Source organism: Oreochromis niloticus, linkage group LG13, assembly GCF_001858045.2.
Source record: "Oreochromis niloticus isolate F11D_XX linkage group LG13, O_niloticus_UMD_NMBU, whole genome shotgun sequence".
NCBI classification, from domain to species: Eukaryota; Metazoa; Chordata; class Actinopteri; order Cichliformes; family Cichlidae; genus Oreochromis; species Oreochromis niloticus.
The window spans coordinates 29,325,913-29,398,001 of record NC_031978.2 but is presented as its reverse complement, the minus strand read 5'-3'; the positions used below and the strand labels follow the sequence as shown (position 1 = coordinate 29,398,001).

Sequence of the window (72,089 nt, the reverse complement as noted above, 5' to 3'; positions counted from 1 at the left end):
TTTTCTTTCACTCTTTATTCTCCTTCTCCTACATGTACTGATGCCTCTATTATTTTTTCTTTTCACCTCCACTTCTCCATTCATTCTTCCTTCCTTTCCTTCTTCCTGCTCTTCTCACAGATCGCGACCTTCTGCCATTTTTCTTTTTCTCCTCATTTCCTCCCCTTTGCCAGAGAATCAATTTCTGCCCTGGGCATGGTCGACATCCCTTTTCGCTGCCACAGACACGCACGCACACACACACACACACACACACACCTTTTCGCAAGGCAAATAGGAATATGAATTACACACATCCACACACACACCCTTGGTGTGGTCAGGCGACTTGGGCTGACCTTTTCACCGATTCCCGTTATTAGAGAAACTGACATTCAAACCTCCCCAGCCCCCAGGACACTGAGAACACTCCTGTACCACACAAACACACATACACTTTCCCTACACTTTTTTGGTCTCAGAACCTGACTGTTCCATCTCTCAAAATTTAACCGTCCGGCTTTCAAACATCCATCTGTGGCTGCTGGTGTAAGGTTCCCTCATTAAAACCAACAGGAGTGCCAGAAAGGTCCAAGTCCATCTAAATCCAGGAAAGGAAAAGTGATCCCTCTGTGGGGTATGCTGATCAATATGTGTGGTTTGAAAAAAAAAGTCTTAGTGTGTAAAACTATTTTAGCACTTTTACATTCCACTGCCAAAAGATTTATAATCCTATATTGTTTTTGATCCACTGTAAGTCAGGCAACAACTCAAAACTTTCAACTCTAAATTAGTTTCATTAAAACATCATCACATGTTCTGTGTGCTTGATTTGTAGGCTGATTGCAGGCATGTTGAGACTTCAGATGAAATACTCACCACATCACAGATAGTCCACTGATTGAGATGATTTGTATGCACTGTTCTGGCAACACAAGGCAAAGCAAGCATGGAGAGTCTAAGTACTTTTTTTAAAGGGGAACTCCAACAATTTATGCATGAAGGTCAATTTTCCGCTCTTGGGGAGTACCCCTGGGGAAGTTGGCCTGTAAACATATCTGAATATCCGAGGCTACATCCCCAGTGATGTCATGCAAAACTAATGTCTTGAGAACGCCTTTAGCTTACCCATGAAGTCACTGATCTGCACCTTCAGCACCTCTGCTTTGAGAGCCTGTAGAGTTTGCAGATCGCAGTATGCATGTTGTAACTGTGTACTGTCACCTGAGGGCACTGTCAAAAATATGTGGAGCAGCTAGTATTGTGGGCTACTCTTGTTTATGTTTTTTCCTTTTGCTAGTTCTTTAGCTTAGCCCCAGCAGCAGGAAATACAGAAGTCTAAGTACACAAAGAATGTCTTTGTAGTCAAGTAAAACCAAGTGTTAAACACAATAAAAACTCTCCATGGATGGCATTATGTGTGCTTCTCATGCTTCTTTTTAATGTTTTTGTGCTTCTCCTCCCTCTGGTTCAAGCCATCTTTTCAAATAGTCATCACTTTATCTTCAAAATGTGCCATAGCAGTGGTTCTCAACAAGAAAAATATGATGATTTATTTTATTAATGGACAAAGGATATCCATAGTTACATGGCTCTGTGAGAAAAAGGATCGCACAGCATTTCATAAAGAGAACATCATACCAACAGTTAAACATGGTGGTGGTAGTGTGATGATCTGGGGCTACTCTGCTGCTTCCGGACCTGGATGGCTTGCCGTAAATGATGGAATGATGAATTCTCCTCTGTATTAGAAAATTCTAAAGAAGAATGTCCAAGTGCATTTGTGTTATGTACCAGGACAATAATCCAAAAACACACCGGCCAGTACACCTTTGAATGGTTACAAAAAACAAAATGAATCCAATTGAGATACTTTGGCGTGACCTTAAAGAGCCGGTTGAAGTTTGAAAACCGTGGCTGAATTAAAACAATCCTGCAAAGAAGAGTGGGTCAGAATCCCTCTACAGTGATGTGAAAGTCTCATTGTCAGTTATCACAAATGCTTCATTACAATTCTTTCTGTCAAAGACGGCAAAAGCAGTTATTAGGGTTTGAGGGCACTTACTTTTTCATTAAGTTCCAGGTTTGAAAACCTTTTTAAGTTAAATAATGAAATCATTGTGCAAAAGACAGTGTTAAGGCCATTGCACACTGACATGTTGTGAAAACACAACTGGAAATTCAAAATTTTTCAGATTTGGATTTAATATGTATACCAAACACGTGATGCAGGGAAAAAAAGTTCAGTTAACATCAAATGATGATGACAAACAAGAAAAGGAAGAAACATATATTTTGGATTCACCCCATTCCCATGAGAAGGCATCAGTCAGGAGCTCCAGAAGTTGAAATTGTATCAAAACCTCTTTCGTACATATTTCAGGATGTCAATGCCTCAGTCTGAGCTCTTGTTAGCAGAGCTGGAACCCAAATGGATTTATTTTACTATTTCTGTTTCCAGTACTGGTGCACGTTTGAGCTACAGCACACTTGCTGGCAAATGCAGTTTACTGATTGGTCAGATCTTTTTATTTAGATCTGAAAAGCTGAAACAATAATCCTGGTTAAAAAAAATAAATGCCTCAAAATCGTCCAGATTTCACAGTCAGTGTGAACGCAGCATTAAGAACTGATGAGTCCTAAAAATACTTTTAACACAGGAACTATTGACACAGATTTTATGTATACAGAACTTTAGGCTTGATTTTTGTTTTGGCTAGTAACAAGATCTAGACTGGTGCCTGTTTTAGCCAGTATCAGCTAATTTCCAAAAACTAGAAGCCTTTACCTTATAAATGATTTCTGATATATCGTTTTTCCATCTTGGTGTTCCAAATATTCAAAGAGTCTATACAAAAAGTTGATGTTAAACTAATCCATACCCTATTCCTTACCCTAGATAACGTACCAGTGGCCAGGTGGATGTTAAGAAGTTGAAAGAAGACTGGACCAACCCAGGGTATAGAAGGCAAAAGAACATTATTCTAATCTGTCAATCTAATGTAATTATCACTACAGCTTGTCATTTGTCATTTATTATTGCATCTTACTTCTGGGGTGCCAATTCTATGCATTACAATTATGAATAGATTTCTTTATTAATCTTTTTTTTATAAATTAAGTCTTCCCAATCTCTACATTTGTCCAGACTGGTGAAAAGCATTAATGTACAGGAATTAAGTACATACACATGTATGCATTTATTTGTGCATGACCTAACCACAAGCACTAATTGAGCATAACAATACCCTCACTTTGGTCTTATTTAAAATGGGCTGAACTGATTACTGTTATTACAGTGAAATGGTGCCTAGTTTACTGGAGCTGGCCTCAGCTCATTTCAAGTACACACACTCACATACACATGGATGGAAAATAAACACAATCAGCTCAGCCTGTGATCAATCTATCATTACTTTGTTACTGTGTTTTAATAGGCCCAATGGGTGGATGAATGGAAAGAAGAGATGAAAGCAGGGAAATGTTCACATATTGTCTGTGTGTGTGTGTATGTGTGCGCGCGCACACCTCTGTCTACAGTTTGATAATCCTAACAAGTTCCAACATGTGGGCCCTTAGCAGCATAATGGACTCGGATTAAAGCCATCAATCACCTGAAAACTGATTGCACCTAGCAACTACAATAACCTCACACACACAAACCGGTCGTGGAATGACAGTAATGCACAAATCTGCTTGACCGATCCTGCATTGACGAGTGGCAAGCTATGAGCAGTTCTTTGGTCATTTTAAAAACACTGAATGTCTATGTGAGATGCACATGAATGTGTATGTTTGCTTTAGCAGGCAGCCTCCCTGCAGTTTCACTCAGCACTTCTTACCTGTGGGTGTGGCTGATAACAGGTGTGTATGTACCTGTGTGATCTTGTGTGTGTACAAAGGTGTGGATGGGCCAGTAGAACAGGTCAATCATATGACCAGTGCTTAGGGGCATGGAGTGCGTGGGTGTGTGTGTGTTTGTGTGTGTGAGAGAGAGACAGAAAGTGAAAAAGAGAGAGTTTCTTTGTGACAGTTTCTGGGAAAACAAAGGGAAGACTGGCATAGAGCCAGCTGTGTATGTTCAGCTGTGTGTGTGTGTGTGTGTGTGTGTGTGTGTGTGTGTGTGTGTGTGTGTGTGTGTGTGTGTGTGTGTTTGTGCGCGCGTGTGCAAGTTGAGGTGGACGGGGTTATTCTGAACTACACCAGCCGGAGGCGATGGGACAGATAGCATACTGTACATGTACACCTCTTTTCTTTCTTTCACTTATCACCATTTTGCCTTTTACACTTTTTCGGCCCAATAATTTGATCGTCTTTGCATTCAAATATGTTTCAAAACATGACGAGAGTGATTAGGGTTCCAAAATGACAATGTCTAATGTCTTCTTTGAGAAATAGCTCATCAATTATGGCAATCTATAACTCTCCCATGTCTATAGACCTGATAGCTTCAAAGAAAGACTACAAAGAAGAGTGTACATCACCCCCTCGCTCGCTCTCTCTCTCTCTAGCACGCTCTCTCTCTAGCTCAATCTCTCTCCCTTTGTCTTTTTGTTTCTCCTCAGTGACCCAGAAAGAGAAAAAGCCAACTCATCAGGTTCACCCTCCACCTGTAAGTCAAAAATAGAGCTAGTTGAAGAGACAAATACACTTTCTGTTCCAGGAAAAAAGGAAGTAATGTAATATACAAGTAACTTTAGTCAGTGTCAGTGGATTTTAGAATTTCCCAAGCCAGTTTGACCCCATTTCTGAGCGGTGCAAAATGTTGGAAGTATAGAAAACACCAATGATGACAACTTGACCACTAAACCTGTTTATGGCTGCTGTCTGTCTGGTTTCATTTGTCACTCATGAATTCTTGAGAGATAATTTTACTTATGTGAAAGTCTGGAAAGTTTGTGATGAAGCTGTTAATGAAGGCAAGCAGTACTTCCACAAAGTTTCTTTTGTTTGTTTGTTACCTTTTGAAATTAGTTTTTGATTTACTTTAACAGACCCGACAATACCAGTGTACGTTTCTGTTTAAGTCATTCGAACAACTGATCTTTTTTCCTTGTCTGATTTGTAATTTTTTTTTACCAGTCTTTACAGACCTGAAAGGGTTTATTCAAAAACTTTGATGGGAAAAATTATATGAAATTACAGGCAATTCCAAAGGCTTGTTTCAGGCTTTATGAGCTATTTCTTAGGACACTGGTAAAATCTAGCATCAGGATCCTCAAATGTCCACAGTAATAATTTTTCCATATGGATGTTTAGTGGCCTTAATATCTATCATGTTTATCATTTCAGTACAGCAGACAGACAAGCTAATATTTGCTCATTTTAATTTTTTAAAAACAGCAAAGATGATGCCTTTGGCAAGGACCGGATCATGAGAGTTAGCATCTGGAAGGGAACATGATTATGTGTAACAAATTCCATAGCGTTAAATCCAAATCTTGATGAGGCATTTCAATCAAAGCTATAAATGTGAGCCTCGTGGTGGCGGTAAATAAAATGTTAGGGGATTTCCAAAGTTGTTTTGATCTTTATGAAATACAGATCTACAAATTTCAGTCAGTTCACAGAATAACTGGACCAAAGAGGTGGACCAAGCAACCTACGGACCAATACTGGCATCATACAATGACTAAAAGATAATCAATATATATATATATATGTTTTAGAAAGTTTTCTTTGCCTTTGAATAACTTCTCTTTAAGATTTAGGAAGCAAGTGGAGTCAAAAACAGGACAGAAATCTGTAAGCAGTTTAAAGGTTTTATTGAAAGAAAAATAAAGAGTCAACAAAAAGGTGGAATCTGAGGCTGGTAAATGGACTGGTTCTTACGAAAGCTAATTAGCAAGAGGAAAGCACAATCCGGTTGTTCAGTGATGACGCGACGAATCCTACTTCCGGGCCTAAAGTAGTCTGCGTTTAATATGGCTTTTGTGTTGTTAACATGTTTAATGCTTTGTATTTTCTTCTATTTATCTCAAAAAGCTCCTAAAAACAGTCAGTGATTACCGTTGACCTCCCTCGGCTTTTATTACCACTAATCATTTATTTAAGCTCAGTTTTTAAAACCTTACGATGTAAATACAGCACAGCCCATGCAGCAGTATATGAATAACTAACCTCGTATTGTGGATGGATTATCTCAGTTGTTCTCCTGGCTGAAGTTTGGTCCGTTTACAGCATCCTGCCATGCGATTACATTTGTTCCTGACCACTGAGAACACTCACGTTAACTTTTATCAAGTGGAAAAAAAGTTAGCTTGTTTATATTATGCTAACATAGCTGTGTCGCTAGCGGTCACGTAGCACATCATTATATACCAGCTAGCCAAACTTCAGTAACCCTACAAACGTCACTGCTGTTTAGTTTTCTGTCTTCATTTGTGTTGGAAGTGATAGCAGAGCTGTACGTTTGAATTTGTTTCTAAACCCCTGCAGTCAGGACATGCTATATTGTATTTAGATGGAAGATAGTGAGCTAACTTCCTGCTAACTTCTAACGCCGTTAAATGTCATAAATTCCGTTTTCATGGATTCCTGGATGTTAAACTCAATTGTTACACCTGGTAGAGAAGAACGCTGATCATTTTATTAAAGATGAAAGACTTTAGACAGTGTTTTAACTCTCAGTAATGCCACAGTGATCATTTGATATATGGACCTGCAGCAGAGTTTAGGCCCAGACACGGCTAGTGACGTCAGACTGAACAACCGGATAAAATAATCCAGTCTGGGCACATTAGAGCAGTGGTCCTCAACCTTTTTTGCGCCACGGACCGGTTTAATGACAGACAATATTTTCACGGACCGGCCTTTAAGGTGTCGCGGAAAAATACAACTAAATAAAATGATACGACCAAGACAAACACTTTGGTATTTAGTAAATACAATATTAAACGTGAATTCACTGTGTAATTGTGTAACTTTATTAGCAGCGTCCTCCTGAAATGCGCCAACAACATTGAGAGTAACATCCTCCTCTCTACCCCTTAATGCTCTCTGGTTGCTATGGTAACGCGTAAATGGTTCTTTCAAAATAAGACACACAACTATAACACGGGAAAGACCCAGGGAAAACCATAAATTTCACACCATACGGTACCGGTACCGGTCCGTGGCCCGGGCCTTGGGGACAGCTGCATTAGAGTATAACTGTGGTTGATGGAACAGTCTGACAGAGTGGCCGGAGAGGCTGGGATATACATGTAAAGTGTGGTGAGATGATAAGGCGTTGGTATTTTACAGCATAACACATACAGAGTTGATGGTAATTAATATTTTATCAAAGATGATTGCTTGGGTCAAGGTGTCCTTTGGTGGAAGAACTTGGTACACTATGGCAATTTCAATATGCTTGCCATTATCCAACAAGCTTGGTTGTAAATCGCAGTATTTTAACTCAGTCGTATAGACATATACTGTGCCTCCAGTAGTGAACACATTGAGCACTTGTGAACAATTTTTGTATGTAAAACTTTATATTGAGCCGTGTATTTTAAAATTTACTGGTGCTTCTTTGCCCATTACTTTAAAAAAAAGATTCTTTTTGATACTCCCTGTTTTATGTCCCACGACGGGGTCAACAGGTCTTTCAGGGGTGCTGACCCCAGACTGAAATGAATATAAAGTTTACAAAACCAAAATTAATTAATTAATTAAAGTTGGAGTTGACGTTTTAATGATTCTAGTCTTGATTCCAGTTTTTGAAATAAAGGTACTAATTCCCCCTTAATTTATTTTGAACCGCTCCTTTAAACAGCTTTGTGATTGGCATGGAATATTAAAACAGTAAACCGGTGTAAAAGAAACTCTTTCCATGGAAAGGAGTTCCTGAAGGCAGGGTGAGGCTGGTTTCACTGCAGGTTTTACCAACTGACACCTCTTGCAGCTGTTGGGAGTCTGTATGTAAGTCTGTTGTGTGTATTGTGCTTGTGAGGCGTTCACACGCTTCCATGCAGTCCCGTGGTTTTAAGCAGACACCGAAACCTGGACCTGGGTGAAGAGGTGGGGCTGGAGGCTGTGTGAACGTTAACTAGACGCAACATACTAGATACACCCCCACCGCTTTTAAGTGTACCCACACATGTTTAGTCTTCCTCCTGCAACCAGCAACAAAGGTGTTTAGTCATGTGAAACCCAAGCCTCAAACCCACAGGTTGAACTTTGACCTTTCACACACACAAATGAACGCGCAGGAGGAAAATGAGTGGAAGAGATTAAAGGACAGAATGGGAGTGTGTGTGTGTGTGTGTGTGTGTGTGTGTGTGTGTGTTTGTGGAGCTGGGTTATAGATGTGTTGTATATATCCACACAGGTTCCAGACATAACATCTTAATTTTTTTTTTTCTTTTCCAACAAAGGTGACTGCCCCCCCCCCTCATCTGTGTAGCTGCAATTAACCTCCATAACCTCGGTGTGTATGCGTGTATGTTGGAGATTTTGTGTCCTAAACTTGGTTACACAAGATGGGCATGAGTCTCCAGGGTCATCACACAGACACACAAACACACCCACACATATATTCACACTGATAATCCATGCCTTTCCTGGACATCCTTTTATCCAGCTCAGGCCTCAGGGATTTTCCGTTAGCCCAGCCAGGCCGAGAGGCCTCTTTCTAGGGTCAGAGATCAGAGACAGCCCTTAATGACCCTGGAGGATCCGAACCCAGTGTAGCCCTTGCTGCCTACTGCTGCACTGTGAGGTCGAGGGGGGGTTAGAGTACAATTGGGGAGGATGATATAACCGAGAACATCATCAAGTGCAGTCAATGAGTGAGCTTATTCTTTTCATCTTTCAGCCACACTGCAAAAGGGTTATTTGGTGTTTACTGGCCTTTACTGTGTTACAATATGAAATCCCTGAAAAATAACCAGCATTTTAAACTGTCTCTGAAGTGGCACTCATAACATATTAGAAAGGATCATAAATGCTTTATAAGCATTGCAGTTGTTTCGTAATTTTTCTAACTGGAGCAGGAAGCCATAAATACAAGCAAATGATTTAAAGTGTACATCATCTGTCTGACATGTTTAAAGTTAATGATGTGGGTACTGATTTGTTGTTTGTCACAAACAGCTCATTTTAATATCCAGTTATATTTAAGGAAAATTGAAAGATGCTTTTCCTTTGCTAGCCCCACATGCTCATTTGACACATGTTGCTCTGCTTCCTCCTTCACCCTCCCCCACCCCTTCATTCATTCACTCATTCATTCTTTCATTCATTTACTTTGACAATGAATTTGAACTTCAGACTGGGTTCGAGGGGTGGGGTGAAAGAATGAAAAGAAGAGAAAAGGGAGGGAGGGTGCTCTCTTTTCTTCCACTAAGCCTACTCTCTGACCTTGCGACCCTGCAAAGGGCCAGACACCCTTCCCCCTTTCCCCCAGTTTCTTCAACCCTTGGCATTCTCAGTTACACCCTCAGCATATGCAGTTTTTGAAGTGAGTACGGCAATGTCGGAGGGGAGACAAGGGGAACGCAGACACAAATCAACACACCTGCCATCACCTGCTGTTTGATTTATCTTTTCTCCACCTTGCATTCCTTCACTGAAAGGCTATCAATAGACTTTGACCTCTCATGGCTCAGCTTAGCTTTGTGTGTAAGCATGTGTGCACTTGTGTAGGCTGGGGGTTGACTAACTGCTACACCTAAAACTGATTCAAATTGCACTGTATAATATTATCAGCAAGCAGTGACAGAGGAGCCACACATTTCTTACTAAATCAAGAAATTTGCAAATAATCTTCTCTTCTAGGAACGTATCAGAAACACAGTCAAAGCATGGGCAGTGGGGGCATGATTATAAGGCTCAACATGTGATTAAGTAACTTCGAACGCCGCTGTGTTTTCCACGGTGTTCTTTGAATAGTCTCAACAATTCCAGTGGCTACACCAAGGACAGGTTTTGAAAAATAAAGCATTCAACACAGTTTTATTTGTGGGAATAAAAACCTTTTCGTGCTCATGAAACACAAAAATCCTCTTGTAAGAATCAATACTCTCATCAAAACAAGGCGCACGGTAATGACACAAGTTGGTGAAATTGCAGCGTTTTAACAGCGAAGCTTAACATGCTGTTGTTTTGTGAGTGAGATACAAAGATGTACCTGTGGCTTGCTTTTGTCTGTCGGTTGATTTATGACAAATGCAAAAGGAATCTGACACACACAACTATTTGAGTGGATTAAAATGCAACTTTTACCTGTGACATAGACATTGTGCCCTGTGACTTTATCATCCATGCCAATGCACAATGACAGTTTCTTAAAATAAATGTTTTTTGTTTTATTCAAAATCAAGGAGGTCATAAAGTATTTGTTATAAATTAAATTACCAACGGATTATTGTTTGCAGTGGTTATAATGTTGAAGTTCCACTCTTCCTGGGATCTACCTGGAACTGACAATAAATCATAAAGACACCATACTTCACTATTATTACCACAATTAGCATTATTGTTTTGTAATTATACATTTAAACTTTTATTTCTAAACATTTTTACAGTGCAGCATTAGCATTTTTCTTTTTACCAATATGTTAAGTTTGAAAAGTTCATGCACCGCCTCCTCCAAATTCTTGCTCTGTTAACACAAAATAGGGGTACCAACACAAATATTTGAAGAAAACATGGGGTTTGTCCAGCAGTCTGCTGAGCTGGGCAGTTTTTCCTAATGTTTGACAATCAAAAGCCACATACATGTGCTTGCAGTTTGTATGGTGGCCCATGGAGGACAAACACACTCCAGATTAAGAAAGAGGAAAAACACAGGTTTGCACTGGGACACAAGAAGTACAAGATTTTTCACTGTTGTAAGAGAGAAACAAATAGAAGATAATGAGAGTTTTAATCACATGATACATATAATACTGTTGAAAGAAACGTTTGCAATTTACTTTTGCAGCATTTGCAACACTTTTGCAGAATCAGTGCTCTTTGTCACTGAATCTGTTATGGACAGAATTTCTAGGCACAGTCAAGTGGTAGAAGGCTTCATCCATGGTGGTCTCAGTAAAGCAGTTTGCAGCTGAGTGTGAAGAGTTGGGGATGAGAATTAGCTTCTCCAAGTCCAAGGCCATGGTCCTCAGCTGGAAAAGGGTGGAATACCAACTCCAGGCAAGGAACCATTTAGTGCCTCAAGTAGAATTGTTTAAGTAGCTCAGGGTCTTGTTCAGAAGTGAGGAAAGCTGTAGACTGACAGATGGATTGAGGCTGTAATGCAGTCATGTGGACGCTGTATCAGTCCATCATGGTTAAGAGAGAGCAGAACATAAAAGCAAAGTTGTCAATTTACAGGTCGATCTACGTCCCCAACCTCACCTATAGTCATAAGCTCTGGGTAGTGACTGAAAGAATAAGATTCTGGATACAAACAATGGAAATGGAAGAGTTCAGTCATTCAAGAGTAGCGCAGAGTAGTGCCGCTACTCAAAAGAAACCCATTGAGGTGATTCAGATATTTGAACACCCAGGTGACCAGGATGCTTCCTTGGTGCCTCATAGGTGAGGCGTTCATTACCCAGGGATGCTGGAGAGATATTTTCTGATTGGCCTGGGAAGGCATTAGTTTCCTCACTGACTAAAGAGGTGTTCTGGGTCAACTGCTCAGGGTGATGTCTCCTGTGACTCAACCCAAGATAAGCAAAAAATGGATGGATGGATGGTTCTGTCAACGGGTATCTGAAGCTGCCACAAAAATGGAAGCTATTTGAACTTTGACATCTCTTTGTTTTGCTCACAGTTTGATTTCATCTCAAAACAAAGCATTGTTGGTTGTGATGGGTTTGAGTCTTGCCTAGTCTGTCCATCTTACAGATGCTCCTAAAGGTCTATGGTGACGTTGGTCAAAAGGACAGAAAAATACGAAGATGATAAGAAAAATAAGTATCTCTGCAGAAGCTAGCTGAATACTTTTTTCTTTTCCTTTCACGTGATAGATTAGCTACCTTTTATATGTTTCAGCTAAGCTATACAGGTTATTCAAGTTAATCAAATGGCATCACCACCATGAACCAATAACTCTATTTTCACCTCAAAGAATGTGGACAAAGATTTATTTTGTGGTTCTTAAGTCAGTGTGTTAAACTGGAACTCCTACACAGCGGCGTTAAGTGTGCTGCGGTCAAAGGCAGTCATTATTCCTTTACTGGCTTTGATTGCATTTTTTTATATAGTGGACTGGCCTTGTGGTCATTATAAGTGCTAAGTAATGTTCAATGACTTTCCATTATAGTAAAAGGCATTTACTTTGCTGCCTTTTCCTATAGACTGCGGTGGTCAGTGTATAATAAACTGTTCGATATGTATAGACATAGCTTCTTCTATGTATGGCAGAGGGAAGCTGGCCAAGACAAAATGCACTTCTGTGGTACAGATGCCAACATATAATGAGTTAGAAGTAAGACAGACAAAACACATTCATGCACACACATAAATTCCTTTTCTTTATCAAGATTCCATTGGAACACTGTCACGTCAAGGCCACACAGTGACAAAAGCAATGTGAAAACGTGCTTTCGAAGGTCTTTGGAGAATCTCTTATTGTTGAAATCCTGCAGGCCAAAGACAAATCCACGGGAGTTTATGGAGGACTGCAGGTCATGGTCATATAGATTTTATAATGGTGACAAATGCATTATACTTTTCACATAAACCAGCACAGGAGAGGCCTGCTTAAGCAGAAATGACTTGAATGCTTCACACATTTATAACATGAATTTATCACAGAAAGAGAAAATGAGCGGGCAGTGGTAGGAAGAAATAATGGTGCTGATTTGTTTCATTTGCCCAGTCAGTGCTGCTGATGACCAGCTGTTTAGTCCTACCATGTCAATATATACTATACATATACAAAATATATATACCATGCCAATATACACGAAGTATTCGCTTGTCTGCCTTCACAAGTATATGAACTTGAGTGACATCCCATTCTTAATTCATAGGGTTTAATATGCCCACCCTTCTCAGCTTCAACACTTCTAGGGAGGCTTTCCACAAGGTTTAGGAGTGTGTTTATTGGAATTTTTGACCATTCCATAAGGACATTTGTCCTGGTCAGACACTGATGTTGGATAAGAAGACCTGCCTCACATTCTTGTCTCTAATTCATCCCAAAGGTGTTCTGTCGGGTTATGGTCAGAGTTCCAGACTCACTCATGCATGTCTTTATGGATCTGGCCTTGTGCACTGGTGTAGAGTGCACACGAGTTATACCACTGCATCCCATCCTTTGTATAGTGCTTGGTGATGTAGAGCTTTGATACAGCTGCTCTGCCATGTAAACTCATTCCATGAAGCTCGCTACACACTGTTCTTGAGCTAATCCGAAGGCCACATGAAGTTTGGAGGTCTGTAGTGATTGACTCTGCAGAAAGATGGAGACCTTTGTGCAGAGTGTGCCTCAGCATCCGCTGTGATTTTAAATGGCCTACTACTTTGTGCCTGATTTGCTGTCATTCCCAGCCACTTCCACTTTGTTATAATACCACTAACAGCTGACTGTGGAATATTTAATAGTGAGGAAATTTCACGACTGAACTTGTTGCACAGGTGGCGTCCTATCGTGGTACCATGTTGGAAATTGCTGACCTCCTGAGAGCGAACCATCGTTGTCTGTAGAAGCAGTCTGCGTGCCTAGGTTTTTGATTTTATATATCTGCATCCATGGAAGTAATTGGAACATTTTAGAAGTGAATCTCCTAAAAGTCAGGACATGAAAGTAACTTAGCAAACTTAGTTGCACAAACTTTGCTTTTTAGTTTGTTTTCCCTCCATCCCTTTGCAGCCTTTGTTGTTGTGGGGAAATTTGAGGCTTTTGCACCTGAGGGCTGCCCAGTACAAGTGACATCTTTAAATGCTCTTCTCTGCACCAGCTGAGGTTCACTGCCTTGGTGAAGGGCACCTGAAAGGTAGCAGGAGAAGTTGTTACTCCCCCAGCAGCAGTGACTGGAAGATGTTAGAAACCTGCTCCCAGTCCCAACTATACAAAGTAAAAGTGCTTTGTGGAGGAAGTAATACATGTCTCAAAAAGATACTGGTCATCATACTTGTAGTTTTGTATTTATTAGACATTTCAACAGACAGACAACAGACATTTCTGTTCCTTTGAGCCCAGAGATAGTTTAAGCAAGTTAGTGCAAGCTTTCTGACCTTTGACATTGTAGAAATATCAGCAAAAGTTAAAAATCATAGATCATCTCTGAATTGCGATGTTTTGTGCAAATGCATGGCCACTCTTTTTGGTGCTGATGCAGCAGTATTTCCCACTTCTTGTGGGGTTTTGAATCACATCTACTCTTTAGGTCAGTACCAGCATGCCAGGTTTGGATAGGATGTGAACAAATCATAAATTTGTTTTTGACCATAAGTCTTATTTTTATTGTAATACAGCATGGCCACAGTGCTCGCTAAAGCTACAGTAAATAATAAAGACAAATAATTGACAACAACACTAGTTGTTGTGTTCCCAAGAGGATGCAATATGCAGATAAAATCTGGACTGGTTAGTGAATGGAAAATAACAAGAAACTTTAATAAAGAACTTACTGATAACGGCACTGTGTAGAGTAATGGGAGAGTCCAAAACAGTGATAAAATCTAAAAGCATGAAATCCAAGCTAACAGTAGCAAATGGGAGAATGAAACAAAGGAGAACGGAAACATGAGGAACATACGACAACCTGTCAAAGACTGAGGAAGAAAATGGCATCTAAATACAGACAAGCGTGGAAAACGTGGCAGGATAGTGGTGCATTTGTTAGCACTGTTGCCTCACAAGATGGTGGGTTTCAATGCACCATCTGACCTGGACCTCTTTGTGCAAATTCTCCCTAAACCTACATAGCTTCTTTCTGGGTACCCACAGTCAAAAGACATGCAGTTAACTGATGATTCTTAACAGACAATAAGTGTGAATGTGAGTGCAAATGGTTGTCTATCTCTCTGTGTTGGCCCTGCAACAAACTGGTGACCTGTCCAGCTCATACCGTTCCTCTCACCCTATGGCAGCTGGGAAGGAAGCTCATACAGATAAACAGTAAGCTCTGGACAAAGGTGAACACAAAAGGCACAGAAAAAAAAAGCAATCAAAACTCAATAAAAACCCAGATGTAATAAAATTCAGGATGCCACATAGATTAAATAACAGACAAAAAAGACCATGACACAGGTTTCATTTAATGTCTTAACATCCACAAGGTTACCAGTGACCTGTCTACAGCAAGAGTTATGTTTTGTGACAAGCACATTAGAGTAAATTAAAGTCTCACACATCATAGCACTAATCTTTAAACAGGAGTGTTTAAAGACTTTTTAACTCCAGACAGGTAAAAATTCTATAAAAAGGAGTCAACATTAACCAGATACTAATCCTAACTCTAGATGGCTCACATCAAGAAAATGTTCATTTTATGATCAGTATCCACTGTATGCATATACTAAAGAGTATGTGGAGTGTTGATCAATATTATAATATTAATAGCTTTGAAAAAGATTAAAACAAAAGAGAGTGTACACATTTCTGGACTGTTTAAAGATGTGTTGATTTTTTCTTATGTTCCTTTAGGTGATCTGGGAAATCCTTTATTATGTTTCCTGTTTTGAATGATTCCCACTAAATGATATTCACAATGAGTAAGTCTTACATGTAATAGAAGGTATGCTGGTGTTTTATAAGGACGCGCACATGTGTGTGAGAGCTGGATAGAGGGGTGTGGTGTGTGAAGGACACAGTGCTGATTGATCCTGACAGTTTTATGAGGCTTTGTGACTACTGAACAAACAGAGGGGTAATGGTAGATAATGATATTTACTTAAGTACATTCTGTGAAAGTATATGCATTCATACGCAGTAAGTGTATATACACATGTGTGTGTATGTGAGACTGAGGTCCCATAAGGGACATCTATTATCAGCAACAGACACTCACTGTAGTCTGAGGAGTGACAGCATAGTGCACACATGTGCTTTGAGATAGTGAGCAAACTAAGTGGAAATAGTATACCCACGTGCACTAAAACAGCTGGGCTGTGTTGACCAGCAGATAGGATGGCACATGAGTATCATGAGTTCTCGCAACCCCACCCCCCTTGGTCAGTGCACTGACTGCAGACACATGCACACACATACACAGAGCAAGTAATATAGTGGCCATAAAGTACTTGAGCAAAGGCTAGGGTGAGGTTTGGGGTGGAGAACTGAGTTCATTATGTTCAAGGAACAGTGTAAAGCAAGTGTGTCAAACATCAGTCCCGTGGCCTAGAACTGGCCCGCCAAAACACTCCAATTCAACTCACTGGATGGCTTTGGAAGATGTGAAGAAGAGCAAAGATTTTGGACTTTTAACTGTATCTTCATAAGTTTTAGAGCTTTTCCTACTGATAAAGACAGCAAACAGATAGTTACAACAAAGTAACTAAGCAAGAAATGAACAATTAAAACTGACAGAAAAAAATTACAGAAAAGTTCATGTTTCTTCACTTTATAAATATATATATAAACCTACTTAAAATGTAGTCCCAAAGAGTCCGTATGCTGACAGATTTCTTCCATGACCATTTCTTTATTATGCAGAAAAACTGTTGAAATTCTACTTATTTGTCTTATATTCAATGTGTGGTTAAACTGTTTACTGAAAGAAAGAGGATTTTCCCTGGTCTGGCCCACTGGCCCAGGTCAAAGTGGGTTATATGTGGCCCTTGATGTAACATGAGTTTGGCATCCATGGTGTAAGCCATGTATGTTAAGAAAACCAGATCAGACACTCGCTCACTCTGTTGGGGGAACTGAACGTCTGGACTTGTTAAAACTCTTCCATTAAAAGCCATTTGTGACCATTTTTTTTAAATATGAGATTCAAAAAGATACAACAGTAATTGCTAGATGACGAGTTTGCAAGTAAAACATAGCTGTAGGGTGGGGTGGGGGTAATTACATACACATACATGCATGCATACTTCAGATAACTTGACACACACACACACACACACAGTGGAGATAAGCAACAAGTGCCATTATACTTTCATTTTTTTATTAATTGTTTTTTGATAAAGGGACAAAATGGGTGTGTGAACAGGATTATGCAGACATCTGCCAGAAAACACAGACAGTGGTTTTCCCAATACAACTGAACAGAGACCCCAAACAAGTACAACAGAAATTAAAGAGCTCCAATGACCATCGGCCACCATTACAAAAAAAACAAATTAAAATTTAAAAAATTAAAATTATAACATAATCAAAAAAATAAGAAACCAAAAAAACCCAAAAAGAATCCATTCCATGTCTCTGTTTTAAACAGAGCATATAGGTAATAATAAATAGTAACTCCCATAGTAAAAGATAAAGTTCAAGTTCAAGTTACAACAAACAGCTCTCAGAACAGGAATAGAAAAGGCTGATAACAAAATATTCCGCATTGCCATTTACAAAAAAGTCTCAACTCAAGCAGGCTTCTCCACGTCCCCCGGGTCATTTTTAAATATGCTTTGCATATGAAAGTATACCCAATCTAAATATAAAGCACCATTTAGTATTTGGCAATGAAAAAAACTGCAAAACATTTAATTTCTTTTTCAACGTATTTATTTTGACGCTTTTTCGTAATCCATGTACTGCATATGAAGTTTTTTTTTCTTTTGTTTTTTCCCCCCTAGCTTCTTGATGTTGGAATGTCGTCAGGTGGGAGGGGTGAGAGAGACAGAAGCACACAACAGAACAGGCCGACGTCAGCTTGCATTACTGCATACAAGAATGGCAGCGGGGGGGGGACAAGGGAAGGAGGTCTGAACCAAAAAGCAAAGATATGTACAACCACCTCTGTGGACAGGAAACAGCAGCGGCCATCTGATGGCCCCACGACGCCTCCCAATGCCACATATTTTAGCTGCTTTTTATGTTTTTTTTTCTTTTATTTCTTTAAACATACAAATAATTCGCACTATATTATCCTGCCAAATTAAAAAAATATACCGTGGCAGCTTGGGATTTTTTTTTCCACTACCAAAAGAAGGTATGGTAAATACCTTTAGAGAGAACAAGCAACAGTTAAAAATACGAGCCTCAATATAAATACTATAGTGCCTACTCTAAGTGAACATTGAATTCAAATACAATTCTAGAAATACAGAAAAAGTAGACCATAAATGTGTTTAAGCATAGGAATCGACATGAGTGTGCATTTTCCTATATTTTAAGTTCTTTATTATATATTCATATATAATTTTAATCCTTTCCCCAATGTATTTCAACCTGAAGAGCTGTGAAGAGCCAAGGCAAAACAAAATACAAAAAAAAAATAAAAATCACAGAGTTAGTTTTTTTGTTTTGTTTTTTGTTTGTTTGTTTTTCATCTTTTTTTTGTATCATTTCATATATACTGTGATCGGAGTCTTGAACACCACCAAGACGCTGAGGAAAAGAGAAACGACAATTAAACTTAAATACATCTTCCCCTAAGAGAGCGTGAAGTGTTATTTGAAAACAAAAGTTTATTTTCATATCTATAATTAAAGGAAGATTTATACAAAAAACAGATTCTTGCAGTGTGGGCAACACAACTTGGAGTGTCAGTTGACAAGCCAGCAAGGTCTATAGATTATTCAGGTACAGATGACAACAACAACAGCTCCTTTAAAATAAAGAAGAAAGAAAAAAAGTGGATGTTACAGTGGCCAGCAGGAATGAAGACTGTGTCCATTTGACGGCCATGTAGGAGCATCGGTTACTCGTGTAACTCGCTGTGAACCTTTGAATTTACAGATCTTGCTGACAACAATGAATTCTCAGCCCAGGCTCAATGTTTCGGATTCCAGGGGTAACAATTTGACAAATGGTCAAAGGTGAAATGGCAAGGGTACAGAGGTCATGAGGGTGGAGTTGCAACAAATTATGTGTCTCAGCTTTTACTGTTCAGAACAATGGGACCCTCATTGTCTGACAGCGTTTCAGTGAGGTTTTCGTCCCCTTCGACGTAAACTTGTAAACAGGAAAAAAAGGAAACAGTGCACTTTATGTCCTATAAATGACAATCTAGCTTTTAGACTCAACCTGCATCGGTGTGGGACAATGCACGAGAGATGTCAGTACGTACCCCAGGCGGAGTGACAAGTGCTGCGCTGTGAACGGCTTGAATGAAACAACAAAAAAATTCTGCCTTTGGGTTAAAAAGCAACAGCAAACAAACAAAAAAAAATGCTCTGCATTAGCCTATACACACTGATTAAAATGATCTCATTTTGATTTTTTTGAAAGAGCCCTAGAGTACAGATAGATTTTTTTGCAATTCTCTATTTTTTTTCTCTGCAATAATACTTATGACCCTGTTTTGATACTGGAAATGTAAAGTGAAAGACATTGCCTCTAATCCCCGTAATATGTAGCTTCCAGTTCTGTGTAGCTTTCTGTCTGTCTAGCTTGTAGTTATTTCAATGCTCTCAAATAAAGTTAGCCTCATTTGGAGCTCATATATTACTTTATGCATTGTTCCACACACTGACGTATTGAAGCAGCGTTGTAGGTTTGTGCTAACGCAGATACATGACACTTCTCAGCCATGCGTTGTATCCCTCAAATTCAGGATTGTACACTACAGGTTACCTTTGTTTTAAAAGTACCTCCTTACCAAAAAACAAAACTACAAATAATTCAGATATACACAATACTGCTTGTACCATGCTTGCCATGAAATCCACATATTAAAGATAGCCTATTGAACATGTAATAGGTAGCTAAATGATGATTAAAGAGAACTCGCTGATCTTTCATCATGAATCATCACAGTCCATTTGAGCAGTCAGGTGCTTGATGCAAGGACCTTCGCTGGGTGGCTTATGTGACCCCAAACTTATGCCAGATAAGGTTATGGCCAATGCAGTCTAAAGATATCAAAGGCACTCTTTCTTATTCTACCGAATGATAGTACAAATTGAATTCTAGCACACCCTTGTCTTTTTTAAAGAAATTTCGAGGCCCACTTACAGTTTAGTCCTCAAGCCAATGCATGTTGTTGTTTTTTAAACCCTGTCTGAACATGGTATCTTTTAGAAAGATCAGGATAAGTGCATTTCCAGGGTTGTAAGAAATGGATCAAGTCAAAGAATGTTCACTTTCCATGTTACAAAACAGAACTGTACATGATATGTGTTACAGAATGTATGCAGCATGGATGTATCTTTCTTGTCTTTTCTCTTTTTGAAGAATAAAAAGAAAAAAACTGAACAAGAGAAAAACAGCAACACATTTACTCAACAACTAACCAACCAGGGACAAGTTCTTTTCTTTTTTTTTTCTTTGATTAGCAAAAACATACTATGCATGCTGACTAATTCTTAAAAATGGAAAAGGAAAACTCATAAAAGAAAATAGTACACAACATGTAAATTATTGCACAAGAGAAAGGCTCGAAGTTTTGCGTCAATGCAAGAGTATTGCCCCGATACAGATCATGCATTCAATGAGTAATGGAAACAGGGTGTGCTGGTGCAAAGCACATGGTCTTAAACTTCTGCCAGATTGGCAAAAGTGGTGTGTTGGGATTGGGGCAAATCTACAAGGGGCAGGGAATAAACCGGGGACTGATGGTGGACATAACTGCGGGGAAAAGGTCCCATTGTTCGGCCTTCTACTCTGACTTAATTTCGGTACTCAAAGGACGGTCACTGTGCCATTTTTTCATGTGTTTCTCCAAGGTGCTGTAGACACTGAAGGGCATCTGACAAATTTCACACTTGTACACGTCTTTGCCCACCTGACCATGGGTCTTCATGTGGCGAGTAAGTTTGGAGCTCTGGGCACATGCATAATTGCACAGCTCACACTTGTACGGTCTTTCCCCTGTGTGGCTGCGCCGGTGCACTGTCAGGTTACTGCAGTTCTTGAACACTTTGCCACAAAACTCACAAGTATCACTCCTGCGGCCGTCCTTGGAGCTGGGTCGCCCAGGACCACCGAGGTGTGGTGTGCTGCCCCCACTGCCTGTACCACTACGGCCTGACATCCCACCATCCAATTCCCCGGAGGGGTTGAGAAACGCAGGCTGCCGTTCTCTGAAGAATGCTCCGATGAGGATGCAAAGGGCGATTGTCTGGAATCCCCAAAGTTCAGAAAAGGGTCCTTGAGTTGTCGGGAGGCAGCATAGCCAGCCAGCCACTGAGAGTAGACGTTCTCAGTGTTAGGGATTGTAGGAGTGGGCAGGTCAAACTCCTTTTCCAGCTTGATACGTTTAGAGAAAGGACTGAGTGGACTGGGACTACCTAGAAGCAGTTTCTTGGAGAGGCCGACGGAGGCGGACTCATTAGGTGATGCTCCTCGACCGTTGACTGTTGAGACTGAGCCCTCCTCCCCACGATCGGTTTCCAGCACTGAGTCTCCATCGCATATCTCACGATTGTGGTGATGGTCTCGGTTGAGGTGGTGGTGCAGGTGGTTCTCTTGGGCCATGGCATTTCTTTTGTGTGCATTTAGGGCTTCACTGAAGTGCTGCATGCTCGCAGCAAGACCCATCCCCTGCATCACCTCAGGCAGCGAACGAGGGATCGACCCCTCATCGGCCACTCCTCCCAGTCGACTTCCGATGCTGCCGTTGTTTTCATGCTGACGTGCCGTTTCAAGGTTCAAGCCAAAGTGATAGCTGTTATTGTTTCGTCTTGCTACCCTCTCTCCATTCTGCTCTTCCTCCTCCTCCCCCTCCTCTTCCTCCTCCTCTTCTTCTTCCTCCTCCTCCTCTTCTTCCTCCTCCTCTTCTTCCTCCTCCTCCTCTCCATTTTCACGTAGCATACGGTCATTCTCACTTTTCAGCTTGGCCACCACTGACTTGAGGGCATTGCTTGCGCTGCCCACATGCTCACTAGTTCCAGGCTCCGGGGATGAGGCTGTAGAGAGCCCGTCTTCTGACTTGCCTGTATTTGGTGAGGACGATTTATGCATGTGTGTCTTCATGTGGCGTTTCAGTTTGCTAGCCTGTGTACAAGCATGATCGCATAAGTGGCATTTGTACGGCTTCTCTCCTGTGTGGCTGCGCCGGTGCACGATGAGATTACTCTGAAACTTGAAGGCCTTGCCACAAAATTCACAACACTTTGATTTCAACTGGGTGGTAGAGGAGGGTGTAGCCCCTGTTGAGGGGAGAGGGGTAGTGGGCGTGGTCTGAGAGCCTACAGGTGACTGCATGGAGCCTGGAAGAGGCGGTGGAGTAGCAAGATATGGAGGTTTGCTGCCCCCTGCACCTCCTGTGCCTCCACTTCCTCCTCCTGTCTGGAATGGCTGGAGTAAGCGTTGCATGGGGCTTGGTCGGCTCGGGGACAGCGGGGGAGTGGACCCTGAGGTGTTGCCCGCCAGTTCCCGAAGCCGCCTTGAGAAGTCCATTGTTGGAGGGGGATCTAGAGGCAGAGGAGGATTGAGGCGCAGCACCCTGTCAAAGGCACTCGGGTGGTGGGCTGCCAGCGCCAGCTCCTCTGGGCTCAGGTGGTGGGGGTCCAGGTGGTTCCTTGGAGGGGGGCTGAAGAGGGGTGGTGTTGGGGGGAAACGCTGATGATGGCCACCACCAACAGCGCCAGTGCCAACGCCACCTCCTGCTCCAACACTGTCCCTTCCACCTGAGCCCGAGCCAGGGATGCGCAGGAGGTTGAAGGGGCTTGCATCAGGAGGCAGATGAAGGCCATGAAGTGGAGGCTGAGAAGGGCAGTCTGCGCCTCCGCCAAGGGAGGAAGGGCCACCCATGCGTGGGGTCAGAGGACTGCCATGTTCACTTTCCAGGTAGATACGGAAGCCGTGGGTGTTCTGAGCATGCTGCAGCAAGAACCAGGCGCTGCCATATGACTGCTTACATGTAGTGCAGGTATAAGTGGTAGGCTCCTCCTTACCTGTTGTGACAAAGAAAAAAAGAATGGGGGTTAGAAGAATTGATCAGTGACCTTCAACACGATGCAGACTTTGTTACATCTGAAACAGTTAATGTTATTGTATGGAAGCTGGATTCTTTTAAACATTTAATGTTTTTCAAATGCTGCTCATTTAGTGTCATTTGACTCATTTTCATTGACACGGCTGTACATGAACAGTGCTATATACGGAACGAAACACATGAAGAGCAACTCTGTTCTCAGCTGAACCAGTCTTTAAACCTAAGGCCTAACTGTTACAGCTTTTAAAAGTGGTCGGCACATGGTGTTGAGGGCTTTGCAAATACAACAGTAGCTTTTATTGAGGTCATGCCCCACATGAGTAGCATGTGAGAAGTGTGTGTGTGTCTCTCTTTTTCTCCCAGACTGCTTTGGGACATAATTTCTCCCTTTAGACTGACTGTGAGTCCTCCATTGTCAGCAGGAGAACAAAGAAACGGGGCTATCCCAGCGGACGACCACTTCCCACTGATCTACCAAAACAGAGGCTCACTGACAAACACACACACTCCCGAACACACAGGAGAGACAACACAGAAGAATCCTCCAAACTTGTAATTTACTACTTCCTTATTTCTCCAGCAACAACCTAAATACATTAACCACCTGATTCACTGGGTCATTGGAAACCTGTCTGGGGTTACAATTAAGATTAGATCCATCCTGTTTTATAGATTTTTTTTACCTGCCAGGTGGTGTACTGCAATGACAAAATATGTGACTTCATTCAAAATGTAACATGTTCTCCCTTCTGAAAATTTGCCTATTACACATACGGTTAAAGCAAAATTCAACCGTCACTCGTGGCAGGCTCCTGGCAATCTGGTGGGTGACCTGGAGGTTGAAGCCATGAGTAGTCAGAAATGCTTTTCTATTTTTAGAAAAGCATTTTGTATGCAAGTTCATTGATATAGACTGTATTTTAGAGTCATATGTACTGCCCACACTCAAATGTGCATGCACACCCTTATTCACACAAACACAACAGAGCAGCTCAATCGCCCGAGGATGGTATAACAGTAGGAGTGCGAAAACATTTAGGCTCCAACTGGAGAGGAAAAATAACCCCTTAAGTCTGCTTCAAAGCGTCTTCTGTCAGTGAAGCATGTAGAGTCACTTGGAGACAGCAACAAGAGGAACATCTAAAACAATAATTGCCTTTGAATGGCCCTGGTGACGATGACCTGTGGCAGGACCCGCAATGCATGTGTAATCTCATTAGGGCACTGATGGACGGCCATCAGCTCGTTTACAAGATTAGATGATAAACAAACCCCCCCATCACTGCCATTCACAGTGCCTTCCACTATTAAGCACTGTGCAGCGAGGGTACATTAAACAAAGTGAACATGCAGATATGCACATTTTATACATTAATGAGTTTATGCATGATCAAAAGCCCAAAGCAAAAGACAAAATATTCAGGTAGACAGTGCTGCTGTGAATTAAGGTCAGTCTGGAATTTTAATTTACACTAAAACAGAAAGTAGCTTTAGTATAATAGCTCTGTATGTGACTGTACTGAATGACTAACACCATAGCTTTGTCCCTTTCACTACCAAAAATCGTAAAATATCTCATTTAATGCATAAAATGCTTGAGCTGTTTTCGGTGTGTGGGTAGAAATAGAGTTATTTATGGAATAACAACAACTGCAATGAAAAAAAAAGTCAAAAAGTTGTAACACATAATAAGCTGAAACAGGTAATATTATTTCAAAAGCAAATGGGTGTCGTTCTCGGGGTCGTAATATTGATGCTAATTATCTCAGATGATTTTTTGGTTAAAAGCTATTTTGTTGAATCGTGTCGTGGACAATAAATTACAAAACACCCCATTAATATGTAAACAGGTTAGGTGGGTTGTAAAAATACACACTAAATTGGGACGTATCACCTGCTAATTACTGGCAGAACAAATATGGCAAATTAACAGTGATACTAAAAGGATGTCATGGTTTACGCGGAAGCTTTTAGACGTCGGCACACTGCAATTTACCTCTAATAGCCAGAAAGAGAAAGTCAAAGAGGTTTTAGGGATGGAAAAAAATACTTCAACAAATACATGCAAAGAGAAAATCTCTGTGTACGAGTGTGTTTAAATGAGATCTAATTTTACTGACAGTACAGAGCTTACAGACAGCGATTTAAATTGACAAAAGATATGTTTTTATTCACATAAACGACAATGAATTGCGACAGAATAGCTTGTCGTCATAAAGAAGACATGATTGAGTTAAAGTGCGTGCGCGCGGGGGTCTGTCTGTCTGTGCATTTCAGCATCTGGTCGAAAGATTCGCATTCATTTCCCTTCCCTTTTCCTCTCCCGGCTTCTCTTTCTGTACACACACACTTATCCCATATGACCAACCATTTGCAAAAGCAGCCAAATTATGGATCATTAAAATCGGCACAAATTACCACTAATTGTAGGCACCTGCAAAGGATCTAACCTGTGAATATCATTTGCATTATCAGGACCAGGGAGGATTCATTTATTTATTCATGTTTTTTTTCCCTTTGGTTGATCTGCTCTGGTCTTGGACACTGACAATAAAACTGCACTTTTTCTACCTGAACAACGGCCTTCCCCTTATTGACTCGACAGTAATTTAAATTAAAGGTAAATCTATTTTTTGTTTTGTTTTTTTTCCCCTGACTGCCACGACTTTGGAAAACAATTTAAAATAATATTCTGATAGCCCAGAACTAGGGTGAGAGTTGAGGTCCTATTAGCTTAGAGCCAATAGGTTTAAAGGCATCTGACATCATCTGTCATCATCCCCAATTGGTCACGGCAGCTGATTACCCCTCCCTCAGCCTGGTTCTGCTACAGGGTTTTTCCCGTTAAAAAGGAGTTTTTCCTTCCCACTGTTGTCGTTAGATCGCTGGGTTTTTCTCTATTATTGTAGGGTCTTTACTTTACTATATAAATCTCTTTGTGGCGACTGTTAAACTGAATTTAATTAAATCTGTATTTCAAATAATCTAAAAGTTCAGGCTTCAGACTCCTCTAAACACTTGGTTTCCGACAAAAGCTGACTTAAAGAGATGGGCAAGTTGCCTAAAACCACTTGTTTCATTCAGTGGTTGAACACAGGATGCACCGAGGCTCAGTACAAAGCTACTCTAGTAGAATCCAAGCATAAGAATATGGAACTGGAAGTGAAAATAATAGGTCCCCTTCAAGCAGTTACAGTTTCAAGCAGTAATTCTGAATATAATCATCAAGGTGCCAGTCTGACATCTATATTTTCATACACACAAAATGAATGAGTCCAACAGAACATAAAAAAGGTACAATGTGTGCTGAGTTAGCACAGTGTGAGCAAGTTTAAGAACAAAAGCTGCCCTGTATCTCCCAGAAAAATGTCACTCTATTACAGAATTTTCAGGCAGAATAGTATCTGAGGCAGATTTTGCAGCAGTCAAAATATAACTATTAGTAGGAAGGAAGTCTAATATTTGTCTTACTTGCTGAGTAAAAAACAGAAACGCTTGTTATATAAAACTTAACTGGAGCTTCTCAGGAGTTCCAAAATGTGCATATGATTTAGTCCAGTGGGACTGGGAACCCTACAAATAGATGCAAATCAAATCTGACAAAATAGGAAATATGTTTCTCATAAGGAATAACCTTCATGCCTTTGCTTCTGACAAAAATGCCTCTTTGGCTAAAGCGGTCACATGTGCAGATCATTTCATTTGTGCAGACGCTCACAATAAGCTTTGTTTTAAGACATCTTGTGGCAAAATGTTTGGGAATCACTGGTTTATCACCTTCTTTGAGAAAAGTTTCTCTCTATATGTGTGGTTCTGCTCAAACTGATACTCCTACAATACTATACAGAAATCTTTTGCTGAGGATGCGTTTGCTTTCCGGCCGTGGTGAATGTGCACTAAGTGTAAGTCCTCAACTGTGTCATTAAATCATGAGTATCTGCATATTCATAATTTTTGATTTATTCTGTGTCTATCCCCGGGAAAGGACTGTCATTTGATTAAAAAAAGACTTGTAGCATTATAAAATGTTGACATTACAAACTGTCTGAAAACAAAAGAAAAAAATGTTTGTCTCTGTATAAAGATGTGTGTAAAGTATTAAGTAAAACAAGTAAAAGGCACAATAGTATAACTCTTAAGCTAATATGCGCCTTTTTGACTCGTAGCTCAGACTTGTCTGCATGCTGATTGAAACTGTAAGGTTAATGGATTTTAGAGTAGGCGACCGCTCCACTCTGTCTCCCTGTAATATACTCCCATCAGCCACTTCATTAGGCAAACTCTCCACCACTCCAAGGTAGAAAAATGAAGTGAGAAAGTGGAATGGAGACGGTGGAATGAAGACAGATCTAGCCAGAGAAAGAGAAAGAAAAAAGATGCGATAGAAGTAATCTCTGTGGTTTAAGTTTAGATAGAGGTGACAAATACCTCGCACAACTTTAAAGTTTGGTTGCACGTGTGCACCAGGTATATGGAAGGAGACGGGTGGGCAGATGGGGGAAATAATAACATCCGCTTCTTTACCGAGGGTAAATGTCAGAGCCGTGTGCTCACTAGTGAGACTCCAGAGAACACACACACACACACACACACACACACACACACACACACACACACACACACACACACACACAGTTTCAGAAATGTCCTAGCACTCAATAGCAGCCATGCTACAGTGACAAGCGCAAGCATTAAGCCTTATTAAGCCAAGGGCATTGCCTGGACACTTATGTGGTGCTAGATGGGAGAGAGAGGCAGTAAGACAGCTTGGCTCATGTTTCACAACTCCTTTGTGTGTGTGAGAGAGAGAAGGACAGAGTGCAGCAAGTTCCCCTGGCTCTACCCATCCCTCTCAACAACGAAGTGTAACACTCTGAGCCAATGGCTGCGTAAGGGGCTGAAATAAAGCCAGTGCACCAAAGTGTACAGCGACAAAACGGATCAATTGAGGCCAAAATACACCAGAGCATCGTATGTGATTCGGGATTATGGAAATTGTTCCCCCAAGTCTTGGCATTCAGAAGGTGAAAAATAATTATTCTAACAGACACACATCAAAATAAATAAATGCATTGCTTGGTGGTCAGGGTTAGGGTTAGGGTGCTGCACTTTGATAGTCTCTCTCTCTGAAGGCTAATTTGTTTTACTTCACATTTAATTTTAAGCCTTTCTTCTGCTGTTATCAACAAATTTTTTCCTTTGCTTTATAATTTTTATGTCAACTGTGCTGTAACACTTTTTTCTTTTTCCCCAGTCATACAGATACAGCCACTTAAAATGGCCGCCTCATCCCTGACAGGACCATGATGGAATCCTGACCAATTACCGGCTGACAGATGGCCGTAATGATATTCCCCGCCTGTGACGTGGACGATGCAACCAGGAGTAGTGACGCCCCTGAGCATCCTCTCTATCCTGTCACTGTGAACACATGTAAATGGTATTCCAGGAATCACTGATAGAAAGCATTAACAGAACAATCACCTTCTTTGTATTTTGTATAAACTTTATTACAAAGTTCAAATGAGGAATTTTTGCTTTTTTCATTTTAGCGTTTGTTGTTCAGCTGCTGTGCTTCATTTGCATATCGTCACCTCGTAACTATCATGAAATAAGAGCCTTCTGCAGACAAGCAGCAACCCCCATGTGAGAGTAACACAGAGTGTGTTATTGTGGTTAATACACCTGCAATCTTTGAATTTATAACTGTAACTTAAAAAGATGAAGAAGTCATTTCTACTTAACTGAATGATCTCACAAGTCAGAACATGCCTGTTTAGTTTATTTAGGCCTCAGTCAGAGAAACGGTTTTCATTGCAGAGCTGCCTTCAAGAAAACTTCGACATCAGAATATTTGTCTTTTTATCTTCTCTCCTCTTTGAAACAAATTGAAGATTTCAACAGAAACAACAAAAACTGAATTTCAAGTAGGAAAACCCTAAATTTATGGAATTCACATACTAGTATAGACTATATTTTTTTGGTAGTGTTATAATGTCCCATTGTCGGCCACAGTGAACACATATCATATTGAATACTATAGCCACATTTTTAAGGTTTAAATGGCAAAAAAATCTTCTTTTCTTTAGATATTCAAAAAAACGTACTGAACGATAGATGCTTACAGTATTTGAAACTGTTTTCCACAAGTTGCTGCAGTGACACATGACCTGTTACCTCCAAATGTTTCATGCATCTCTGTGTAACCAGAACAAGACATGTTGGTGGCACTAAATTGAAAGTGTCAGTGTATCTTTAAGATGGCAGCACATTTACAGTATAAAATGCTTTTTATTGAATCCACCTCAGAACGTCAGCCAGCATAGTGGTCTGTCCTTCAGCCAGAATTCTGGCCTGTAAATTAGCTGGACTGCCACCATTACATCCCTCCACAACCAGCTGGGAAACAAAAATGGATGCCAGGTCTTGGCTACCTTCTAAGACAGACCTACAACTATCCTAGTGGCTTTACATGAATTCTTTTAATTCTCTATCATTTATGATGATTTCTCCATAAATCCATCCTCCTTATTTCCTTTCTTTTCTTTTCTCTTTTCTTTTTTTTTGTACAAGCTAGGACTCTCCTCTTTATAGCCCTCCCCTCCCTTGCTCTCTCTCTCCTCCACCCATCGGTAGTTCTCTGGTGGTGTCCTTGGCTGGGTCCACCTCTGGGCGAGATGATAGTAATTGAGGTAATGGAACATCGCTAAAACAGGATTAGGTACGCATACTGAGAGTGAGGGACAATGTCCCTTAATACAATTTGGGATTTCTATCGGAGCCTCAGGCTTTCAGGATCTGCTGCTTGTATTTACATCTGGGCATCGCTGCTCACCCCTGATGAACCCCTGCTTTACCTTAAAGCGATACCTCAACATTTCACTAGAACTTCAGTTCTTTCCTTATGCTTCAGCAAGCATGTCTTGCAAAACTGGGGTTATGTTCATTTATTGTCAGATTAATTTTCTTTTCCTTTTTTTAAAGAAAGAAAAAAGAATGAGGAATGTGCTAAAGCAAATAAAAAGAGAAATAATTGAGCTGTTATATCTTGGTAAAATGTAAGCCACTCAGTGCGGGTCAATCTGATTTTCAAGGTATCTAACAGAATGCTATTAGAAGAATCTGCAAAAAACTGCAAGAGCTAATGTCTATGATTGAGTTCAGTGATAAATATGTATAACTAATAAACCTAACAATTAAAGGCTTTAATATTTTCAATGATTCATTTGGTTGGGGCAATAAAAGTTTGCGGAAACATCATGACTTGGGTTAAATGTTCCCCATCAAACAGTCAATTTCAGGGCTGGCCATACTGTAACTTTAAAAAGGGCACATAAATATAGGCAATAAATATATATTGCAGTGATGCATACATGCATCTAAGGAACATCTAACATATTTTATTGTAACGAGTTCTGCTCACCCTTGGCCTCACTCTCTCTACACATCCTCAGTGACTCAGATACTTCGGTCTCATACTTGATACACTGACTTACTTACTTTACTATATAAAAAGTCGGTTGTGCCACGGGGAGCAAACCATACCAAAGAAAATGATTTTTAAATGGCTTCAACAGGACATTGAAGTTATTGACTCCCCTATCATAAGCCATCCATCGTCTTCGCCTCCCTCCATCTTTCCCCCATCATACAGCACTAAAGTGTAGCAGCTGTGGCTTGCCGCTTCTTCCAGCCTACTATACGTCTCACAAGCAGTTAGCCATATCATTGTTGTCGTGTGAAAATCTTGCTACCCTAATTATGGTCGCGTTTCAAGTTTGTCATCTCGGAGCAGCATGTTTGTTTGAGCTGAAGAACATCAGTGCCCTCTAAACGAAACCATCTTGAGACCAAGTGGGTTTAATTCAGAAAGATGAGGCGGTCAAGTTAAAAACAAGGCAATTACAAAAACCATGGTAAGAACAAAAATAAGAGTTTGGCTGCACTGCATACTTGAGTGTCATCCTATTATAGTGTCACTAAATTCCTCTAATTGTTATTTTGCCATCATTTGCTGTCGTGCCCGTGTAGCGAGTTAAATCCTGCAGCTCCTTTCTGTGCAGTCCATAGAAAAGCGATCTGTACAATCCTCCTGTCCCCCAATTATTTTCCCCTTTATGCTCGGGCCTTCTTACTAACTGGACGGCAAACAATTGGAATGCAAACAGTGGCAGCTGGTGTCCTGTCCGCTCACTGAGGGGAACGCTGCAGTCAAATAATAACATTACAGAAATTGCTCAAAAAGAAGCGGCACTATGCTTGGAAGGAAATCAGCCACCATTACCAGCTATGAGTCACCAGCTAGATCAAAGCAACTTCCTCAAACACTGCACTTACAAGGCAAGTATGTCAATCCTATTGCAAAGAACAGTTGTGTATTTATAGACCGGGGTGAACGTACAACAGCAACTACCTTGCAAGATAGGGAAAAGGTTCAGTATTCCTCCTTCTTGCTGTTACAAAGCACCCTGAAGTGTTTGTTCCCTCGAGATGGACTCAAGGACTCGACTTCTTTGACAAATGTAATGACCTTATTTCTACATTCCATACATTTTCATTGGCGTTTGCATCTGCTGGTCCAGGAGGCCTTTGACCTCATCTAGATTCTTTTCCTTACAAAAAAGAAACAGCTGTGCAAACATACAGGTAAGGAATGTTCATCACAGCATTGCTTTGACCCTATCTGACTGTTCACAAAACTGTTGTGTAAAACTAAGGCAAATGCCAGGATGCTTTTAGTACCACCCCCCTACCCCCTGCCCTTTGTTATGATGACATACTAAAGACACTCAAGATACCGAAAAGTCAAAACATTATTGGAGAGTGATGACGGAGAAAGGTGAATTTAGCAAAGCAAACTTTTTAGCATTCCTTTGAATGTGTGAGGGTGGCCATTCAACAAAAAAACAAAAAACTTTTCACATTCCAACTCCATTCCAATTCGCTGACACATGTTGAACCCTGATAGTGCAACATGGCCTACAAGATGTACTTCCTCAGAAATTATATTAAATTAATTTCTCAGAAATGATGAAGCTATTCGATCTGCTTAGTGAAAGTAAAAGCAAAAAAGTGCTTGTTTGAATGTGTGTGAATGAGGCAAGTTGTGTTGTGTGTAAAGAGCAGAGTAGAAAAGCACTATAGAACCAGTCCACTTACTATATCCCTTTTATCTGGTTTATTGAGTATGACAGGAAACTTTTAACACTTTTAATTTTTGGTTTTTTTTTTTTGTTTGTTTGTTTGGTGAATGCACCCATGGCACTCAATGCCATAAGTGCATTCATGCTTGAGTATGTTCATACACATGATGACAATCGTCATACAATCCCCAGTCAATCTGAGAACGTCTTGATAAAATCAATATATATCCCGTGGACCATCAGCTTTCTTTGCAGCAGAATAAAGTTCCAAAGTAAAGACAGAAACTCTGCAAAATAAAAAGTATATATTTTTATCTTCAAAAGAAGGCAGATCAATCAGCAATGAAGTTGCCGGATTTATAGATATTCAATCAAGGTGAACATCCAAATAAAATAATACATAAAAACACCTGCCAATGGCAAAGACCCACAATCTGAACTTAAAATAGCTGCGAACAAAAAGAAGTCTCCAGACCTGACAATAATGATCTGGTATTTTTGTGAGAGAAAGAACGGAGAATGCATTTGAATTACCAAAAACAACAATGAATTATTGAGCCAGTCTGATTACATGCTGTGTGTGTGTGTGTGTGTGTGTGTGTGTGTGTGTGTGTGTGTGTGTGTGTGTGTGTGTGTGTGTGCCCGAGAATGTGCATGTCAGTGTGATCCTGCTAAACAGCCATACACTGTAGGCTGATGAGCAAAAATACCAATACCGTCTGTCACTGTCTGTGTGTGTGTGTGTGTGTAGGATATATCAATACCTTCTGTCTCTGTGTTTGGAACCCCTGCTGGGCTACAGACTGTGCGATCTGCAACTCTCTCACCACTCTACTTGTGTGTGTCTGTGTGTGTGTATGTCCATCCAGCCACCCATTATAGCTGCAATGTGACAAAGTTTCCTTTTCTTTCTCCTTATGGCATACACAAACACACACCACCGCTCACTCGCTCTCTGTCTCTCATGCACACACACACACACACACACACACACACACACAGTAATGTATCTCGTAAAGCCTGTTCTAATGACACAGCCTGGGCCCTTAAAACTGTGTTTATAAATGTAATTAAATGCACCGGCCTTTGTAGAAGCATCCAAGCACACTGTAGCAATGATCCAGTGTGTGTGTATGTGTGTGTGAGGGAGTGTGTGTGTCCATTTAGAAGACCAGTGCTCATGATGGCAGGGACAGCCTCCACTTAACCCTAAACCGCCATGGTGAAATTACAGAGCATCCAAATTACAGCACTTATGTGAGGAGAGAAAGAGAGCGAGAGACTGGGGTTTGAAAGAGGAAACTTGGTCCTGACACACAAACACACACACACACACAATACTCAGTGACTCAGTGTGTTGACTTATACTTAAAACCCATGATGTAGAAACTTTCCTTCATCTTCTAATCTGTTGCAGATTGCTGACCTTAATCAGATTTGGAAGAATGGTGCAGATATTTGATCGATTACATACTTTATTAAACCCATATCCTTTACAGAAATGATGGACATTCCCATAGGTTTGTGGAGTCAGGTTTGTTTGCCAGATATGGTATCAAAAAAATCAAGAGGATGACTGCCAAAATACAAAGGTTTACCTCTGACTGATAAACCAAGGACACTGTCCACTTATACGATGGCAACTTGTCAATCATAAGGTAGTCACACCCTCGAGTCATACCCCGTATTCAACTCTAAACTGCACCAACTGCAGACTATGTCCGTGTTTCATGTAAAGTCTATGATCAGACCCTTTATTAAAGTATGTAAAATGTTCTGTAGCATTTTTTTGTATCACTTCCTAAAGATGGAGTAAATAAAATGCATCACGTACAGTTGTAGGCCACATTTCTTAGGCCACATCCAGGCTGACAGGCTGCTCACTGATTTGACTGCAGCAGGAGTGAAATATGCAAAAGACTGCAGCAATTAGAGTCCTGTCCACCCAAAAAGTAAAAACAAGTTTGAGCATGAAACTTTTGCTTCAACTCAGTGCAAAATTATCCAGCCACTGCCCTGGCACCAAGTGTTCATGAATATAGTCAATGTTCTGTTCAATTTACCATATGGCTGTTATTTCAGCCCTTAAATGGAAACCTCTCGATCACCGGTCTAGCTCACCAGTGACTGTAAGCACCACCAAAGGCCTTGCTGTGGGGAGAAGGTTTTACTGGCTAACACCAAAAGCCACAGAAACAATCACTTTTCTGTAAATAGGTCACATTCAAAAGCTTGTGTTATGTAACAGTGTTATGAATGGTGACGCTAACTTATGACATTCACCAGGTGAACCACTTAGAGGTAGACTGCATTTAACAGAATGCTAAACAAGGATACTTTCAGACCCTAAAGTCACCTTTTAATGAACTGTTAATGCAGTTTGGCTTTTCAGTTCTTCTGAGATTTCCATGAGTATGTCAAACAGGTAAAAAAAAAAAATGGTATGGTGACCCTGACAGGCCAAATGCACTGTGAGGTATTAAGCGTGTGTCAGTGCAATCCTTCACATGTCACTTCTGCAGCTGGTCCGTCACTTTAATGTCTCCCCAAAAACACTTCTGTTGTTTTCTGAGATTATGGTTTTTTTTTGCTTCTATTATGTGTGTGTGTCTTTTTTACTTCTGCTGTGTTTTCTGTGCTTTCTGAGCATGTCTGCAGCTGTAGTGCATTTGACCTCTCAGGGCCACCATACGCCCCTTTGGTGTCTGAAAATCCATCTACTTAGCATGTGGATAAAGCAAAATCCAACCATAACCCCAGATAGTTCACCTGTGATTTGGTGAATATTAGGAGGTTCACATAAAATCCATCAAAAAAATGTAAGGAACTGCAATCTAATGGATATGGAGTCAGCTGGTTGTTTATAAAGTTACTAAATGATCTGAAGTAAACATTTAAAACACTGTTCAGGGAGTCTGACGACAGCGGGAAGCTCTAAAGACAATTTAAAGTCTCTCTTTCACAGGATCTTCTGTCAAATATTCTCAGTCACTCAGTGATGTGCAGGTGTGATTCAGATGCAGTAGGTAACATAAATGATTGATCAGAATAGGTTGATGAACTTTTTCCTAAAAAATACACATGCTTTGTTATCCCTGGAAACACACACATACACACTCATGTGTAAAATCTCTGATGAGATAAAAGCTCATGCTGAGAAGAAGCAGATTTTCTCTAGTGCCACAAGCAAGAGGTTGGTGGTCACTAAAGGCACACGCACACACACACACACACACACATACGCACACACACACGCACACACACACACACATACGCACACACACACGCGCACACACACACACACACACACGTTGGTGTATATACACAAAGCCAGTCTGGTATTGAGTGATCTGAGGGACCTGCAACAGCTGCCAAGTAGGACAATTCAGTCATCAGCGTGTGTGTGTGTGTGTGTGTGTGTGTGTGTGTGTGTGTGTGTGTGTGTGTGTGCATGCATGTGTGTGTGTGTGCATGCGTGTGTGTGTGTCTTGCGGTGACCACAGTGGGAGATCACTCTGAGCCGAGCAAACACCTCAGCTGGCCGGAGGCCCACACACACAATCACACTCACACACACAACACAGCACTTTGCTTCCTCTCTTCATCTAATCCCTCCTGTGTCCAGTTGGCTTCATCCCTCCATCTGTCCATCAACACTGCATACAGGTGGCTGTCCTCACTCTTTCTCCCCCGTATCACTCGATCCCTCCATCCCACTTTTTCATTTTTCCTACACCTTGATTCCGTTCTCTGCCTCTCTTCTTCCCGACAACATCAAAATAAAAATTAGAAAGGAAGGGGAGGGCAAAACCATGGAAATTAAGGAGGTGGTGTGTGAGCAGACACAAGAGGAGCACGATGAGAGCCTGAAACACAAAGAGCCCCACACAAACCCTAACCGCCCACACACACACAGACACACACACACACACGCAGAAAAAAAATTTACAGCAAGATGTGGACAAGTTGTGACTCGACCGAAGAAGCTGCCAAAAAACCTTTCGCTCACCTATTCTTTCACTCCCTTACACTTTCCCTACTCGATTTCCTCCCTCTATCCTTCCATCCCTCCCTTCTTTTAATCCCTCCATCTTCCCCTCCCAGGTGGGAAGCACTCAGCGCCGTCTCTTTAATTGTATTCATCCGACAAGGCCAATCGATAGAGGACATATTTAATACAAATTTATGACTATCAGCCATCAGCGATAAAAGGCCTTTTTTTTCTCCTTCCAAGATAGCTCTTGCTTGTGGTGAAAGAGAGAAAGGGGGGAGGAGGAGGAGGAGGAGGAGGAGGAAGAAGAGGAAATACAAGCCATCCTGCTTTTAACACAAACAGCCTCCCACAGTCTCACTGTCCGACCTTGGAGAGATATGGTTTAAGCTGTAGGAAAAAACATGAGAATTCAAGATTTTTTTTCCTTCTTCTTCCTTTTTCCTTTTCAGAAACAGCTTTAACTTCAAGAGGGTCTCGGGTGTATTTGGGAGGTTTTTTTTGTTTTGTTTTTTTGTAGAAAGGCATTTGATTTTTAGTGCACAGTTCACAAGAGGATTTCAGAATGGACTCCGGCGCAGCAGCAATTTTTGGCAGGCACAATAAATAATTATATCGACTGGTTATTTTCAGATTTGAGTGTGATAAACTGCTCCTCCACTGGGGGAAATTACAAAAACAGAAGCCGAGTGTGCCATTAAGATAGCAACATGATATACTTTACATTCTCAGGGTTGAATAAGTTGCGTTTTAAAAAGGCCATTTCTGGCTATTTCCACAAATTGCTGCCTCGTGAACTCGTGAAAGAGGAAGAGTCGTGCGTTTGTGGAGAGTTCAATATTACATTGCCTATCAAAGTTTCAAGGTTTGCCCACTGTTCTGTTACTTTCAGAGACAAACAGCAAAAAGGAGTGTTGCAATGAGATAAAGCACGAAGACAAACTCCCCTTCAGCACTCCTTCACAGCCTTGTCTACTTAACAAACACTGTAGGCTTGATTCATTAGCGCTGCAGTCACTACACCCCGAGAGCCCTATCGATCCCCCCCAGACGTTTTCTACAGGCTGGTGGAAAAAAAAAAAAGACGAGCAGAGAAAGATGGAGAAACCGAGGAAGGGAAGAAGAAGGGAAAAAAAGCCAGAGAGACAGGCTGAATATATGGCTCTGTTAATACGGAGCGAGCAGCAGTTTACCTGCCTCTTTAAATTCATTCTAGTGTGCGAGGCGACTGTGACGGCTCCCGGAGAGAAAAGCCCCCCACTCGTCGCCAAAGGAAATCTTTCTCTCTCCAAGAGAAACAAGGTGTGCATGAGCTGGAACTGAAGTCAGAGGATGGAGAGATTTTGGGGGGTTTGTGTGAAACCACCAGTCAGATACATTGGAAAGGCAGTGAGGGTTAGTATTTTGGGGGGGTTGACTCATCCTCAGTGAGAGAAAGTTTTACCCTGGTTCATGCCCCCGAAAAACTTATTTTTATATAGCATAGTGTCAGCTTTCAATCATCAAAGGAGCTATGGTAATCCTTTAATGCACACACACAGGGTTGGCTTTCTGATAAGGACACAAACTGATCAAACCTGCTGCCCCACCCACATACAGTGTGAGTGTGAAAACAGTGTGACAAAAAAAATCAGATTTCTGTCGAGTAATTTATGGCAAGAACAACCAACATATGCATTATTCATTACAACGTTTGCCACCATTTACCCTGTTTTAGACTTTACAAGCTGCATTTAATGCTTCATAGCTTTTAAAACATTATATTGTGCAATATTTAATATATAAGAGTTTATGAAGTTGTTGTAAGCACCTGTATAGACTTCTACTATTTTAATATAGCATTAACCATTCATTAATAACAAATTTATAGTTAATTAAACTGTAGTTAAAAATCATTTTTTACCATTACTAACCAATGGTGAAATAAACTTTTATAATTCTTACTTATTAGTTATTAATAGTTTGTTCAACCATGTGACTCACAGGACACAGAGGCCTGTTAACCTTTACTAACTGTTTGGTTAGGTGTAAACGTTACACTTTCTTGGTTGGACTCTGGAAAAGGTTACAGTTTGGTTTCAAAAGTAACCAGTAACAGAAAAAGATACCTCTGAGTATCTGACAGGCTCATACAGCTGCACAGTAACACTTAGTAATAATTAACAAACACTCTAAATAATATCATCTCTTATTGGCTTTGACACAGAAATATCTTGAATTGCTTTTATATATGCAGTATAACATTACTTTATGTATACTAAATATCTATATAAACAGTGTTATGTCATAAGAATATAACAGTTTGTCACCTAAATATAAACCTATAGAATTGCATTATTATTATTTTGATATTTTATGTTTATTTTTTATTCCAAAAACTAATAACAAAGCATGAATAAGACTATTGACTATTAACACAACAATAAGAACAATTATTATTAATTATCTTTTCAAATAAAGTTTAATTAACTATGAGTTTTTAATTTATAACTGAGGATTATTATGAATTGTTAGGGTTATGAAAGGCTGCTGTCACATACAAGTTAATAAGGGTTAAAAACCTTGAAATATTAATATGTTGCTGAATTTCGATATTCAGGTATTTGTGTAAAATAATTATAGTTACAGTTTTATACCTTTCCCCATAATACAACGCCTCACCTGTTCATTTACATGTGTAATGTAAATGTGTATGTAAAACAATATTTTTACAAAAGGAGAATGTGAGGTTGCAACCCTCTGAAACTTCTGTCATGTAGGATGTAAATGTGCATAAGACACTTATTTTTATACGCAAGAATTGAAATACAAAATCAGATGTTATATCACAAAAAAAGAATACATCTCCGAAAGCCACCACACCGTCTCCCATATTGTGTCACCGCTGGGGCTGTGAAAAATGGTTCCAGCGTGCCGGTGACCGGTCAGCACCTGCGTGAGTATATGGTACAGACAACATTTCTGAATGATAAAAGACTTCTGTTAGTGTGTGAAACGGTATTCATTTCTGCATACACAAACATGCTCACACACACACACACACAATGACATATGCCTGGGGCCAAGCCACCAGCAGTGGACAAAAAGGCCAGTAAATAATTGAGAGGTGTGAAAAGCAAAGCAGAGTGGGAAAGGAGAGGGTGATGGGCGGAGCTACAGTACATGTGGAGCTTTTTTTTCTGCTGATCTCGTCAACTTTGAGTGAAATAAGTGCAGTTTAATGCTAGTTTCTCGCGTCTAAACATCTTGTTGTCTGCAGCTTTGTGTGTGTGTGTGTGTGTGTGTGTGTGTGTGTGTGTGTCTAGGTGTGTCTGTGTGTGCTGTGTTGGGTCCAAAGATGCTCCATTAGTGATTTGGAAAGTGGTGTGGGGGCCTGGCATTCCCATCAGGCCCAGTATGGCCTAAGTGCTGCACCACACACCCTCTCAAACCCTCACCAACCCCACCCTCATGGACACAGCCTGGATATGGGACCCACCCCAGCCCCCCTTCCTCCCAACTCTCCACCAACCCTTATCCCACCTAGTGGGACAACCTAGTAGCGTCTCTCAGTCCAAAACACCACACACACACACACACACACACACACACACTTATTCATGGTCCACTAATGACCAAACCCAAACAGCTCCCAAACAACTCTAAAAAGCTATTAGGAGAGGGCATTTTGATGAGGAAGTGATTTTTTTATATGCCATTAAAAGCCATGGATAAAATGGGCGTTCGCGTAAATACAGCCACAGGTCGGAAGGGGATAGCCAAACAAGGATAATTGAGAAACCATACTTCCCCCCCTGAGATAAAGGTAAAGGAGTGTCCACATGTTGCTCTCTGTTAGTGAGGAGTAGTTGGCCAGTAGTTTCCTCAAGTTTTAAACATACTTTTTATGATCTTTTATTCTTTTCACCAATTAATTGTGAACTTGCATTTCTTTTTTTAACTCTTAAGCTAGCTCTTCTTTACTGTTGCTGCGGGGCCTTAAATACTTGTCCTCCATGGCCTCATAATTCATGAGATTTGTTAAAGTTCGCTTATTATGCTCATTCCCTGCTTTATATTTTTGGGAGTTTCTAGGACTGGCTTTGCATAATTCAGAGTTGCAAACAATCCTTATTTATTTTGGTGAAATCCCTTTCATCCCATTCATGAAACAAGTTCCTTTAGCTCCACCCCCTTTCCCTTTAAGCTAACTTCTTTCTGATTGGCTGTGTCCTCAAGATGACCATATGACCACAGTGTTCGTTGGAGATGTGATAAAGGACCTTAACACACTTAAAATTTGCATTTGACATTTTATAATTTCCATGGATGGATTGTAGTGATAGTGGTGCATAATTCTGCATAGAAATTGTCCTCACCTTTTAACTGTCCAACTGAAGAAACTCAGTCACAGAACTGAGTCTGTCATTCAACTCAATGACAAACTTAAAAGTGAAGTTCCCTGAAGAATGAATTCCCATGCACAGACACACCTGCACTCAACACTAAATGATTCAAAGCATTTTAGTGGCGGTTTTAGAAACATCTGTCTGTTTGTCGATTCCTTTGGACTTACTCTATACACAGGACCTTGAACATCTGTGTTTTTTCCGGATTATGCACCCATCCGTTGTCATGATTTGTTTTATTTTGTATGAAGTTTCACCAAATTTGGATTATAACATTTAAAATCCTCTACAAAAAGCATTGTGTCATTGTAGCATTTAAGATCATGTAGTTAATAAGTTCTCCGTCTAAACCTGCAGCAACTACAGCGGCTCCTGACAGGGAGAAAGGAATTCTGGTTCCAGGGTAAACAGGTTCTGTTCCTCACAAGTGGATAGCTTTGGGAATCTCGTCAGCTCATGCTCAGACATGATTTAAGGCTGAACTCTCCGCGACGCAACTTTTTCCTAGAAGGAGATGGCGAGCTTGGTGTACCCATTTATTGCTATCCCTCCTCTTCCATTTCTCTTTGCACCTTAATATTTTTTAACCAGTTTTTTCTCTCGACCATCTCCTTTAGAACAGATGTGGGACAAGAGAGGAAGACAAAACACTGGTCATCATAAAGCAAATTACACCTACACACACCTACATGTTCACACACACACAAACATACACACTCCTGGCTTATTCAGCTTTATCAGCAGGTCATTCAGCACTTCAGCAGTATTTGCACGGCCTCGTGATAAAAGAAAGAACACAAGTGAGAGAGAGGAAACATTCAAGAAGCCTCTGGGCTCAACACACACACACACACACACACACACACACACACACACACATCCACACATAGAACACACAACATTAAGGGTAGGATATCTTTCTCCTTCTTGTTAGCTTTTAATAACCCACAAGGCCATCATATTCATAACAGCTATTAGGCAATCTTTAGAAAAATGCTTCCTGATGAGAAGGTCAGTCAGCCTATTAGAAAAGCCTATTGCTGTTTTTCTGATCATAAATCCAGCAGAGTGGCCACACGTGTAGAAAGAACTCCTCATTAGAGCCACCAGTTGCTACACTGAGTCTCATAATGACATTAACCTCTATTACTGCTCTGAAGAGCAAGTCAGAGTCTTTGTGCTTTACTTGTGCACACAAAGCATATGAAGAACATACAAAATATGAAGCCTTCTTATAGATTAAACTCCCTTATAGGCTGGGCCATGTCTGCTTAATGTCATTTGACCAGAGTACTGCTAATTTTATAGTACTCAACACCAATGGATGAGAGTATGAACAGGACCATGTTACCAACAATTAAGCTGCACAAATAGGACTATAACTTTAAAGTAAAAAGTGTGAATATCGTTTTTTGCACAATGCAAAACAATTATTTAACACAAATTATATTTAAAACCTTAAAAATTCTCTGCACTGATTTTTATTTCTGATTAAATATTTAGATTTTCCTACAAAAAGTAACATTTCCACTTCAGAATATCTCCAAACTTTTATTTTTTATTTGTCACAGCAGGAGTGGTACATGTGTTGGCTCATCTTAACAGGGTTTTTCATCTCGCTATTAATGACACCTGATTGCCTCGCTGTGACAAATGTCTTTAATGAAAGAGGCATTTCAAGAGTAAACTTTTCATTTGAACTGTTTTCCATTAAAGAACAGGTTGCCGTGAACACTTCAAGTGTGTTATTTAGAGTAGAGTGACAAAGACACTGCTCACAGAGGACGGGTTTTCTGTGGATTGAATTGGAGGGGAAAAAACCCTCAGATCTTAAAATATAGATATCATTATATTCTGTACGTATTGATCCCTCTTTATTTAGCCTACATGCCTCTTTTGTATATGGAGGCCATATAGCAATGTGTCAGGTACACAAATTAATATTTCCTTAACGACAAACTTTAGTTTTACTACAGGGCAGGAGCTCCCTGACCTTGTAAAATCATGCACCACTTCTCTTTAAATCAGTTATACAATTGCTATATTTTCTCAGACCTGCTACCTGTAAGCTATACTCCTCTCTCTCTCTGTCCATCTAAGTCCCTCCCTCTTTTGCTTTTTCTCATTCCCTGCAGCTGAGCCTTGTAAATCAAGTTGAAACATAACTCTGCATATGAGTGTGTGTGTGTGCGTGCGTGTGTGTGTCCATATACTGCATGCTACCTACTAACCGCTGCCAAAAAATGTGTCCCAACCGCCCCCTTCTCACCTCCCTATATGTCTCTGCCTATAGGAGGAGGAAGAGCCAGAGGGGACGGAGGCGTGCGTGTATGTGTGAGCGTGTGTGGGATTAAGTTTGGCGCTATCTGTCAGGGTCACATGGGTTGAAGGAACATATCCTGGACGCTTATCTCGAGTGGTGCAGAGAGACAAAGTAACCACACGGTCTGCAGGTCTTCATGTAGAAAGAAAGAGTAGTTGAAAATAAACAGCCACTTTATTTCATCGTAGGAGCAGCTGTAAAATTCCATCTGAGTATTAATCTAAGTAACATCAATCTCTTTCAGCAAGTTAGGCATTGGTGATGGATAAAATAACCAGATCCAGCAAATTACATACCTAAACAATAAAGGTATTTCATATTAATCAATCAAGTCCAATAAGGCCATAAAGCAGTTTCCACACTCAATTCCAAGAATGCCCAAATTCCCTTAGTCAAAGCATTAAAGTGCTGCCTAGAACACAATTTTCACAAAAATGTGCCCGCTTCAGTTTTGCTAAAGAATGAGGCCAGGTCTGTTTTCTCCAGTCTGCAGGGCAGAACTGTTTGATTTGAAAAGCCAACACAACATAGTGCAGCATCGACTGAGTACAGGATCAGAAAACAGTAAATGTGACTAACACAAAATAAGTGGAATTAAGTTTTTAAAGACAGACTGCTGATGGTGTAAATTGCACACCAGAATTTATAAAAACAACGACACGTGACACATTTTCTGCCGTCATACCACATAACCCAGTGTGAAGTGTGCTGTGGCAGCAGCTCTTGAAAACAGATATGCCATTAGCTTGAAAGTGCCACAGTCCTGAAACATGGATAATACACGCTTCAGGACTACTCTGTCTTTATCAGAGTGCTCAGGTAAAGGAAGAGGAGGCTGATTCAGGTTCTTTTAATAAACATTAAAATTCTCAGAATTACATCCTGTTATGCGACAATAGGCTCACCCATCCATGGTGTAGTTTTTCTTCTTTGAATGTAGGCTCATCAGAGCAACGCACAGGAAACCAAAATAATAACCAAAAATGGGTCTTTTAAAAGTATCAAGCAAGCAAATAAATGAATAAATAATGCTATCTTTTGAGTTCACTTTTCAACCCCTTTAAAAAAAAAGGTTCAAATACTGAGACAGATTTTTTTTTTAATTTTCTGCAACATGTCCTGTTTTTTCAAAATGAAATTGATTATATTGATACTATTTCATGACCAATGTAAATCACACTTAAAAGTATGATTTCAGACTACTTGCTGTGTTTTTGTCTTTATGTTAGCTTTCAGAGCAAGCATAATAACAAAGTACCAGGTTTGCAGTAGCAAATGTTGGATATATACTATTCTGTTGAGTTGATTTGTTATTTTTTTTCCCACTGTGTTATCGTTTTTACATTTATGATAGAACAGCTACACAGTAACACCTTGAGTGAAGTGGGTGGTTGACTTATTGATTATCACTGAAGTAGCATAGATAGGAGTGAGCAGAGTAAGAAAGAAAAAAAAAACAGATTGTAATTTTCTTGCCGGGTATTAACGTATTTGTTTTATAAAAGATAAGCACAACGAACAGTTACTGCAGCATTTACTGTGAGGTAAACGTTACTTTTGAGCAGCTAAAATAACGGACACACAGTGCATAAACCCCACTATGAACAAAGTCACGACTAAAACAGAATTGGAGCAGACTTGATAATCACTGAAACTGAACTGTAATAAAATAGTGTAATCAGAACCTTTGAATTCTAAAAAACATTTGAATTTTAAATCATCAGCTTAAAAAGAAAAAAACAAGGACATCAATTGCCTCAGACAAGTTGAGTTCTGCCAAATTCTTTGAGTTTACAGTGCGGTTTTGGAGGCCCCTTTAATGCATTTGGCTCTTCACCTTGTGCCTGGTAGTCCTTTTCAGTAATCAGTCTTTCCCTTTGTTAGAAGACTGTAAATATCACAGCTTGTGTTTACTGAGCTTGCACTGCCTGACTGACTAGTGTGCCGTGTACGTATAAATGTTTGAGAACTTCTGAGACTGAGTTCTGCTTCGGTTGCTGCTGTGGCATCCCTCACAGGCTCGCAATAACACTGCCACTGGTCATTTTTTCATTTTTTTTTTAAATGTCATACAGTCAACAGTGTCAAAGACGTGAGCCACAGTGTTTCTGTTACTGTAATACAATGTAAATGTAGTGTTCTGAGAAAGACTAATGTGGTGTCAACTTGTGATTACAGCTCTCGTGTTAAAATATGTTAAAAAGAGACCAGTTTTAACCCGACTCTGGCACGACGGAGCTGAGTAATTTTTATGCAGAAACAGTGTGAATGTAGCTATATTTTTTATACGTTGCCGAAACTGTGCGCGAGAGATGGAATGTGTGTGTGTGAGCGAGGGGAGAAAGTGTCAAAAGCATGCCATATTTAGGCCAGACTGGCACAGAGCGAAGACACCGACTAACTGTTGCTTTTCACACATCGTGCCGACTCTTTCTACCATCTGCCCTCCCTCTTTGTCTCACTGAGCGTCTGTACGTCGTTCTCCTTTCCTCTGTCGCTCCTTCCTAAACTGACGCTCTCTGTCTGGCTGATAAAGTCTTGGCTATAACCTCCCACCACCTCCTTTCTTTCTCTTCTGTCCATTAAAAGAGCCTCAAGGTCTCAACAAGGCAGCAAATATATCTATTAAAAAAAAAACCTGACGGCCATCATAGCTCTGTTAATGCACTCTCTGGCCTTAAAATGGTTCCTATTTGAATCTTTTCCCGACAGAAATGGTGTTATATCAGGAGTGAAAGGCAGCGACTAAGTGCCAATATGTGTCAGAGGGCTGGTGGCCGCAAAAAGAAGAAAGAAAGACACAGGGAGAATCGTTCTCATGGTCTGCTGGTATATTTAGACTAGACAACCAGAGCACAGAACACAAACCACCGTGACTCACACACACAGCGGAGAGATTACAGACACACACATATGCACAGACACAAATACACTCATTCATACACAAATCATGCTCAAATCAATCCCGTCGCAGACAGCCACGTTTCGCCTCAACGGCCTTTCGCATTTCTCACTACCCGTTTTCGTCAGGCCTGCAGCCAGATGTTCGCGCACAGGTGAAAAAGAGGAAATGACCAGTATGAGTGATAATACTTGGTGGGGCAGGTGTCAGCAGCGGTCTGAAGGTGAAGTGCGGCTGAAGTTTAGGTGCTAACTGGTACATTCAGGTTCCTAAAGCAGCTTGGACTTTACATTATTTCCTTTCAGGCATGTTACAGGGATACGGTTCAGACTGGCTTACCATAATTGGAACTACAGATCCAATATATGGACACAGTTACCATTTTACATATTTTTAATCAAAATTTCCCCTCCAAAGCATCCCGTGTTATAAGTGTATCCTGTTAAATGCTCAAATTTTGCATCAGAGAAAATATTACTGATGACAACATCACAGAGTTATTTTCTCCAATTTGTTGAAGCTCCTCCAGACACACAGAGGTAAAAATCAATTTATTATAAAATGTAAAAAAAATTGATCTTAGTGTTCTTAGGGACAGCACAAAGTCAAATTCAGCTTTAGTTACAGCCGATCAACTGACCTCAGCGTTAGCCCACATCAGCTCACCACTGACACAACTGGCAAATCTCAGATTGGGCTACTATTTAAACTGCACATCTGCTGCTTTGCAACCCACTTCTTTCTTTTAACTAAAGTGGTCCGAACTAAAATACAGTTCTGGTCCCAGTACCACTCTTCTCATTACTAATGTACACTAACTAGAAGCAGTTCATTTAGATTTTCAACTCCATCTACTAATTAAGCTTTTTGAAAACAAGTAAGTGGACGTTTATGAAGGTTTTTTTTTAAAGAAGAATGATTTTTCAGGAGCTAACTAAGTTTTGAGTCTACTCAACTGCAGTCCATTTTGTGTTTGAGGGTCAAACACACAAGCATATGGAAAGTGCAGATTTCACTGAAGACGTCATTAAATATTAGCCTGAGTGGTTTCCTGTATTTGTCCGACCTTTGCTTAGTGCAGTTTTTTGTTACTTATCAGTCTGGATGTGGTATCTGTGATCGGGATGGGCTCTAACTCAAACTGTACTTACATTATGCCCACTTACGGAACCTGAAGGTGTAGATTTGGCTCATTAGCACCAGCAGAGTGGAGCTCAGCACCAGTCTGACAGCAGCGGTTGAAAACATTAGCATTCCACACGCTAACAGCAAGTGCTCCAGTAACCCTGGCCAGAGACCGACGGCCAGCGGTTGGGGGTCCGTGTTGAGCTAATAAAGTCTGTTAATTTAATTGGGCATTGGGTCAGTATGTCTGTCAGTATGTGTTTGTGTGTGTCTGTGTGTGTGTGTGGCTATAGCTGGCTAACCCCACCAGATGAGCCTTCACCCCAATCACAGCCCCCTTTTCTGCTGGCAGCCTGCCGTTCGACTTGGCAGACACACACTCGCGCGGGGTCTGGTGTGCATGTGTGTGTCTGTGACTGTGTGCACACGCATGCATGTGCGCTTGAGTCCGTGTGCGATTGCACAAGGGAGAGAGGATTATAGATGTTGAACATACACACGCAAATGAGCACAGGGCCTGACTGGTCTGCATGGCGTGTGTGTGTATGTGTGTGTGTGTGTGTACGTGTGTGTGTTGTAATAAAGCCAGCAATGTTTTACTGGCCCGCTGACACAGTGCATAAAAAGATCAGTGGGCCAAATCCATTAGTAGTATAATTGCATTACATGGTAAATATTCCTAAAAGGTCAATATCTCCATTTGAAGCATCACCATCATCACAGAGGGCTGCAAACAAAACAGGAATTCTGGGATTTTACAGAAGCTCGGGCCACAAAATTACACTTCTAGGCATCTATTATGGAAAAGATTTGGCCAGCAGGACCGATTTTCCACCTCAAAATGAGTCAGCGTCAGCTTGTGGCAGTCCAGCCGATGATTGTTTAACATGCTGAGGATCTGAATTTGATTTTAATACTCCGAAATTCAAAATTTCATAACCAATATCGCCAGTGGCGCCTGGTCGCTTTTTACTCGGGGGATTTAATTGAAGTGATCTTGGACTGAAAATGAGCACGGGAAAGAGAGAGAGTGAAGCAGACAGAGACGACGGGAGTGTGGGCGAGCGCGAGACAGCAAGCGTGTGTGAGGAGCTGAGAGTGAAACTAACTTAATTTGGTGTTTATGTAAAGTAAGTCTGTGCATGTGAGCATATCAGAGATCTATTTTCAATGACGACGAGGGATTAAGACACTGTTCGGGGGGTTGTATGCAAAATCTTTTCCCTTTTTTGACTACTCGGGAACTGACTCTATAGCTACATAATTTTCCACATGCATATGAATGAGATTCATGATAACAATGAACCAATGAAATACCATATTTGGTAGACAATTACAAATGTCACAGCCCTTTTCTAATTTCCAGATATAACACCCTATGACATAAGCGTATGTGAAAGCGGGGGATGAGTGAAGTGATGTTGAGGAGACCCTGCAGAGTATGGGAAAAATAATCACTCGCTCAAGCAGGAATTGAATGCATAGCTTCAGCTTGGTAGCATTCTGTCCTGACCAACAGCAGCGACCTGCCCTGTGCTACTATATGAAGAAGAGGCTCATGTTTGGATGGCAGAGGGACCATAGTTACACACTGTGACAGGCTTGTACTAATAAAGTGCAAATTCACATTTGAGGACAAAAATAATGCGTGACGAAGGCTTCCTGAAGATGCCTGCTAAGAAACGACTATATTAAAGCAGCTGCTGGCTAAAATTTGTGCCCACACTATTATTTTGTGTAATTTCCACATGCTCAAAGGGCCCTTTGACTTTTCATACCAGAAAACATAAAACTAGAGTTTTTGCAGGTGCTACACCATGAGAGACGAATGAGAAAGTATTTTTGGTTTTGTGAAAATGCACTTTATATTGTAAGATTAAATCCAACAGTATTAGAAAGAAGCCCCAACAATCAGACAACCCTACTCCCCATGAGCAAGTCTTTGGCGATAGTGGGAAGGAAAAACTCCCTGTTAAAAGGAAGAAACCTCCAGCAGAACCAGGCTCAGGGAGGGGCGGCCATCTGCCCCAACCAGTTAAAGATGAGAGGAGAGAGATGGGACAAAAGACACGTGTGAAAAGAGGTGAGAGAAGAAGAAACACTCAGTGCATCATGGGAAGCCCCAGGGTCACCTGATCCAACACTAATTATAAGCTTTTAAAAAAGGAAAGTTCTAAGTCTCATCTTGAAAGTAGAGCGGGTGTCTGTCTCTGAATCCAAACTGGGAGCTGGTTGCATAGAGGAGGGGCCTGAAAGCTGAAGTCTCCCATTCTACTTTTAAATACCTTATGTAAGTAAGCCAGCAGTCTGAGGTGTGTCTTTATGATAAGATGGGGCCTGATCGTTCAAGACCTTGTATGTGAGGAGAAGGATTTTAGATGAAACTCTGGAATTAACAGGAAGCCCGGCCACAAACCATGTTTATTTTCACAGGCCCACTGTGTACTGATTCGAGCACAGCGGGCCTGACTGACTGACTCGCCAACACTGTCTACGTTATTAAAACCAATATCTGACATAGTTGCATCATTGACTTCAGAAAGTGAGAAGGCAGATGGAGAAGAAAGCCCAAAAAAAAAAAGAAACAGGAACACAGAAACACATAGAGGCAACAAAAAAGGCAACACATACTGCACAGTATGTACACTCAAACACACACATAGCCTCCAGGCTATTGTCCTCCACATTTAGGTCACACCGAAACTAACAGCTTCACACACACACACACACACACACACACACACACGTTCCCCAGGAGGTTCTCCTCACCTGCAAAGAGGCCAGTTTGGACACAGTGTCAAAGATTAAACCTGTGTTTTATCTCAGAGAAGGGGGCTGCCTGGGGGGAGAGTGTGTGCGTGCGTGCATGTGTGTAGGTGAGTGTGTGTGAGCTTATGTGTGTTAACTCAGTCCCCGTTCACTAGAGGGCAGAGGGTCACTGGAGAATACACTTTTTCACTGACACACGCACACACACAGCTGCCCTTCTCTGTGTGCGCGGTCAAGTAGAAAGGTGGATCTGTGTCAGGTAGCAAGGGTATTTACTGTTACTGAGACAAGCAGGCCGAGAAAACACAAACACAGCAGGGGGAGAGAGTGAGGGCGAGTGGGGCGAGCGACTTAGAGGAAGACTGGAGGAAGAAGCAAAGGAGAAAGCGGAGAGGAAAGAGGATGGCTCACGATGCTTCTCGAGCCTTTCAGGGGCAAAAAAAAATGCAGCTGTGTGAAACATCGGAGACTTAAACAGGTGGAAACAAAGCACATCATACTACTCTACACTGCACTTTAATAAGTACACATGTTCACGCAAAAAAACACACAAGCAGCAGATGTCTCACAGTGGTGGTGCAGGAGAAGCAGGTGGGAAAAAGTGTGAGCAAAGATCTGACACACTGCAGTTTTAGGGAGGAAAGCCGGGTTGGACGTCCTGCGTGTGGATGATGAAGCAGACTCTATCACAAATTAATTAGAGTGCGACCCAAAAACAGCACACAAAAAACCCTGCACACACTCCTGACCGCTCTACCATAATAACGTCCTACATGCGCACCGCTTTCTCGTCCAAACCAGCTCTTATGTATCAAGAAACCACGCTCTCTTAACCTCCATTAACAACTCTGTCCGCTTATGCTACACTTAATTCATTTACTCTCACAATGAAAATGTTTTATGGCTCAAACAGGACGCACAAAAGAGGGGATTTACCTGTAAAGCACACTTCTAATCTTTGCTGAGCCTTCATATAAACATTTAATTCTACTTCTGTTGTTCTTTGCGTGCTTTTTTCTTTTTGCTGATATTTTCTTAAGTTGCAATTTGTTTCATCTCTCAGGGCCACTGGAAATAAATCTGTTTTTATAGCACTGAGCTAAAGAGAGAGAAGGAAGAGAGAGAGAACATTATAAACACAGAAAACAATCTGATGAACCAACGCTGTAAATTCTCCTTCACTGCATTGTGAAATTAGCTAGATTTTCATGTCAAAGGTGAAAGGCCTCTCAAAACAAAGCTGCCAACAAAAATTTTCCCTGACTGCCGGGTTCATATTATCTGTGCAGACTCACAAAAGCTTGGGTCAAAAGTGGACAACAGTGAGGTGGATAAAGAAAAGGAACTTATTTCCTTTTCTGTTTATACATAAAAAATAAGGTTGTATCCTGAACAAGCCCTGGAGACAAAGAAAAAAACTCTGTGCATCCCTGAAAGGCCTTTTTGTTTATCTCTCACTTTGCTTATTTATTTATTATTTCTGCTCTCCTGCCATGCGGCCGGGGGAGCGAAGGACCACAGGTGCTCGGGTGAATCCGATGGACATCTGCAATTTATCATTCATACGCCACTGATGGCAGGCCGGGCCGAAATATGGCACGGTAAACACAAACCATAGATCATTCACGGACGCAGATACACACAGACAGGCGCCGACGCACATAAACACACATCCGTGCGCATGCACGTACCTAAAATGCATCTTTGAAGACAGATGCTTTTATGCGTTCACAGAGCTGGACACGGGTCACACTACAACATGTTTCTTGCAGCGTGGTGTAGATATCTTTTTCTTTCTATCTCCTTATTCCGCTTTATCTTTGTCTCTCTTTTGGGAGCGCTCGTCCCCCTCCCCTGCTTTCACATCTCCTTGTTGATTTCTAATTTGCTTTGTAATGTGTAAAGAGCAAGATTTTGTTTCTCTTGAACAATTACTGCTTCCTTCTCTTTGGAAGTCAGAATATAATCCAACTGACTTCTGACCTTAGTTCAGTCTTTCCTTTTGTTTAGTCATGCATAAATAAAGAGATGATAGCATGCCCCCACCCACCCAGAAAAAAAAATAGCTCCTATATAAACTTTCCTTCCTTAAATGCTCCCTGCCTCCAAACTTTTAATCCAGGCTTTAGAGGGATATATCACAGTGGGACATCACTGCTGGCCTGCATCTGCCAGAGTGAGCTGGGAGCTGATTTCTGTGTTTACATAAGATTAGAGCACAGGGAGAAAAGAAGGTGGCCGATATGGTAGCTCCAAGCCAAACAGCTCTCATTTCTAATGCAGCAAAAGCCATAACAGCCTGCAGGAGGGAGGGGGGGGGGGGCTGAGGAGTGATATAGCCAAAGGTAGGACCAGTGAGTAACACCACTTCCAAGCCTGAGGCTCTGTGTGTGTGTGTGTGTGTGTGTGTGTGTGTGTGTGTGTGTGTGTGTGTGTGTGTGTATGTGTGTGTGTGCGTGTGTGTGTTTGTATGGGCATGATGGCCTGCTTATTCTGGATTTGGAGCAGTGGTCACTGATCTTAGCCGCACTTACAACACTGTGATATAAAAACCCACATGAGAAAGCCCGACTCAGGTGTTTTTGTCAAAATAGCATTTAAGGGTAAAATTGGAAGGATTTAAGAAGTGTACTTTTTTTGTGAGACAGAATTTGCTTGTGATGGATTAAAGCTGAAAATTCCAATGTGCATCATTGGCAGGGAGGTGTATAGAGGTGGGGGTACTGTGACTGCAGCTCAGCCACCAATTCAAAAAGGCAACAAATTAAATGCTCATAAGAACAGACTTCTGCAACAACTCTTGAGAACCAAAGAAACAAAGCGGCTTTTCATAGCTGGGCACTTCCTCTGTTGGCAGTGTTTGCCAACAGAGGATGCTAATGCTATAATGTGTACAAACTAAGATGTGGAGACACCTGAGGGGTGTGCTACAAAATGAGATTAATGGCTTAGCGAACTATGTCGACCTTAAAGTCAGAGTTTTTGTGTCATGAAAGTGGTGCTCTTTTTACCTGACTAAATGAAAGTTGAACACATAGTCAGGAGCAGGCTATGACCTGGAAGCGCCATGAATGTGGAAACTTTTCATCACAATTCATCAAGTTAACAATTTTCTGCAACACCAATCTCTTATCTGAAACGGCTACTGTTAATTTTTTTAATGTCCTTTATATATTTTTAAATCACCATTTCATCATTATCATCTGATAAGTTCTCTGATTGGAGTAGGTGACTCTCATAGGGATCATTTTGTGTGGAAGAAGAGTCACATGACATGCTCCCTGTTATATAAAAAGGCCCAGCAATGTTTCAGGCTCTGTAACATGGCCAGGCTTTCTGTTTCAGAGCCTAAAACAGAAATCTTAACAGAGAAAGTTGATAAGCACTGTTGTGATTTCCGTTATCTCTAACTGGGTTTTAGGTTTTGGTAAAACCGTTCACCCAACAAAGAGCTCAGCAAGCCTCAACAAACTGCTCCTTGGTTAGTTAGTAAAGTCTAGTCTACTTTAAGTTGGTTTAAAAGTAAAGTAAAATTTTATTTGTATAGCACCTTTCAAGACAAAAATCACAAAGTGCTTCACAGAAAAGCTAAAACAGAAAAACAGAAATCAACCAAAAGCTAGTTTAAGACGATGGGTTTTTAGCTGTTTTTTAAATGAAACCACTGAGTCCACAGATCTCAGGCTTAAAGGAAGGGATTTAGTCCAGTTTAGTCTAGTTTTTAAGGTCAAGAAATAATGTATAGTGTGCCTGCAGGACGGCTTGTTGTAAAAGACACTACAGCATTATCAGCATGTATTTCAGGACATGTGTAAAGTCATGGGGTCCAGTTTACAGTGGCACTGAAGGTAAGAGCACACACAGAGTCCACGTACCACCTGGCCTATCATATGTTGGACATGAAATCATACACACAGTATAGCTCCACCAACCAATGATAAATAACATAATTATGTGACAGCCCTGTCAGAAACATGACTCCAAATCTATACAAAAAAAAATCATAAAGATTTCTTGGTCATGGCTTTTAAAACTCTCATGAGGACCAATGATTTGTGTCTCTCCACACGCACATATTTACAGCAAGCATTTCACCAGAGCATGGCATCTTTCTACACAACTATGTGAGGTTTAGCTCCTGCACACTCCTACATATTGGACCTGTCGTGTACCACTGGTATCAACTATGTTTCTCCAGCCAAACATGCAGCATAAGCAAATTGCCTTTAAACATACAAACTGGCCTACAGAATTCTTTTTGATGTGTGAAAGAGGAGTAAATGATATAAGATATTAAGTTCTCGTTTTAATAACGCTTTATGAGGAACTTCTATTTTTTTTAAACTGCAGTGGTGTAAGCATACATGTGCTTGACCTGCTGACTATAAAAAGCTTCTTTTCTTGTCTACAACCATTTTACATCAACGCAACTCAGCTACTCCTATCACCTCTGATCCTTGTTAGTGACGGGTTGAGGTGAACATGCCGTACTTTATTATACTGGCAGAAAATACAGCAAAGCACATCCAAGTAGAGGGCAGTGTCAGAGTCTAGAAGAGTCAACATTCCTAACGCAGCCATTTTTAGAAGAAAAATCGACGGTATCAAACACCTGTCACCTGCACCCAAAACAACAAGAGTGCTGCAAATATTCCCAGAGCAATGCAGTAAGAAGAAGAACTAAAGAAGCACAAGATAAAGTACTGGCCAAGTGCAAATAAATGCATCTTAAAACAAACAAAAACCCCCATGACAGTTAGAGCTAAAAGCTCTCCTCTTTCTTCCAATATTGCAACCAGACAACCAACTGACGTGAACGTGCCCTTAAGCAAGGCATCAAACCCACTGAACCTGCTGGGCAGCAGCAGCAGTGTGAATTCACACATAGTGCGTAACCCTCCCTCCTTCCTGCTGATCCTCCTGACCCCGGCTGTTGCTGTAAATATCTGCGTGCTCCTGCACTGTCAACTCGCGCTCAGTTACACAAGCAACAGTTCCACGGAGGTTAAAACTGTAGATTTTACTTCCTCCTGTTTTCTCTTTGCCTTGCCTGCATCTGTCCCATCTGTCTAACTCTATGTGCGGTTTTCCTTGTTTTCAGTCTTTCCGTCTCTTGACGTGAAGGGCTCGGCAGGTCAGGGGCATTAGTGGAAATTCTGCTGTAAATTTCTCTGTCTATTTGAACTTTTTTGTTGTTGTTGTTGTTTTTATTTCTTTATTTTTTTTATTTTTCACTTTTCTGCTTTCCTTCTTTAACCCTGCGTGGCACGGTTTCCATGCCAGCAAACCGGTCTGAACTAGTCCTGCTGAATTATAAGCGCACGCGCATATCTGTGTGTGTGTGTGTGTGTGTGTGTGTGTGTGTGTGTGTGTGTGTGTGTGAGAGAGAGAGAGAGAGAGATACCGAAGGCTGTGTGTGCAGGTAGATAAAAATGAGAGTGAGAGCTTACATTGAACACCAAGAGAGGGTTAATATGCAGAGCAGGAGCGAGGAAAGACGGTGTGTGTAATCACGTGTGCGTGATGTGAAGCCCCCCCCCAGCACACACACACACACACACACACACAGACACACAGAGCCTTATGACACCAGTCTCATCAAACAGTTGGACGTCGGCCAAGTTCATCTGTTAATGGACAGTCGCCACTAGGACCCAGTATTCTCTATCTCACTCCCCTGCCTCTTTCTCTCTCTTTTTCTCCCCCTCGCATCCCCTGTCCCCCTAGGGCGTTCTACCCCTATGCCCTCTCCTCCTCATCTCCCCCATGTTTCTGTCTTTCTGCCCCCTCACACCCATTCCCTCCCCTCATTTCTCTCAACACCTCTCCCAGCATTGCAGATTGGGGCCTGCGTTTCCCTCGAACAGCAAAGATAAACAGTGTGTGTGTGTTTGTGTGTCCCTTTGTCTTGTCTGTCTGTCAGCAGACGGCGCTCGGGGTGTGTTGCATGCACACACAGACACACAGGCATGCACACACACCTATGCAGTGGAGAGTACCTTTGAACAGACGGTTTTCACCAAGCTAGAAACAAAAAAAATAAGGACGGAAATTACACAAAGGCCAAAAGATGAGTTAGCTTCCATTCATTTAAAGGAGACAGACTGTACCTGTGTGTCTGAGTGTGTGCTTGTGTGTGTGTGTGAGAGAGAGAGATCAGCAGTGTCAGCTACAGTCCTGAGCATGTTGAAACACATCTGTATTCCTGTGGAAAACTGCAGCACAGGAGAAGAAAAAGTGAAGAAAAAAGGGTGAAGACTGACAAAGAAAGTGAAAAGCAGGGAGAGTAATTCATCAAAAGCAGGTGAAAACGTTTAAAACACATGAATTTTTTGCAGGGGCAGGAGCTCAAGGAACTACTTTCACACGTCTTCATTTTTTTTTTTTTTACATTTAAAAAGACGTCTCCATTTTTAAGCCCACTTTATTTTTATTTGGCGGAGGTGAGCATTAGTAAGTGTTAAGTGCAGCTGATGTGACGTCCGATGTAATTTGGAGGGCAATTTTGTCATCATAGCTGAGGTTAAATGATTGTGTGATTCTGCTGCAGGCTGGGAAATCTTAAGGACTCTTGAAGATTTTTATGATTTAAAAAACGTTCCCACCTTCACAGGAGAAAAAAAGAAATGAGTTACTTTTTGTTCTTCTTTACATCCACCTTAAAACTTTTTGTTCTTAAACAGTTTTATTAAACATCTGGACAATACTGACTGCCACTGCAGTGTGTTTGGAAAAAAGGCAAAAATTCTCATTTCTTGGCTATTTTCCTCTCCCCTTCCAACAGTGACTGTTTCCACACTGACCACACACACACACAGCAAACAAATGTACTGCTAAACACCCGCGCACACCCAGACAAAAAAAAAGTCTAAGAACTAGATTTTAGTGGTTCTTTATCTGTTTTTTTGAGGGGTGGGGGGGATAAATTATCCATTAGATTTCATCATATCTTACTGGGGCAATTACATCAAGAAAATGATAGCGGGCACAGGATCAATTATGCATGCCCTTGGCCAAAGACCAAGCATCGGGCAGAATGAGAGGGCATGTATACACACACACACACATGAAGAAGAGGAGGATCTCATAGATGTGGCCCATCAGTTCATCTTACTGCCTAAAAAGTTCATACGCTTAATAATTTAGCTGTGTTCTGGATACAGTTTCCCAGCTGAATATTAACAACTTTGAAGTGAGTAACAGCAGCCAGAGGTATATATAGTGTGTGTGTGTGTGTGTGTGTGTGTGTGTGTGTGTGTGTGTGTATTTGCAACGGGGCTAAAAGAGACCTCAGGAAACAGGCCTCGTGAGTCCCACCAGAGACAACCCCTCGAAACACACACACAAACACACACACACAAACACTCACACACACACTCCTTCCACTCGACTGCGTCCATTACACCACCGTTTGTAACATTGCTCATTTCTGGGCAATTAAGAATTCCTTTTCATCGCTATGTAGGTTCACATATCTCCCTCACAGCGCTTGTACACAAACTGGGAAGACATGAAGAAAAAGAGGTGTGTTTGTGTGTGAGGCTGAGAGAGAAGCTAAAAAGATGAGAGGAGGAAAAGCAACAAAGGGAAGCGGAGAAGAAAACATGAAGATTAGCACCCTCGCGTTAGTTCTTCTTGGTTGCTGTTCTCACTTTCTTAATTGTCCAGCCTCGTTATTTGATTAAAAAAAATGGCTTGATTTCATCGACTTTTTCCCCCTTTTGTCTTCCTCTCACAGGAACCTTTTTCAGAATGAGTTTCTTTTTGAAGGCGTGCGTACAGGTGCTTGCATTTTGTGTGTGCACGTTTTTCTGCTGAGTGCAGAACAATGGAATTCATTTTCTTTCCGTCTCTTTTTTTTAAAGAGTTTTCACCGATGTTTACAGAGAAACTCACTTAGCAAGACGAATCGCTGTCTCCAAAATGGCAGCCTTAGATGGAACTGGGGAGGGACGAGGAGGGAGAGAGAAAAGAGAGGTATCTGACATCTGTTTGTTCAAGGAGAAACAGAAAGCAGTAAGAAGGGGAGGGCGCTAAAAATGAATAGGCTGACAGAACGAGAGAGAGCGAAAGAGAGATGAGCTTTGAGAAATCATTTTACCATGTCAGGACCGACACGTACAGGAGCGAGCCAGATGGTTTGCATTGGGTGTGCTTTGTAAATTTGTGTGTGTGTGTGTGTGTGTGTGTGTGTGAGACGAGCAGTGTAATGAGGGAACAGACGAGACATCATGTAAATTAAATATGTCCAATCTCTGGCTCGCCTCTCAATCTTCACACAATAAAAAAAAAAATGTTACTTTCATTTATATCAGCCTAAAAAACACACCCAGCTCACACAAACACACACCCACATATCTCAAATGCAAGGCACAAATGAGAACATACACACACACACACACACAAACACCCCTTGACATGCCAGCTCTGACAAGCGTGGCTGATGTGCGCCACGAATGTGCATGGTAATAGGCCAATCAAAAATGCAAAACAATTGGCAATTACTGTGAGGACCTAATGGTCATTAGAATTTACAACTAGGTAATGAACTAAAGTCTGCCCACTGCATGCATATTCATAAAGCCATTTGAGCTTTGAAGATTAAAGTAGTGCTTAAAATTCAAATGAGCCTCCGCAAATTATCAGGAAAAGTCAGTGCCGCCGCTGCCGCCGCCGCGCCGCTGCTGCTGCTGCTGGTCCTGGGTGTGTTGGTGACAGCGATGGGGGAGTTCCCCATATGGGCTGTTTGTGCGTTTATGTGTATGATTTTTTTTTTTAAGTATTACTAAGCGATGTGTTCCTCAGCATCTCAAGATGGAACAAGAAAAATTACAGGTTTGTTTGTTACCTGACATATCACATGAAAATAATTTTCTGTGGCAATGTGATGTTTTTTTTAACTCATGAATGGAAATATTCAATTAAAGGTTTTTAAACGATACCAAATACATTTGAAATGTATTACAATTCTTTTTTTGTGATTCCACTCGAACAGCGATGTTTTTCTTCTTTCAAATAATCAATATTAAAAGAGCAAATACTGCCAGAAACCGTGGGATCAGGTGTTTTCCTGGGTTATGATCCAACAACGCTGTCTCCTACAGAACTATTACATAATGTAAAGGATTCAGAAACTTAGCCAAAATTCGACTATATGCCACAATACCATTTAGTTGAGGACAGCAACTACCGGCAGAACTGTTGAGCGTAACAAAATGCCGTTTGGTTTTTAACAACTCACTGGTTCTGGAAAAAGAAGAAGAAGAAAAGATGATACACAGTGCTGCTACTTGTTAGCACTGTCTCTCATGAGAAGAGTAGGGAGCATCATCAAACCAGATAACAATATAATTTTTCTAAAATGTTGCCATTCGTGGGTAAAGAGTCAAATCTATTTCAGAATTTGCGACAAAGCATTTTAGGAGTAAGTTTTTATTATCTTTTATTAATTGTTCATCAATGCAGATTAATAAAATAGCTGTTTGCTGTTTTGCCTACAAGAATTTACATTTGCAGCTGGAAATGCTGATTAGCATGTCTGGTCACTATGATACTGGCTTTGCAAAATAAAAGAGCGAGGCCCATGACATACCCGCTGGAAGTGAATGAGGGAGCGTTTCTGGCTTCTTGTATTTTGGTGATTTTAGACTGCAGGAGTCAGGCAGTTGTCTACTCTGTTGCAGAGAGTTGAACGCGTTAAACAAAAAATGGAATGACATGCGTTATCCTACTTTGAAGAGGACTTTATTTGGCACTACAAAGTGCTTTCAATTTGCTGACGAAGGACAGAAAGTGGAGGGAAAAAGGTGGCGGAAACAACAGAAAGAAACAGACTGATGCTCGTAATGCCAAATAAAAGATTAGAGCCACTCATACAGAGCTGTGCGTGTACAGTAAACACACACACAGTCATAGGGTGTGTGGTGTGTGTGCACGGCCCTCTTCTGCAGTTGTAGTAGCAGTTCAGCCAAGCGGGGAACATAAAACCAGAGCAAGGAGCCAGGCTCCTCCACACATATGAACACACATGCACACACACACACACACACACATGCATTGCCAGCTCAGCTCTGGCACACTTCACAAAGGGATGTCCTGCATCCACACTGCCAGTTCACACACACACACACTTGTGCCACAGTCATGCAGGCATGTTGTAATGACAGGTACATCTGCATGTACATGTGAATATATGCATGCGTGTGTACGTGTATCTGTGTGTGTGGTGTTTAGAGCCAGGCTCTAATCCAGTGGCCTATATAAATAAGCTTTGTAGTGTATAAACAGTTTTATGAACAGCCCTTCAACTGGCTTCAACATAATAAGAGAGCTGCGTTACATGTGCACCCCCCGAGCAGACCGAGCCGAGTGCGTGTGGAATAAACACACACACACACACACACACACAGCGAGCAGCGAGTGAGCCAAAAACAGCAGCTTTCCCTCTCACCACGAAGAAGTAAATGCAGCATGGATGTCGAATCATTCGCATAAACACAAAGAGCCAGATCAATAAACAGTCCTCCATCACAGAGTGCGTACAGTAGTGGGCTTTGACGTCACGGACGTCGCGGACACGCTGTCACTGCTGTAAATACAGCAAACTGCTTTTTCTTTTCTCATCGTGTCTGCTGCTGTCATTGTTTTGGAATGGGGTTTTGCCGGCCATGATCATCTGGAGGTGGTGGGGGACGGGGGTCTTTTTGTTTCAACTGGTCTGTCTCCGTGTTTGGCCGACGTCGCTGCGGCGGAGTGTCTCCGCCGCACTTCCCAGGGATCAGCTGTCAGTCAAAGTGTGTGGGCAGCGTGACGTCTTTCCCTCTGATTTTTCTTCTTTTTTTCACCCTTTGATGTTGTTGTTGTCTCTTGGTGGCGGTGGTGATTGCTGTCCATGCCCTGTTCTTTTTATATTCATTCCAAACCCACTGCACATATAAAACTCATCACTTCCTGTGGAAGCAGGGTGTTTTGTCCCAGGAAGACTCAGCAGACAATGCTGTAAATAAAAAAACTGCTCTTGTATCCATTTTAAATCATTTCCCACAGAGCTGACAAAGCTGATTTGCACTGTAAAAAATAAACAAAAAGAAAAAGAGGCTTCCATGTTTTGATCTTCCCATTGCACCTCATGTAATTTCCCACTTCTTAGACAGTTCGTGCTCTTCTTCTACTCAATTCAAGTCAATTCAATTCACAACAGCAGGCACTTTCTATCCTCCTAACATTCACGAGGTCACCAGCAACCTGTTCAGGCCTAGGTTCAGGTTCACGTCTAGCCTTTTGTATAATATCTTCATCAATCAGACATACTCAAAAGGAAATCATACAAGAGAAGTAGCATGAAATACCTGTTTTGCATGAAGCTGAGATGCATTTTATCCCTGACCCTAAACAAGTGGTTCACCTGGCGGATGTGAAGAGGTTAATTAAAGTAAAAACTAGGCGACATCAGAGCGAGATTCCCAATCATCCGACAGTCACCTGTGAGCAAGCACCTGACAAAAGTATGAAAGAAAGAACGCCACATTAAGAATTCTATTGTGTGATTTTAATCTATTTGTTATTAATATAATGAGCACTTTTTATTCTACATTGATTATGCCGTGATCCATGTGCAGAGGCATACTCAGCACATGTGCACACGCTCTCTACTCGTCTACTTACTCCAAAACCACCATAAATGTAAACAGTGTAACATGTGCAATTTGAAACGCACACTTCCTGCCCAACCGGGCGATGATTCGGAGGAAAAGGCTCCAGCTACTTTTGCAAAATGTTTTGCATAAATAGTAGAAGCTAGCATGCCTTTGCAACAATAATACATCTGCTTTGCATTTGATTGAAACGCTGCCGTCTTCTAAGAAGCGCTATAACAAAGTGGATCTGACGGTGACAAAGAAGCTCAACAGATCAAAGGTCACAGCAGCCGAGGTCAGCCTAATATGCGTCCGTTTCAAAGAGTCTCTGCAGGAATGTCACTTTCCTTTCCTTTGTTAGTCCTGCTTCAGTCGAGAAAGCAGCTGTTTAATGTCCCCTAGGGGAGTCACAAGTAACCCGGCTGATGTTTCTGTGATGTCATCAGGGTTACCTCACGAGTCAGCCTCACAAACCGCAGCAACCGGGTTTGAAGGATGAGGGGAGAGTCTTCTAGAAGCAACTCTCGCTGCAAGGGCCCCCCTCTTTTCTAGGACTATGTAGATTTACTGTCATTTCAGTGGTCTGAAGGACTCACAAACTGCACTTGTACAATCAGCAGTCAAATCTGATAAAGACTGCATTTACTTATTTTGGGGCAAAGGTTTGCTGACTTTGCCCCAAAATAAGCCTTTAAAAAGTTCTACTTCTACTACCATCTTGGAACTCTCCACCACGTGTAATGTGTATGATGGCTACAAACGTCAGGACACATGATGCTTTTGCTGTGTCACTGTCCAGCATTGCAGAAGTTCAAGATAAATCACTAGAGTAGCTCTCTAAATGAAAATCCAGGCTACGTTTTTGTTCAGCGCTGTGACTTATGTAAAAAAAAAAAGAAAAACTATGAGCATTACAAAGCAGGATAAAGGGTGAATCAACAGGCTTGTCTTTGTTTTATTGCTACTCTTTAACACTCAGCACCAAAAGGCTTTTTTTCCCCTTTGCTGCTGTCCATATGCAGAGCTTCAGTTACTTAATCATGAATTTTTTTTTGTGAGCGTACATTAAGGCCTCTCTGAAGGATTATGAACTTTTTCCACTCATCTCAGTGTGCAGCATGCTCTACCCTGCTGCTGATGTTTCCTCGCACACACCGGCAGCGTTTACGTTCGGCAGGCTTCCTTCAAGATGCCGACAAAAGCCACATTCCCACTGTTCAAACGCTGCACTCGAGGCCGCTAAACAAAACGCCGAGAAGGGAAAGAATGAAAGAAAGATGGACATAAAGAGAGGGAGGGGGCAGCAACAATAGATTAGTGATGGCAGCCAGCGTGTGAAATCTCTTTGTAGGCTCGCCGGGATGTGCCACAGCACGACACACACGCACACACATACACACACATACACCGAACGTACTGTAATTGATTCAGTATCAATTGGCTGTCCTGGATTTGCATTGACTGTTAATGTTGCAGCGAGATCAAGAGAGAACGAAAGAAAAAGAGAGAGAGACGCAAGAGCCAAAACGGAAAAAAGAGAGGACGAGGACAGACGTGAGATGGAGAGCGAGCGGTCTGACACCAAGCCAGGCAATGAATGGGTGTTAAAAATGCACTAATGTGTATTGAGGTGGGCAGCATTAGCCGGTGATGATAAGCTAATTGCTAATCAGTAGATCATAGACTAACAATGCTCATGTTACGAGGCTTTGAGCCAGGATGGCTCCTCAGTGGGTTGACTAGCATGAAGAGCTGCATTTGCTTTTTTTTTGGAAGGAAGGAAGGAAGGGAAAAAAATGGGAATGATAAATTTGTCTCGAGAAATGTAGCGATTTATCATCGTGTCCAAGCGGCGATAATATCTGGGTTAATGAGCTAATATTGATAAGCTAATTCAGCTTATCAGCCAATAATTTTCAGTGAAATCACTGGTCAGTAAAGACGAGCAATTCTCCGTACTGGCCACGTATCAATTTGAGCTCATTAACACAAATATTAGGACTGGTTTTCAGCCCTTTGTGCTAATTATGAGAAATCAACAGACAAATCGGGACAGCGCGGGAAAAAAAATGCATTTGCCGTCAAAGTAATCCACGAAGAATTGATGCTAAAATTTCAATTTTCAAGCCTCTTTTTTTCAATTTGAGTAAAAGGAGCAAAGATGAAGACGCAGCCATTCACACACAAATACACACACACAGACACACACGCGGAAGCCCCACTCTTTTGAGACATTAGCGATGCTGTTTCTGAATGAGGGATGCCTCAGGGATTATAATCAGAATTTTCATCTCAGTCAGGGATTAATAGAATAAATGGGCGAGAGAGAGAGAGAGAGAAAGCACTAAATGTGTGTGTGTGTGTGTGTGTGTGTGTGTGTGTGTGTGTGTGTGTGTGGGTGGGTGGGTGGGCGTTTATGCTGGCTTTTTTGCATCACCGATCGGCATTTTGCCTGTACAGTCCTCACTCTCTCTCACACACGCACACATACACACACACACACACACACACACAGGTGTGTGTCAGCTCTACTCGGTCGGGGCTGTTTGATATGTAAATAGCAGCGTTCCAGCACAAGTCGGACGCTTTGTGTTCCTCTGAGCCTCACAGCGACTCTGTGCTTCTCTGACCACAGACATATTTTACAACAAGCAGCCGGAGCATCATTATATACACGAGAAGATACGTGCAGGAAAACGTATGCAGCGATAAAAAAAAGGGAGGGGGGTGCTGTAAAATAATTCCTCCAATGTGAGATGAAAAATATTTGGTTGTTTCTAAAAGAAAGCAGATGGAGACGGAGCAACAACAACAAAAAAAGGGGGAAGGGAAGGAAAAATGAAGATGTTATGGTCCTATTTTATCTGGTTTAAATAAACAGAGTGCGTAATAATGAGGCAAAAACTAAACCCCAGTAGAAATTGTGAAAATACTGAGATTAATAACAAAGCACGTGTCTACAAGTCTTTGTAGATTTTTAAAGGCATTAATTGTATTGCTGTTTTAAGGCCTATCTGTGGGAGCAGAGGCCTCATACACAGCAAGGAGGAAGCAGCAGCCCTCACCTTGCTTTGCTTGTGTGTGTGTGTCATTGTTTTTGGATGGCAATAATCTCAGCTGAAATTCCGACAGATTATTACTTTTTCTTTCACATATTTACTCCACCGTGACAGTTTGAGGTCAATTACGATGAAAGCTATGGGTTTGGTCGGGATGGGAGGGATAAGAGAAAGAGGAGGAGGAGGGGGAGGGAAACGCTGGCTTTGATTATCGGCTATCAGACTGAATGTGTTGCGCAAATTCAGCATGTGAGGTTTGTGCTGGTGTGGATCCAGCGGCTGGGAGAAAAGAAAAGAAGAGAAGGGGGGAAAAAAAGGAGAGCGGACAGGGTGTAAATAAAGCAGACGGACAGTTTAAAGGCTGGGGTTTTCCTTTTCCAGACGAAAATTCCCAACATTTAATAATAATGCTCGGCCGGTCTCCCGTCCACCTCGACATCGACATCAGACAAGATATATAACGCTGCCTTCTGAGTGTACAGCTGTTCCTACCAAGACGTTCCCACACACAACGCTATTGAAGCAACCAGACGCCGGTATTATGATGTAAATCGCTCTAATAACCCAGTTTAGCTGGTGAGCGTCTGAGTGTGTGTGGGAGTGGGGGTGTGTGTATGGGGGGAGTGTGCAATCAAACATGCAGACGCTAAAGAAAGTGAAAAAAAACTCTTTCTAGATCCGTAGAGACAAAGGTCAAAGGTCAAACCCATCCAGTTTCCTCTCCTCCACTGTAAATTTTGAGCTGGTGGTTTAGATCACGTTTGTTTCCTCAAACGCTGAAGCGGAAAAAACAAACTGCAACATTTAGGATTCCCGAGTTATGTTCAAGCGACAAAGTGTGCTGCGTTTCACCTCTGATGTGTTTCCGCTGCTCCGTGTCATCTCCCTCTCTCTCTGTAACGGCTAATTTAGTACAGGCAGCCCGCCACTAAAAACTACTGCTAATTAAAATGCACAAGAAAAAAAAAAGAAAGAAAGAAATGGCGCCGCAACAAATAATTAGTGGCGTTAAGATGCTTTAAATAAATGACTTTCCCTCCATGAGCAAAACTTTTTTTTCTCCCCCCATCCCTCGCTCTGCTCGCCTCTCATTTGATTCCTGGGAAAAGGAAGAGAGGCGGAGCGGCTAAAGTGGAGGAAAAATTGCCAGTTTTACCTATGAAGTCTGGCACGGAGGTAAACTCAGAGAAGAAGAAGAAGAAGAATGAAAGCTGATGGAGAGCTGGGCTGCATTTAGTCGGGTAAGATGTGGCGGTGGGAAAGGGGGGGGTGAAAACCACACCAAGAGCAGGACACATCTGCTAGGGCCACATGAGAGGGAAAAACACACACGCACACACACATTTCATGCACACAGATTCTCTGCACCTAAACTCAAAAAGAGGCCGCAGTTACTCCCCAGACTCAAAGTCACACACAAACACACAACTAATGCTGACCAGTGGCACCACAAAGTCAAGGTCACCCTTAGCTCTTTGCAACTGGCCTGTGGGATTTAGTCACTGTGGCCAAGCTGGGCAAACTGGGAAAACACTCACATTCCATAACGCACAAACACACACACACTGGAATTTTAGGGGAACTATAGAAGGGGTACACACACGCTTGTTGTTGATAATAACACACACGTAAATTTTTTTTAAAAGAAAAAAAAGAAGAGAAAGACGCCCTAAACCACACCACGGGGTGTCAACACAGGTGAACACCTGTGTGTTGTTTGTCTCACAAAGCCCCCCCCCACACACACACATACACCTCACCCGCTCACCCCCTTCTAACCACTAACAGCCAATCAGATTTCTGTCACGTGTGTGTGTCTCAAAAAAAAAAAACAAACAAACAAAGAAGCTTCCTTGGACATAAAATGTGAAATAATAAAAGCAAGAGCTCACGCTGCAGAAAGCACACACATCCGCTCATCCGCAGCAGTGAGCGCATCCAAAACACTGAGGAAATAATCTCGACAGTGAGCCCGTTAGAACACCTACGGGTGACATTTCTGACTGCGTCTTGGTCACTTTCTGGCTTCTGTCTGATTTGAATGGTTTGTTCACACTTAAGCTGATACTGAGGGGTCCTCTGGGGATATGATCTCGCCACATGGTGGCTGTGCTTGTATCCAGAAAGAGGTGATGTGTGTTGGTTGGGTGTGAAAGCAGCTCTGGTTACCTGGGAGGGGCTCCTGTTTGGGGCAAATGCCCCGGGGTGATGAGAACCGGTCATCATCTTCATCTGCCAGTGTGGCCTGGACACCCACTTCCAGCCTCCGGCTGCGCAGGGAGCCCATTGCGGGCGAAGGAGTGAGGGCCAAGCCAGGGGAGGGTGAGGGGGGCTTGTCCAGCCCCCTGCCCACAGTGAGGCAGGGCGGCCCGTGGCATCGCTTCCTCTTGTGCTCAATGAAGAGCAAGATGTCCGCCAGGGGGAAAGTGGCCTGGCACTGGCCGCAGGTCAGCAGGTCCTGCTCCAGAGACGGGTGAGCGTCATGACCCAGCCGGGCCAGCCGGCCCACGTTTGAGCCCGGGTGGTGCCCGTTGAGGCTGCCACTCTCCTCCGAGTTCTCCGAGCAGCGCTCCGACAGCTCCTCCGACGAGACGACAGCCGTGGAGAGGGGCTCAGCTGCTGACGAGTCAGAGGGGAAGAGGGAGAGAAGAAGACGGGTGGGAGGAAAGAGGGAAATTAGAAGGTGATGCTTACTCAGAACAGAAAAGCAAAAACCACATGTTTATATTTTCCTTTTTTTTCTCTCCTGTAATTCGAACCTATTAATACAGTTGTTTTTTTGTTTTTGCAAGAATTGATGACAAGGAAGAATCCACAAAACCTCTCTCAGTGTGGATCACAGTTAGAGAGACACAAAAGTAAATAAAAGGTCGGCATGCGGCACGCACAATAAGGGGGGGGAGAAAATGTGCCTTGTAATGATAGAAAAGCATGTAATACAGGGAAAATGATTACAACGCGAGCCGGTGTGGATCACAGCAATAAATGGTGGGAAATTCTATCCTGAAAAGCTGCAAAGCTCCAATCAGATTGCTCCAAGATAACAATTTGGTAGCCAATGAGAGCTTAGAAAATGATGCTTAAACACAGTATTCACCAAAAGAAAAATAAAATCAAAAAAACTAAAGATGTGGACGAGTTTGACTTGCCTAACCTTGTTTGTAGAGGGTTTGATCCTGTAATCAGCAGAAGGGAAAACTGTCACAAACATGTCCAACATATGTGCATATGTGCTGGGGAAAGGGAAGAGAGGGCAGGCTGCACGAAGAGAGTGCATCTGTGTGTGTGTGTGTGTGTGTGTGTGTGTGTGTGTGTGTGTGTGTGTGTGTGTGTGCACGCGTGCCCATGTGTGTGCATGTATGCGTGTGGGAGAAATAAAACTCTTCCCTCAATCCTCGGCCTCGATTACATGTGGCTGACTTATAGTTCTTAGATACCAGGCTCTTGTACAGCGGGAAAATCGCCCCAAAATGAGCCGTTCAACCCGATTCCTCACCCCTCCGAGGCCGGATTAACTCCTCGCTGCTTTTTTTTTTTTTTTTAAGAAGCCTTTTGTGGAGGCCAGACTCGTCCTGCAGCAGGAGGGAGAGGAGCGGCGCAGTCGGCCGAATTAGGGAGGCGAAACGGGAGAACATAATTCACCGTCCCTCTTTTAAAGAAAATCTTCCAGTCCAAGGTGAAGAGTGTGACTCTGCGCTAGCCGCCTGATGCGTGTTGACCTTCTTTACTCAGCCGCCAATTTCACATTTTAATGAACTTAAGACCACAGAGAATCAAAAAATAGATTTTAATTTTCACTGTCTGGCTGATTGGTACAGATTTTGTCTGATAACAGGGATAGGTTAGAGCTCCTGCGTGTGTGTGGGAATGCATGTGTGTGTGTGTTAGAGAAAAAGGGGGGGGGTCTAAACGTGGACTACATCCCCTCAAGGAAATATCATCAGAATGCCGCAACCCTGCGCGACATCTGTGCGCAAACTGGGACATGAAGATAACATGGTAAATTCCACCAAGACCGCAGCCGCTGCTGCTGCCCCATCAACACCCCCCCCCACACACACACACCCACCCACACACACACACACACACAGTCACACTTCTCCTCTTTGATTTAACTGTGGGTCAACACAATGCCACACAAGTTACACAACAGCTCCCGGGAGGAGGGCCGGAGGAAGAAGAAGGGGGCATTAAATTCTCCGGATAAAACAACAATAACAACAAAATCTAATGGAAGCTGCATACGCCCCTCACCTCTAAAGTTGAACTTGAGAGGGGATGTCTGGGGTGTTTAGCAGAGCATGAGGAGGGGAGAGCGAGATATCTTAAATAAGATTTGATTCTTTTAAAAGTCAAAAAGCATATGAGCGCTAAATTCAACGAAACGTGTTTAAATGAGAGCCGTGTGTCTATTTTTAGAGCAGTGCAGGTAGGTGAAATAAACAGGCAGAGAGGAGCAGAGAGGAGGATTATGTGTCTAAATCCACATGTCGGAGCATGCACAACAAAGCTATCACATTTCCTAAAGGAGGGGGGGTGGAATGACTGTAAAAAATAAAGGTATAAATGTTTCATCAATTAGAAAATCATTTCAGCCAAGTCCACCGTTAAAGTTCCACCTCTCTCATCGATCTGTAAAAGTAGATGTTTAAACTGCTGGCTGACTGCCTCCCAGAATAATAATAATTTTTTAAAAATACCATCTTGGCAAAACATGAAAATGACTGATAATATAGTTTATTCTAGAGGAGGAAACATCACTGAAAAAAACAAACAAACAAAAAAACCCCACTGTTAACGTTTTAAATCCAGGCTGGTCTGTATGTGTAAAAGCAAGCACTGGGGCTGCGATGAAAATGATGTTCTATAAAAAACAGAAATGTAATAAAATTAAAGAAGAAGAAGGGAAAAATGGATATTAAAAACACAGGTGCTAAAACTGAAAACTGACCACACGATGTTGATTGTTTTTTTCTGGGGCCAAAAAATCTGAATTGCTTTAGTAACAATATTTATGCAAAAATAAAATAAGTGTGTGTGTGTGTGTGTCAAGTGAGAGCTATAGGGTGGGGGGGGGTGTCAAAAGTCTGCAGAGATTATGTATATTAAAGTGTAAATAAATGGTGCACAAGAACAATAAAAAAGAAAGTAGGTTTGAGGTGATGAAGAGGAATTCAAGATGGGGATGTATGGTGGAGGTGGTGTGTGTGTGTGTGTGTGTGTGGGGGGGGGGGGGGTCTCCCTGCTTTTCTTGTTTTCTCCCCCCTCCCTCCTTCCTTCCCCATGTCTTGTACACTCTCCCTTTATTCTAAAGAGATCGCCAAATAGTAGCCCGTGCAGATAGGGGCGGCAGTGAAACTCATCAGGTTCAAGTCGAGAGCCGGATTTTCTGATCGCGCTCTGCCTCCTAGCGACGGCACGCGGTCATTGTGACTGTCACCCAACTGGACACACACACACAGACTCATACAGACACACACACTCTGTCTCACTCCAACAGCCTAACACGGGCTACAGCCAGTCAACATACCGAAACACCGAAGCGTAAAGATGCCCAAATTCCCTCGTTTTCGTGTTTGCGGGGACTTTCCGTCACTGAAAACGCTGCGAGGCGGCGCACCGTGCGGCACATGGCGCGGTGATAAACGCCACTTTGCCAGTTGCCCTGCAGTTTCTCAGCACACTCATCTGCTCTCTCTCAAAATATCACGCTGAAATAACTCTGATGAAGTGGAATTAATTAAAAGATCCGGCGATAAAAGAACGCCGTGCGTAAAAGTGGATTCTGTCCACGGAGTTCAAACAATTTTGTCAGTTTTTTTTTCCTCACACACGTTGCAGCTCCAAAAAACCATCAGGCTGGCATTCATATCTTACCTTAGCTCTGTATAGCTTTGGAATATTTTTTTAAGTTGGTCCACATTTATCTCTGTGGAAGGAGAGAAAAAAAAGACGAACAAAAAGACCGAGCTGGCTATGCTGTCGTCCTGTTGCTGTTTCTTGTCTTTAACTCTGAACTGCAGGAGGATCTGCACTTTCAGGAAGAAAGCCTCTCATCTAAACTAAACATCAATAAACAGCTTTTACACGAGGCACAGGGATTTTTTTTAAGTGTAAGAAAAATATCGATCTGTGTCGTCCGTGTTGCTGATACAGAGACTTTCAGACACGAGATTTTTGTCCCCCCCCCCTCCACTCGGTCCAAAAATCCACCTCCAAGTTTTTTTGTTTTTTGTTTTTGTTTTGGGGGGTTTTCTGAAAATAATCCAAAAATAGAAGAGATGTGAGAGCGAGCAGATGAACGAGCAGCATGCAGAACTAGCAGGCTGCGATATTCCGGGGTGAGTTCTCCACGAAGCTCTGCGGAGAGGACGCGCTCTGCTACCGGCAGCCCTGCGCGCTTCCACTGACCGGAGCGACCGCGGGGGCACCGGAGCCACAGCGAGTACGTTTAACAGCCCACAGAAGCGAGAAGCTGCGGCGGGTTTATACCCACACACGCAAAACTTTTTCTCTGTGACAGGCTTTGAGGAGGAGGGGGGAGAGATCTCCGAGCAGCTTTTACGCACGGAGGTGTCGCACTTTTCTCGCCACGCTGTTTAAGTCCAGATGACCGCGGGTCCGAGCGGTGCGTCCGGTGTCCAGGAGCTCCAGCTTCGCTCCCGCCCCCTCCCCCCCGAAAAAATCGTAGCTGAATGAAGTGAAAAGGGACCCAGAAATGACATTTTGTTTTTCTCATCTTTTACTTACGCGAAAAATCCCGTTTGCTTAAGTGCTGGGGTTTGCCTTGCTTGCGGCGAGACATGGTGGCTGGCGGCGGCGGCGTTCAGCGCGGATCACATCGGGGAGAGCCAGGGTTAGAGAGGAGACTCCGGTGGGGCAGAAAAAAAAATATCTTCATCCAACGCCTCTGACATCCACAAGAAGAGGAGGCGGAGGGGCAAGGGGAGGAAAAAAAATAAAAATAAATTAGAAATAATATAAAGATGGCGCGGAGGCGAAGATGGATCGCGGGATCGCCGTCATGGCTTTTTTGAGAAAGGAGAGCAGAGAGAAAAAAGAGAGAGAGTGAGATAGAGGTGGATGGAGAGAGAGAGAAGGGGAGAGAGATGGAAAAAATGGCAAAAGCCCCCCCCCCCCCCCCTCCCCCCACACACACGCCACCCCTCCCCTCAACCCCCCTCCACCCCCCCACCCCCTCTGAGCCGTGCAAGTTCAAGTGCACGGACGTGACGTTCCCGGCGAACTTGAACGTCAGGCGATGGACAGACACCCGACATACAAAAACATGGGCAGGGCCGAGGCACCCGAGTGGGAGTGGGAGTGGGAGGAGGGACGGACGGGACGCGCAGTAACAACACCAATGGACGGTCATTAGAGAGAGAGAGAGAGAGAGAGAGAGAGGGAGGGAGAGGCAGAGAAAGCTCGGAGGGAGGGGGCTGGACATGAGAAATAGACCCGGTGGAAGCCAATGGACACAGAGATCAGGGGGGCCGGACAAGAGGCACTTGGAGGGAGGGAGGAGTGTGTGTGTGTGTGTGTGTGTGTGTGTGTGTGTGTGTGTGTGTGTGAGCGAGAAAGAGAAAGAGAGGCAGAGATGTCTAATGAAAGCAATATGCAGAAAGAGAGAGAGAGGTGGACGCAAAACAGGGCAAGGGAAACCGCGGACAGGAGCTCACTGGAGGGGGCGGATATGATACTGCTGCATATATACAGGAAGAGAGAGAGCGAGAGAGAGCGCGAGTGTGTGTGTGTGTGTGTGTGTGTGTGTGTGTGTGTGTGTAAAAGTCTGTTGCATGTAGCGGCTTCTGTTCCGGTTCGACAAAAGCGCGCAAAAAATAAGAAAAAGAAAAAGAAAGGACACAAG

The 72,089-nt window shown here is 42.0% G+C and overlaps 1 protein-coding gene across 1 annotated transcript; it reads right to left on the bottom strand.

Annotated features, from left to right (window-relative positions):
- Nucleotides 1-16,998: 16,998 nt before the first annotated feature.
- bcl11aa (BCL11 transcription factor A a) lies at nt 16,999-71,342 on the bottom strand. The gene is given in 4 exon segments (XM_005457040.3): nt 16,999-20,995; nt 20,998-22,845; nt 66,392-66,841; nt 70,973-71,342. Coding segments are annotated over 4 exon segments (2,742 nt in total). The 5' UTR covers nt 71,028-71,342; the 3' UTR covers nt 16,999-20,606.
- Between the last annotated feature and the right edge of the window lie 747 nt (nt 71,343-72,089).